This window comes from Perca fluviatilis, chromosome 15 (genome assembly GCF_010015445.1).
Source record: "Perca fluviatilis chromosome 15, GENO_Pfluv_1.0, whole genome shotgun sequence".
Taxonomy (NCBI): domain Eukaryota; kingdom Metazoa; phylum Chordata; class Actinopteri; order Perciformes; family Percidae; genus Perca; species Perca fluviatilis.
This window is the reverse complement of record NC_053126.1, coordinates 36,080,237-36,152,325: the sequence shown is the minus strand read 5'-3', so window position 1 is coordinate 36,152,325 and position 72,089 is coordinate 36,080,237. Positions and strand designations below refer to the sequence as shown.

Below are 72,089 nucleotides of genomic sequence, written 5' to 3'. Positions count from 1 at the left end.
CAGCTGGTCCTATGTGTGTTGTACCTTCTATAACAGCTGGTCCTATGTGTGTAGCACCTTCTGTAACAGCAGGTTTTAAAGTTTTAATTGAGGTAGGTCCAAATTAGGGCTATAGTTTAGAATTATTTAGTTTACATTAGGGTACCCATATCTTCTGCCAGAGGATAAGAGCTACTTGGCATGGAGAATAAAGATTGATCAGACCATATTCTATGTGCTCCCCTGACAAGCAAGCTTTAAATGATATGTTTTTAGATATTGCTGACATATTAATATGCTCTGTAATGCAGCCTTGTATAACATAAACCCTCTGATTCACCGTGTCTGCTCTAAATGATAACACACACTTTGAACCGGGGCCTTCCAGCCAAAGGTGTTGTCCATATACACACCAAGGTGCCTGTAGGAGCAGAGCCGATGGATTGGTTCATCATTTATGACCTCTGATACCCTCTGACCCATGTCACAACCAACTCCTCAGTTTGTGAAATGGTTGAATGAGATTGTTGGTATGGAACCACATTCTGGTCTCTATTTTAGCAGAATATGCAAAAGTACTTGTGTCTATGTGCAGTATATAGGTTGAAAATGCCAAAAAAACATGTTGTGTACACATACCCATACAAAGCTATATACATCTCTGTGAACAAAAACCTCAGCAAAAATCTGCTTATCCTTTTAATTTCCTGAAAATGCTTTCTTAAAGGTCCCATGGCATGATAATTTCACTTTATGAGGTTTTTTAACATTAATATGAGTTCCCCCAGCCTGTCTATGGTCCCCCAGTGGCTAGAAATGGTGATAGGTGTAAACCGAGCCCTGGGTATCCTGCTCTGCCTTTAAGAAAATGAAAGCTCAGATGAGCCGTTTTGGAATCTGCTTCTTATGAGGTCATAACAAGCAAGGTTACCTCCCCTTTCTCTGCTTTGCCCGCCCAGAGAATTTGGCCAACCCATGAGAGAGAGACATCATGGCTTTCAAACGAGAAAAGTAGCAGTTGGTCAAGGCCACACACCCACCATCCACCTTGCCACTCCCTCTCTCCTCCTCAATAGCTACAGACACAGAAATGGCACATCCTAAGGAAAGCTCATTGTGGGACTGGCTCTAGTGGCTGGAATTCTGCACCAAAGCTGAATTTCGGGAAAGAGACTTCAGATACAGTATTAGGGGACCACTAAGGTCTATATAAAAGAGACTTCAGATACAGTATTAGGGGACCACTAAGGTCTATATAAAAGAGACTTCAGATACAGTATTGGGGGACCACTAAGGTCTATATGAAAGAGACTTCAGATACAGTATTAGGGGACCACTAAGGCCTATATAAAAGAGACTTCAGATACAGTATTAGGGGACCACTAAGGTCTATATAAAAAGAGACTTCAGATACTGTATTAGGGGACCACTAAGGTCTATATGAAAGAGACTTCAGATACAGTATTAGGGGACCACTAAGGTCTATATGAAAGAGACTTCAGATACAGTATTAGGGGACCACTAAGGTCTATATAAAAGAGACTTCAGATACTGTATTAGGGGACCACTAAGGTCTATATGAAAGAGACTTCAGATACAGTATTAGGGGACCACTAAGGTCTATATAAAAGAGACTTCAGATACAGTATTAGGGGACCACTAAGGTCTATATAAAAGAGACTTCAGATACAGTATTAGGGGACCACTAAGGCCTATATAAAAGAGACTTCAGATACAGTATTAGGGGACCACTAAGGTCTATATAAAAGAGACTTCAGATACAGTATTAGGGGACCACTAAGGACTATATAAAAGAGACTTCAGATACAGTATTAGGGGACCACTAAGGTCTATATAAAAGAGACTTCAGATACTGTATTAGGGGACCACTAAGGTCTATATAAAAGAGACTTCAGATACAGTATTAGGGGACCACTAAGGTCTATATAAAAGAGACTTCAGATACTGTATTAGGGGACCACTAAGGTCTATATGAAAGAGACTTCAGATACAGTATTAGGGGACCACTAAGGTCTATATAAAAGAGACTTCAGATACAGTATTAGGGGACCACTAAGGTCTATATAAAAGAGACTTCAGATACAGTATTAGGGGACCACTAAGGTCTATATAAAAGCATCCAAAGAGCACCATGTCATGGGACCTTAAAAACTTGTCTCTTCTTAATTTTGAAAAGGTAATCTCAGTAAAGGCTACAAAGGTTATAGCTACAAGCTGTACTGTAACCATGGTGATTGATATGAGGATCATCTTCTGAATATAATAATTAATATGTTAGGCCTACCATAAATTGTTATTTCAAAAAGTCATTTATTTAAAACAACTAATAATGCAGTGTGATGTTAAATCAAACTAAGTCCCACACATAAATATGCTCATGTTTTTTTCCCTTTAGTCTTTGCTATTAACAGTCATCAACCGCAAAATTAGAAAATTGCGTTTTTAAATAACTATGCATGGAAAATAAAATGAAAAATGCTTCTCTTTGTAATTAGTTCATTTTTAGTTTTTCACAACAGTAGCCTACAAGTCAAAACAAATTCCCATTAGTCCAATAAGCCATTAGGCTGTAGTTCTAAACCCTCAACTGCAGTTTGTTTGTATAGGCCTAGGATTTTTCTGCGACAAGGCAAATCAAAGTGCTTAGCATAAAACACAATTTTTTCATTATTGGTATTTTTATTGTATAAATTCTCACGTACAACGTGCAGCAATTTGTTTGATTTTTTTTACGTGCAGCAATATTTAAAAAAAAACAATACAATCTTATGGACCTTTTTCACAGCAGACATGGTGACTTGTCATAGTAGGAAAAGCACAGCTGAGATTGATAATCTTAACGATGGCTCAGTTCCATCAAGTGTCCCAGTAAGATATTTCAGTGAGTCAGCATGCACAATACCAGGACCTCTCCTAAGTGGAATGCAGCCATCAGTAATGGTTTAATACCAGGGTCTCTCCTAAGTGGAATGCAGCCATCATTAATGGTTTAATACCAGGGTCTCTCCTAAGTGGAATGCAGCCATCATTAATGGTTTAATACCAGGGTCTCTCCTAAGTGGAATGCAGCCATCATTAATGGTTTAATACCAGGACCTCTCCTAAGTGGAATGCAGCCATCATTAATGGTTTAATACCAGGACCTCTCCTAAGTGGAATGCAGCCATCATTAATGGTTTAATACCAGGACCTCTCCTAAGTGGAATGCAGCCATCATTAATGGGTTAATACCAGGGTCTCTCCTAAGTGGAATGCAGCCATCAGTAATGGTTTAATACCAGGACCTCTCCTAAGTGGAATGCAGCCATCATTAATGGTTTAATACCAGGGTCTCTCCTAAGTGGAATGCAGCCATCAGTAATGGTTTAATACCAGGACCTCTCCTAAGTGGAATGCAGCCTTCAGTAATGGTTTAATACCAGGGTCTCTCCTAAGTGGAATTCAGCCATCATTAATGGTTTAATACCAGGGTCTCTCCTAAGTGGAATTCAGCCATCATTAATGGTTTAATACCAGGGTCTCTCCTAAGTGGAATGCAGCCTTCAGTAATGGTTTAATACCAGGGCCTCTCCTAAGTGGAATGCAGCCATCATTAATGGTTTAATACCAGGGTCTCTCCTAAGTGGAATGCAGCCATCATTAATGGTTTAATACCAGGGTCTCTCCTAAGTGGAATGCAGCCATCAGTAATGGTTTAATACCAGGACCTCTCCTAAGTGGAATGCAGCCATCAGTAATGGTTTAATACCAGGGTCTCTCCTAAGTGGAATGCAGCCTTCAGTAATGGTTTAACCCTTGTGTTGTCCTTCGGGTCCCAGTGACCCGAAGGACAACACAAGGATTATGTACTTCCGTTTACTTTGTTGAGAATTGCTCTCTAAACAAGGGTTAATACAGCACCTTAGTTCTTGTTTGTACAGCATTTTGGTCAGCTTAAACTGTGTTTAAATGTGTTCTAGAAATAAACTTTACTTACTTACTTTACAAGAAACAGGGTTTAGAGAGCAATTCTCAACAAAGTAAAGGGAAGTACATAATCCTTGTGTTGTCCTTCGGGTCACTGGGACCCGAAGGACCACACAAGGGTTAATACCAGGGTCTCTCCTAAGTGGAATGCAGCCTTCAGTAATGGTTTAATACCAGGACCTCTCCTAAGTGGAATGCCGCCATCAGTAATGGTTTAATACCAGGACCTCTCCTAAGTGGAATGCAGCCATCATTAATGGTTTAATACCAGGACCTCTCCTAAGTGGAATGCAGCCATCGGTAATGGTTTAATACCAGGACCTCTCCTAAGTGGAATGCAGCCATCGGTAATGGTTTAATACCAGGACCTCTCCTAAGTGGAATGCAGCCATCAGTAATGGTTTAATACCAGGACCTCTCCTAAGTGGAATGCAGCCATCATTAATGGTTTAATACCAGGACCTCTCCTAAGTGGAATGCAGCCATCAGTAATGGTTTAATACCAGGACCTCTCCTAAGTGGAATGCAGCCATCATTAATGGTTTAATACCAGGACCTGCAGTCTGTTCCAGCTCAGTGTAACTCTGTTGTTGTTGATACGACCACCAGATGGAGATAATGTGACAAGAAACGAATTACGAATTACTAACTAAAGACTCGCTCTGTTTTTTTTTGTAAATACACTAAAAATATTCAGATTTGTTTGAATAAAAAGCACAAAATAAAGTGGGAAATGACGACCACCTTCCATATTTGAATGAATGTTTATTGAAAATATTATTATTCTAAGTGTCTGGCTACATTATGGGATGGATCCCTACAGAGATAGACCTTTTTATTTCAAGAGTAAGATCCTTCTAGTTTAACATGAAACAGCCCCAAAATCACCATCACCAAACTCCACCAGACTCCATGTAAATAATCAGGACTTTTATCATTGTAAAACACAGACAGACAGAAACTAAATAAAACTATCAAAAGCCATCTTGGTTCATCTTTCCACTGTTCCAACAATCACCACTCTGGTTTGGTTGAAATAAACCCTTAATTCACCCATTTACATGTGGAGATATGCTGGCTCTATACATGCTAAAAGTCCTGATTATTTACATGGAGTCTGGTGGAAATATGCTGGCTCTATACATGCTAAAAGTCCTGATTATTTACATGGAGTCTGGTGGAGATATGCTGGCTCTATACACGCTAAAAGTCCTGATTATTTACATGGAGTCTGGTGGAAATAGCTGGCTCTATTCACACTGAAAGTAATGATTATTTACATGTAGTCTGGTGGAAATATGCTGGCTCTATACACGCTAAAAGTCCTGATTATTTACATGGAGTGTGGTGGAAATATGCTGGCTGTATACACGCTAAAAGTCCTGATTATTTACATGGAGTCTGGTGGAGTTTGGTGGTAGAAGGTCTCGGGGAAGAGCCAGGACTAGATGGAGGCACGTCCACCTGGGAAAAGGTCACAACAACACACAGACACACACACACACACACACACACACACACACACACACACACACACACACACACACACACACACACAGTCTTGGGTCCAACACTGAACACAGGTGAGTAACAAACAGCAATGCTTAGCCCTTCCCCTCAGGACAGGTAAGGGGGAAATCACATTTCCAATTGGCAACTACCCAGTGTCAGAGGGGTATGCAGCAACAATTTTGGTTCCCCCCCCCCCAAAAAAAACAACAACCATATAAATAAATAAATAAGTGTGCCCCCCGTTCTGATATGTTTACTACGACCCTGCTGTCAGACATAGGCTAATTGTTATATTTTCCATCTCTGTCTGCACTGTTTTTTCCCCAAAAAGGACACAGTGAATAGGTTGGTCAACAGATTGGCCTGTATGTCTGACAGCTAATGGTAACACCAAATCTATTAATGATTCCATGGTAAACCAGAGTTATAGCATTAGTTATGTTTTCCAGATTATTGTCATTTATTGTACATGCTACCTTATATTTTCCAGTTTTCAGCTCAGCAACCTCAGGTCTGCATATTCTAAGCTAGCTGTAAACCCTCATTTGGCTGCTACTGCTAGTGTTAGCAAACGCTAGCTAGTCTGTTGACTAGCATGAATATTTGCATGCCTCCAAGCACAGACGTCGCACTTTAAATCCTACCTGTTGCCTTTCACCATCGTATTTAACTGCTGTTGCATCCATTGACATGCTATCTCCTTTTCCATCTTTCTTTTTCTATTTTTAGCCACCGACAGCTTTTTTGCTTTATCCATCTTTTTCCACAGACGACTACTCACTACTGTACCTGTTCGCTCAGCGCTCACGGCGCCCCCGCTCGCGATATTACGAATCCTACTATGGCCACGCCAAGACCTGCGTCCTTCAATAGCCCGGGTCTTGGCGTGGCCATAGTAGGGAGCGCCCATTGACATATATAAATGGGAGCGCTCCCCGCTCCCTCTTCTCATCTATGATGGAATCTTATGAGACAGGGCGCCTACTCAAGCCTGTTAGTCCTCTACAATGTTATATGATAACATTGAGGAAATAGAGAAATGATTTAGAAACGCACAAAAGCAGCTACATAAAGAAAACACCAAAACAAATATTTTTAACTTTTTTTTTTTTTTTTACCATCGCTTTGGCGCCCCCACGGTGCTGCGACCCTTTGCGCCGCATATAGCGTATACCCACTTTTTGCGCTACTGGCGTCGGATCAGATGCACACACCCAGACGGACTGAAGAGGAAGAAAAGAGAAGAGCAGCTTGGTCTCTGCCAGTGTTTACTCGACACACGGAGGTGGAGAGAGTCTATAGGTTGACCTGAAGAGTTCAGCAGGTGAGAATCCTAGCAGAGGAATCTGTAAATGTCTGATAATCAGGATCACTTTGATCACATTGTGATGTCTCGCTGTTTAACTGGACAGTAGAAAGGTCTCTTCATGCTGATTGGCTGATTCAAAAATACCCTATTTGATGCTTGCAGATATTCTTCAGAATTTCTCTCTGAGGTAAATGACATTGATCTAGCACTGAGAGTGATCGGTACTAAACAGCCAATAGTAAGAGGCTTCAAAAGCCTTTCTAGATGGACCAGAGCCAGCTGAGGGGGGGGAGGAGACTTAGTGGCTGCTGAGGGCCCCTGACAGCTGAGGGGCCCATCATACTGAGTGGTTAATCATTAACGAATGATTAGTTAAGCATTGACTACCATAAGTAAAACATTGTGGAAATAAAGTGATGCATCATACTGAGTGGTTAATCATTAATGAATGATTATACAACAAGTAGATCCATCCGGACAATCTGATTGGTCAACAAAACATTTAGAACGTGCTCGCCATTCGCCATTTCTGTGTCAACATTACGGAGTTGAAATAAAAAACGGTTTAAAATCATTTGTATTCATGTAAGTCAGGAACCACAGCTCTCCAACTAGTTTATAAAGTCATTCATCGGATTAAACCACTTATTTGTTACAATGCTCTGAAGTGAAATGTTTTTGGTCAGCTGTGCTGGTGACGGCGCTATCTCACAGACGTACAGGTTAGATATCTTAGTTAGAACAGGATAGAGCTAGCAAAGCAGTTTGGTGTTTATATTTGCGGTAATTATTCATGCTGCGTTCCAGACACAATTTTTAGCCCGTAAGTTACGACTTCAAGTCACGACTCACGACTTGGTAGCGTTCCAGGCAAAGTTACAAGCTGGCTAGCTAAACATTGTGCTGTTGGCAGGGTTCAGGTAAGGCTAGCTAACGTTAAGGCTAGCTAACGTTAAGGTTAGCGCTAATGTTAACGTTAGCTAGTTAATGCTAATGTTAGCTAGTTAATGTTAATGTTAGCTAGCGGCTACCGGTGTTGGGGAAGTTACTTTTAAAAAGTAGTGTTTGCTCGTTACTAGTTAGTTCTTAAAAAAGTAATCCGTTACTTTACTTAGTTACCCCCTATGGAAAGTAACTTTTCACGTTACTCGTTACTTTTAAAAGCAGGCGTCTCTGGCAGAGACTGAAATTAATCATACAAAAACTATCTTTGCCCATCTCTGGTTTATCAGTGAAGTGTCTGAACTCCACTGCAGACTGGATTCTCTACTCACAGACCAGCCTGGTCTCACAGAATCCCGTGAAATGATCACGAACTGGTAACAGCTCATTACGTGGTGGTGGCACTGAATGTGTGAAAATTCCGTGTGGCCACCATGGAAAACAATATAATGTCTGTATTGAATTGTAGCGGTCACACAGCCACGTTGGTCCGTGCATTGTCGTAGACACATGCAGCCTCCTTTTCGACCGACACAAGTCCACAGCAGTCTGCTGTATGTATGAGCCCGTCTCCAGTAGAGGGTGAAAAATGTTCCGCGGTACGGGAGTCAATATCACTGTTGGTAATGTGATCGGGACGGATCGAGCATAGAAATCAACGGGAGCGGGCGGGAGCGGAAAGGTTAAATAAAAAAAATTACGCTGCAACAGAGCGATGTGTGTGGTTAACTCCGCTAAGTATAACACACCGTTGCCATGCAAAAGCAAAGCGTTGCCATGGATGCAGTTCTGTTCACTCTGGAGGACAGCTATCAATCAATCCGCTGAAAGAAGTCCAGATAATTTATCGGCTGTGGCAAAAAGTGGGGAAATGTGGGGCAACTTCTGTCCTCCAATTCAAGCGATGACAGCAGATCTGGTCAGCGCCTATCACCACATCTTTATATACGGTCTATGATCTCTACATCTTTATATACGGTCTATGATCTCTACATCTTTATATACGGTCTATGATCGCTACATCTTTATATACGGTCTATGATCTCTATATCTATGATCTCTACATCTTTATATACGGTCTATGATCACTACATCTTTATATACGGTCTATGATCGCTACATCTTTATATACGGTCTATGATCTCTACATCTATGATCTCTACATCTTTATATATGGTCTATGATCTCTACATCTTTATATACAGTCTATGATCTCTACATCTTTATATACGGTCTATGATCACCACATCTTTATATACGGTCTATGATCACTACATCTTTTTATACGGTCTATGATCTCTACATCTTTATATACGGTCTATGATCTCTACATCTTTATATACGGTCTATGATCTCTACATCTTTATATACGGTCTATGATCTCTACATCTTTATATACGGTCTATGATCACTACATCTTTATATACGGTCTATGATCACCACATCTTTATATACGGTCTATGATCACTACATCTTTATATACGGTCTATGATCACTACATCTTTATATAAGGTCTATGATCTCTACATCTTTATATACGGTCTATGATCACCACATCTTTATATACGGTCTATGATCTCTACATCTTTATATACGGTCTATGATCACTACATCTTTATATACGGTCTATGATCTCTACATCTTTATATACAGTCTATGATCTCTACATCTTTATATACGGTCTATGATCACTACATCTTTATATACGGTCTATGATCTCTACATCTTTATATACGGTCTATGATCACCACATCTTTATATACGGTGTATGATCGCCACATCTTTACATACGGTCTATGATCACTACATCTATGATCTCTACATCTTTATATACGGTCTATGATCACTACATCTTTATATACGGTCTATGATCACTACATCTTTATATACGGTCTATGATCGCTATATCTTTAGATACGGTCTATGATCACTAAGCAGTAACAGCCGCAGGAACAACAACGCTAATTAGTTAGCTTACATTGCAACATGTTTATGTTACAGGTGTGTCAACACGCAGCGGCTGTGCAAAAAGGAAACGAGATGAATGAGGACATAAACGTCAACATAAATATTCCCAAAGAAGCCATTCACCTCGTCTCACTTCACCGTCAACGGAAATGTTCAGTATAATGTGAATTAGAGCAGCTAATATCCCGCTAGCTCACTACAATGCGTCAGCTAATGTTGTGTCAATTGCTGCAGTGATTAAAACAGCAGCTGGGTAATTTGTTCACCACGGCAGCACCCCATAAAATATACGGCTACTACCACAGCCCGTAAGGTGGTGTTGAGTAATAGATGAAGGGTTGCATTAAACGAGTTTACGCTGTTATCGACGCAGGATTCCAACTGTAGAGACTGAACGGACTATTTTCTTTAGAGGAAGCAATACAATCGTATTTAAATAAATAAAATAAAAATTTGTGTCAAATTATTGATTCATTTTGTAAGTAGCCATGTAATAAGCGGGATAATGTAGAGCGAGGCGGTTGTTATAGTTAATACAACCCCTTCAGGCTGATTCAAGACCTGATCACCCTGTCGGGGTTGTATTCTCTAGAACAACCGCCTCGCTCTACATTATCCCTTACGTAACACGTTACACTGGCGGCTAACTAATGTCAACGTTAGCTAGCGGTTACCTAACATCAACGTTAGCTAGCGGCTACCTACTGTTGACGTTATCTAGCGCTAGCTGATACTAGCCATTTGTTGTCGCTGACATATTTTGGGCTTCATTTAATAAACATAACCTGTAGTAGTACACAATCATATGTGTATTATTTTGATTAAAATGTGCAGAATTACTTTACGTTGCCTATTTATGTCTATTTATTTCTATTTCTCACTGTTAATCACCGGCGTCTGTACAGCATCAACAGGGGTCGCCATTGTGGTTGATGTGTGTGTGACGTCTAAAGCTGTAACTGGGAGTATAACCATCTGGTACCAGTTCACGGGGAGTAAGTTACGGGAACGCAGCATCAGTTTACATCATGTACTGTACATCCATGTAATTTATTTTAATTACAGTTTCAACACATTATCAGTTTCAGCCATGTGAATAGTTTCCTCCTTAGTCCTCTCAGATAGTCCAGTTATTTGTTGGCATCACTTTCTAAGTATTTTGGTCCATTTTCTCCAGTTGGATGAACATGTTCACTGTGTGTCAGTTTTGTGTGTTGCAGCGTTACACAGAGAACAACAACCTCCATCTTTGATCTGATCCTGAAAACAAGAAGATGGGTGATGTGATTAGTCATGAGAGGCGTGAGAAAGAAAGGAAACGTTTTGTGGAACAACTCAATGACGGAAAGGATCCAAATCTGAGAGTCAACAAGAACATTGTGATGTTCACAGGTCTGTCGTCTTCAGACAATCTGAGACAACACTACGAGAAGAGGAAAAGGGAGGTGGGCGGCTCCGTTAATGGCCGGATCAAGAGCCTGGTGGATAAACTGGCCGACTTGGCACCAGCTCCTGCACTGGCGGGCCTCGGAGCGCTGGTCATCGCCATCTACATCGACTTGGTTTCCTTGAGACCACCTGAGGAAAGCATGAAGGACGCTCTGCGGAGCATGTTTGCTGAGGAGAAGGCCTCCGAGGTCTGGGATCAGATCGACGAGTGCCTGAAGAGATGCGTGATGCACATCAACAACGACCACGAACTGGTGACTGACATCAGACGGATCGAGGTCCAGCTGAGCACCGCCCTCACCAAGCTGAGGAACTCCATGGTGAGGGACGGCCACATGTCGTCTCAGGCTCTGAAGGCCTGGGTGAACGGGGCAGCCTTCCACATCCAGATGCTGATTCACCTGGTGAGACTCGGAGGGACTCAAACCTGCGACCCTGTGGAGCGTCTCCTCTCTACTTACCTGAGAGACCTGGACACGCTGTTCAACAAGCACAGGGAAATGGTTGAGGGGAAGTGCAGCGTGAGATACTCAGTTCTACCTAGTTATCTGGAAGGTGGATGTCTGTGGGATGATGATTTAAAGACCCAGTATCACATGTCTTGTTATCGCGAATTGTACTTTCCTGAATATGTTAAGGCTTATTATGATCACAGATACATGAGTCAGAAGAGTGACATCAAGCGTTACTTCAGCGGTGTAAGAGAGAACCTGCAGAAGCTGGTTAATAAAGAAGGAAACTTTAAGATCTAAACATCCCAAAAATAATAAATATAATATTCTGTCATTGTAACTGTTGAGTTGCTGCAGTCTGTTCCAGCTCAGTGTAACTCTGTTGTTCTTGATCCGACCACGAGATGGAGATAATGTAACAAGAAACTAATAAAAGAATTACTAACTAAAAACTCTCTCCTTGTTTTTTGTAACTAAACATGTGAATATTCTGATTTGTTTGAATAAAAAGCACAAACTACAGTTGGAATTGACGACCACTTTCTATATTTTAAATGAATGTTTGGCCTTTTTTTCTTTGCTGTTTTAGACTTTAAAGGGTAACTTCAGGGTTTATTTAAACCTGGACCCTATGTTCTCCATGTTTGTGTGTCTGATGGAACAACAATCTCTGAAACTGGTCCAGTATTAAACCAGAACCAAGCTGTAATGTAACCCTACAGGACTAATGTTCAGCAGCAGTTAGGCTACGTTCAGACTGCAGGCAAAAGTGGCCCAAATCCGATTTTTTTGGGGTCAAGTGACCAGGTCAGGCTTCTTCAGAAGTAGTGTGAACACTCAGATCTAGCCCAGATCTGATTTTTTCAAATCAGATTCAGGCCACTTCCACATGTGGTCCTGAATCCGACCCAGATCTGATTTTTTTCAATGCGGCCGCAGTGTGAACAACCAAGGCGGATTTGATGCGACTTTTACCTAAATAACCCTCGCTGTGCCCTCTCTCCTCACGGGGAGGGGCGGGGCCGCCTGCTCCCAGTGCAGCTGTCAACCTGGGCGGACTGTCCTCCGTGTGCCCCAACCGCGTCGCATCACCAGGGCGAGGATCGGCTCACGTAAAAAGGCGTCGTCGGCAACCCACCCGACCCGTCTTGAAACACGGACCAAGGAGTTTAACGCGCTCGTGAGTCAGAGGGTCGCCCGTGGCGTAATGAAAGTGAGGACCGGGCCGTCTGAGGTGGGATCCCGGTCCCTCGGGGTCAGGCGGACTACCGGCCCATGTCACCCGCACCGCTGGGGAGGTGGAGCGTGAGCGCGTGCGAGGGCGAAGCCAGAGGAAACTCTAGTGGAGGCCCGTAGCGGTCCTGATGTGCAAATCGGTGGTCCGGTCACACAGACCTCTGTAGTGAATTTGCAGCCATAACCCCACAAAACACCAAAACAGCCGATTTGTCTCTTCATTCTTCTCCTCCTCAGCACCTGCTCATCAATGTTATGGCTGCCGTTACACAAACGTTTTGAAATAAAAGCCAAAATGCTGACTTCCTCCATAACCTCCCTAACTTTAGTGCAACAGCGTGCTGCGTCTGATGTCATTGTTATTGTTCTTTTGCGCATGCGGGTCATTTCAAAACCGCAAACAGTTCACACTGAAATCTGATATAGGCCACATTTTAAAAGGTAATGTGAACAGCCACATAAAAAATCGGATCTGAGCAAAAAATCGGAATTAGGCATTAAGACTTGCGGTGTGAACGTAGCCTTTGAGTCCACTAAACGTTCTGTTGTTGCTGCTGACAGACTCACATTATTATTCTAAGTGTCTGACAACATTATGGGATGGATCCCTACAGAGAAAGACCTTTTAGTTAAAGAGTAAGATCCTTTTAGTTTAACATGAAACAGCCCCGAAATTTACATTTACATGTGGAAATATGCTGGCTCTATACACACTAAAAGTCCTGATTATTTACATGGAGTCTGGTGGAAATATGCTGGCTCTATACACGCTAAAAGTCCTGATTATTTACATGGAGTCTGGTGGAGATATGCTGGCTCTATACACGCTAAAAGTCCTGATTATTTACATGGAGTCTGGTGGAGATATGCTGGCTCTATACACGCTAAAAGTCCTGATTATTTACATGGAGTCTGGTGGAGATATGCTGGCTCTATACACACTAAAAGTCCTGATTATTTACATGGAGTCTGGTGGGGTTGATGGTAGGTCTTGGGGAAGAGCCAGGACTAGATGGAGGCATGTCTAGCTGGGAGAAGATCTCACTTTAACAACAACACACAATCACACACACACACACACACACACACACACACACACACACACACACACACACACACACACACACACACACACACACACACACACACAGACAGACAGACAGACAGACAGACACACACACACAGACACACAGACAATCACACACACACAGACACACACACACATACGCAGATACAGACACATACACACACACACACATGCAGATACAGACACATACACACACACACACACACACACACACACACTCATACACAGATACAGACACACACACACACACACAGCAAAATGTCAAAAATAAAAAAGTGACAAAAAACGTTTAATCCAGAAAAAGTAAAAGTTGCAACACATATGTCCTGGGGAAGATCTGTATGCACTTCTTTTAGCGGAGAATATCTCAACTGTTATAGACTAATATGACCCCATTGAACATACATTTCTACCAGTTTAATCTTCATATTAAGATAAATACTTTTTGTATTACAATTTGTCTTAAAAATAAAATAGAAATATGCAAATTAGGCAATATCTCATTAAATATTACATATAAACTCTTGAAGCTATGTATTTTCTGAGGTGATCACAGTGTTTACACTGACTACATAGTGTAATTTTTTTTTCTGGTCTGATATTTTTAATTGTGTTTCTGTAGATGTTCAGTGTGGATGTTGTGTGTGTTGGGGGAATGTCCTGTTTTGTGCTGTATTGAATGGAAAATTATAAATACAATTGTATACAAACAAGGGACTTTTTTAAAAGAAGGAAAACAGGCATTTGATTAATATACAGACATTTTATATCCAACCTTGCTATTACCATTTTCACGTTAACTTAAAGTGAAAAATACAAACACCAGTTTTATTCCCTGTGTTCCCAACAGAGTCCAGGTATGGGGATGATGAGAGCTCATCCACTGATAGGATTTTTACAACTATTGCCTCCCTTGCATTTGCAGTACTTGCAACAACAGATACCAGCTACCCGACAGGGACGCCCATTCTTGTGTGCACACTTGCCACACGAGCAGGGATCTGGCAAACCTTCAGGATTTGAGATTACGATCTCAGGGACTAATAAACTGCCTTTTCTTACAAAACCATAAGCATCTGCATTTCAGGTTGAGGTGGCGTCTGTAAATGGGGCTTGGACCCAACGCTGCTGTTGATAATAGGCTCTTTGTATATGTTTTCTTGCATTAGTTGAGGTGCAAGCGGTCCTCTCAAAGTCCATCTTAAGGGCATTACTATCGAACGCAGCAATGCGCAGGTCGTCAAATGTCTCCTTGTCCGTTGATGGTTTGAGACATTTGACCAAGAATGTTTCCGCCATTTGTATTGCACTCTCTGTCAGCTGTGGACAGTTGAAATTGAGAATCAGAGAAGCGTTGTCTGGTTTGCGGACAGTGTTCAGAGCTGCAAGTTTGGCTGATATTTTGCTGGTTGTATCGCACCCAGTCAGCGCGTGTAGTGCTGGGAGACACTGTGTGAGCTCGTCTCCCAGCACTATGCAGATATCAGGAAGTGGCAATATTGATCTTTTCACTCCTGAGTTGCCGATGAGCCAGAGCTCTTGGAGGCCAAGATTTCTCCAGTTGACTGTTATGTGGTATAATAGGCACACAAAGACATCTGTGTCACCTGATGACAGTGTCACTGATGTAGATCCTGTACGGTGACTTAAAATGTGCTGCACATGGAACATCATCCTGTCATCAGCTTCCTTGTGTGTGCAGTTGAGCCGAGGGAATGGAGTAGCACTCGCAGCTGACACAATCCATGCCTGTGGTGATGTACCAAGGTATAGTGGTTTGGTGCCTTTGGAATTGGTGGTCAGCCACTCAACATAGAATGCCTGAAAAGCAGTTTTGCTAATGGAAGATGACCCAAAGTTCTCCAATACCACTGGAACATTTTGGTTTGGTGATATCACATCAAGGACAACCGTGTCTTTTGATTTTCCTCTTCTCTCCCTCTCTCCCTGTTTGATGCTGTCCTCTCTGTAAGTGTCGAAAACGATATGGATCTCATCACAGTTGCCTCCAGCTTTGGTGACCATAAATGTCAAAGCAATAGCAAAGTCATGGAATGTTTTGACGGGTGGATCAAGTTTCTTTAAGGAAACCTTTCTCTCCAATGCCATGAAGTCGATAATGATGGCGTGTGTTTGCGGGGGGGTATCTGGACCTTTTTTATCTATTTGTGGCCACAACTTCAGCAACTCAGTCCCAAGTTGTGATGTGGCACTCTTCCTCAAGTAACCGTCTTTGTCAACCAAGAAGAAGGCAGAGTTGGTGATCCCATGCTGGAGTAGCTCCTCAACTACACTTCAACTATACAATTGTATTTATAATTTTCCATTCAGTACAGCACAAAACAGGACACCCCCCCCCCCACACACACACACACCTGCACAACATCCACACTGAACATCTACAGAAACACAATTAAAAATATCAGACCAGAAAAAAAAACTATACTACGGTCAGTGTAAACATTGTGATCACCTCAGAAGATACGCAGCTTCAAGAGTTTATATGTAATATTTAATGAGATATTGCCTAATTTGCATATTTTATTTTATTTTTAAGACAAAGTGTAACACAAAAAGTATTTATCTTAATATGAAGATTAAACTGGTAGAAATGTATGAGGATATCTATAAAGAGGGAAAAAAAGGCCCATTCACCTGTTGTGTGATAATAGCGTCACCTATTGTGGTCATTTTCAGGACTTTTGTCCCGGGTAGAGATTTTGGCACACATCCCACGTTGTTCAATGGGGTCATATTAGTCTAGAACAGTTGAGGTATTCTCCGCTAAATGAAGTGCATACAGATCTTACCCAGGACCTCTACTAACAAGGATTAATACATCATGATATTTACAACTCAGGAACACAGATTGTCTACCAGTGACTGGGTTGCACATTCCCAGCTGATAAAACGACCTCGGAGAGTCATTTGCCCCATGGTGATGATGCTGCTGCTGGTCCAGCCTGGCTCGGCTCGGCTCGGTTATCCCCCCGGATCGGCGCGGCTGACAGGCCGAGCTGCACCTAGTCTAGTCTGCATCTGTCCCGCCACTACTAAACTCTAATAAACCCCAGAAACAAGTGACGTTAAAAACAACAACCTGGATGTTTTTGTGGCTTCCGTTTTTTTTTTCTTCCTCTCATTCTGCGCATGATGACGCGCAGCAGTGTTGCGCTGCAGCTCGCGGATCTACATTCTCTAGGATGGCGAAGGAATGCCCCGCCCTACTCTGGTTCTGATTGGCTTACCCTGGTAGTCTTAACCAATCACACTCCTCGTACCTAAACATAACCAATCCAACCAACAAAAAACTCTCTTTCAAGCTTATGAAGTAGTAAACATGTTTTTGTCCCCCCCAGCAGCAACATGAAGATTATATTTAAGATTTCTTTTTTTTTTCATAATTTCTTACTTATTTTATTTTTATACTTTTTAAGTTATCCTTTTGTATGTATGTTGAGAGGGGTTATTGTAATGTTTTCTATGCCTTGATATTGTAAATTAATTCCTTTTCAATTAAAAAGATTAAAAAAAAATTCCAACCAAAGAAGGCGGCATACTAGCCAACACACACGTACACACAAATACACACAGACACACTACTAGCCAATCAGAGGCCGAGTAGGGCGGGACATTCCGTCGTCGTCCTAGGCAACGCAGCTTCGCCTCCGCTCCGGCTAGCAGCGGCAGGAAGTATGTTGTCGAATCGGCGGTAGAGAGGCGGCGGAGAGGGGGAACAGCCAAGAGCCAAAAGTCGGTGTTTGAAGAGGAGAGGGAGAAAATCAAACATGCCGAATCCGTGAAACTTGAACGTTTTTGCATCTCCACGCTGCGCATCGTTCACCGTGCGGGCGCAGAGGCCGATTGAGGGGTAAGTGTGGAGCGGAGAAAAACAGCTTGAAAAGGAGGGTGTTTTTTTTTTCCTTCAATCAACGGCCGGGGCCGCGAGATCTTTGTGTAGCTCCGGGCTAGCTGCTGGGATGCTAACCTGTCCTCGCGCTCACCCACACACACTTCATGTGCTTTAACACCCATCTCCGTCCCGTTACCGACTCCTTTAGCTCCGTGTTGTGGTTGTTTGTTGCTTTTGTTTACCGTTTCCAACCTCTGTTTTACCCTCCTTTTTCTCCTCGCGGGGGGGGTTGCTAACTAGCTACGTGCTAACTAGCGTTAGCGCGGCCCGCGAATCTTTCTCTCGTCTTTCACGTCATAAACACAAAACGCTCCTTTTTTGTACACCGCCTACATTCATTAACGGGACTCGTACTATTGTGTATGTGTTGTCTTTAACGGCTATCTGTAGCATGTAGCTGTAGCCAGCGGGTTGTGTTGGTGTGGTTTAAAAAAAAAAAAAAAAAAAAAACCTAGCATGTTAGCATGGGGGAAAATGGCTTGCCGCTCGAAAGCCATTTTCCGATGAAATGGGGTCTCAGTGAAAGTGGGCCGATGGCTGCAGGTGTTGTCCCTCCATCGTGTCGGAAACACATCGCTTACACCGGCCGCTTTTACACGGCTAACCCCCTCCCCGTCTTGTGCTCCCTTTCCCGGTCGCGCTTTGGCGTCGCTCCCCCGGTTAAATACTGGGAGTCGATCCGAAGCAAATGTCCGCCGTGTTTCGGTGAAGATGCCCCGCTTTTGTCCCCGATAGACTCATGCATACTGGGGCTGAAGACGGGCCAAGGTCAGGGAGCTTTGCTGCGGCTGTGCTGCCTCTTTCTGTGTCACAGAAACTGCAATTATAGACTGTGAAATGTGAGGTTTTTTTTTTTGCAGAGTATTTGAAGCGGCTGGTTGTTGATGAAAACAACGCATGTGTGTGCACAGACCCGGGTTATTTATTTTAATATTTCTGCACGGTGTGTGTGTGAATCCAACCGGAGGCACTTTGACCCCCACAAACACAGTGAAAGGTGTCCAGTGTGTTTGGTGGATTAAACACAGTGGTATCAGGCAGTTTTTCTTTTTGTTGTGTGACTCGGTTTGTTTACATTATGTGAATGCTTTAGAGGAAGAAAAAAAGAGAGAGAGAGGGTTTTGATTGGCTGCTGTTGAGAGCTCTGATTCAAATCTCTTTGAATTAGTTGCTTCATTTGTAAGAAATATGTAGAGCTGCAAAGATGAATGGATTAGTTATCAACTTAATTTTATTTTGAGTCATTTTTTTTAATGTAAAAACAGGTGAACTTGTTTGATGTCAGCTTGTTAAATGTGAATATGTTGCTAGTTTCTTCTCTCTGTGACAGGAAACTGAATATCTTTGAGTTGGGGACAAAACAAGACATTGGAGGACTTCACACACAAAAAAGTGGAATATAAAATAAACTTGAAGAAAGACTGAAACCGAAACAGTTGGAAAAAAAGTGGAATTTTAGTTTTTTTTAGAAACCTCGGAAAAAGAGACAAACGTGGAAAAAAACAAGACATTTGAGGACGTCGCAAAAACATCAGAACGTAGAAAAAGTTGAAAAAAGTGACGTTTTTGTGCTTTTTAGAAACCTCAAAGAAACATAGAAACAATACACATATTAACATAGAAAAGAAGCGAGGAAAACTAGACATTTGGGGATGTCATCTTGGCCGTGGGAAACATTTTAGAGCCCAAAACGACTAATCTGTTTATCACGATTCAGATTAATTGGCAATAAAAAAACAGTTATAGTTGCAGCGCTAAACAACACACAGCTTCATATTAATATCTGTTTAAGATATGAAGTATGGGATGGTGATGATCCATTAATCAGTTTGAGTCATTGAGTTTATGATAAAACAGGTCAACTGTGATGTGATTTCAGCCTGTTAAATGTAATATTTCTTTTTCTCCCCCCCGAAACTAGCATACTGAAATTTCTGAGTTGGGGACAAAAAAAAGAATTAGAAACATCAACAACAGCAATAAAACGTTCAAAAAGCAGAAACAAGTTTGGGAAAAACATCAGAAAAATAGACAAAAAAATATAGAAAAAAGCAACAAGACATGGACGTCACAAAAAGCATCCAAAACGATGAAAAAAAAATGCAGAAACAAGTTGGGAGGGGGGGGGGGGAACAGAAAATAACAACAGAACAAGATATTATGGACACACACAAAGCATCCAAAACTTTGAAAAAAAATGTTTTGTAAAAGTTTTCTGAGGAAATGAGGCTCAGTATGTAATTCACAGCTAACTAAAACAGGGTTTTTACTGCATAGAAGAATACATCCCTGTAAAAGTACTGCAGTAGTAGAGAGAATACTACAGACACAGTGGAATCATTGAACAAAACCTGAACTGTATTGATGAAAAACAATACAGTACGATCACAACATAGGTTGATTTGAATCAAAGCAAAATAAATAGCTAGGAAATGGAAAAGAAAAGACAGTATTACTGTAAAACATCGAATGCAGTATTCATGAACTTGCTTGTACTGTAAAAAGCAAAACAAAGAAGTGATTACTGTACTTCTACATCTTCATCAACTCTGTCTTGTGGATTTGGCCACAGGTTCTCATCTACGTTGTAATTAGCCAATCATCTTGGAAAAATGAGTGTATATGTATATATACTGTGTGTGTGTGTGTGTATCTATCTATCTATCTATCTATCTATCTATCTATCTATCTATCTATCTATCTATCTCATTGGTAACGCGTTGGCAGAATTGGACAAGCAATTCCAAGCGCCTGCATGCATACAGTGCAGTACTGTCAATACTGTAAATAGTCTCAAAGGTGGTACATGGGAGCATATAAAGTGTCTGATAAACAGTAGTACATTACAGTAAAGAAGGATGATGAAATATTACATCCATAGATAATGTAGTCTTAATTGGTTCATGCTCCACTCTAGTTGGTGACAATGAATCTCGTTATATAGAAACTTTCATGATCTAAACATGGAATATTGTTTGTCTATTTCCATACAACTGTGCATTATCATTTTGAGCTGTTGTATCGACTGGTAGTTAGATGATTGTAATGAAATGAATAGACAATCATCTGAAATGTAATGTGTGAATTGCTCTTTGAAATAGTAGTACTATGATGTTAAGTTGTGTCATATTGAACAGCTTATCTTTGTTTAATGAACAAATGATCTCAGGTTTATGTGTATTGTATCCAAGCAACTGAAACAGGTGTTAGTTTTGAAAAAATGTGTATTTTGATCATTGGTTGTGAGTTTTGAAAATGACGTCAAGGTTCTGAAATTAGTGCCAAAGTGATTGTAAAAAAAACTATCTTAACTTCAAATACTGACAACAGGGTTCAACATTCAGGGTTTAACGCCCAATGGCCCGGGGAAAATTAAACGACACTTCGGGAAAGTAAATATGAAAAATACACTTGTCATCGTATCATAAATCATTTGATTTGAATGTGCCATTGGGCAATCAAGATTTAAAAAAAAAATCATACTTTTGATGGTTTTTTTTACATTTTCCCCTCCCGCAGTTTTTATTTATTTATAGGGGCCAGTACAAACTGACTTTGGGCAAGTAGAATTTTGTTTTAACTTTCCCGACCGGACAAGTGAAAAAAAAGCCTTAGCGTTGAACCCTGACAGATAAGCAGGGTTATGATTTTTAGCCAGATTTTTATAACGAGTTTAAATAAACACGAGTTAACTTAAACTGTTCAAAGGGGGTGTGAAGTTGCTCTTTAAGTAACCCTCTTCCTTTTGTCTTCTTCTTGTCTCTACAGTGGTTCCTCATTGGGTGGCCCTGCCGCCTCCCGAGGTGGGCCCTGGTTGGCTGGACCTGCACTAAGGAGAAAAAGGCCGCCATCGCCACCCCAAGCTGACGAGCTAAGCCCCGCTGTTTTCCTCCTCTCCTCCCTAACGTCACTGTTCATTTCTATGTTGTGAACTGTGACTCCTTCCAAACGTTTGCTTTAGAGTACTATGGCAATGCATGATATGAGTCGTGCCAAGGGTTTCCCCTGTAAAGAGTGTGATATGGTGTGTCCGAGTACTCCAAGTCTACTAGAGCATATGAAAGCACATTATCAGCAAGAAGAGAACGGACGTTTTGAGTGTGAGCAGTGTGGACGAATTTACAAGCACGCAGCTAGCCTTGCCAATCATAAAAAATCTCACGAAGTTGGTTCATTCCAGTGTCCAGTTTGTACGCGTACGCTGCCCAATGCAGTAGCTTTGAAAAACCACCTACGTATCCATACATTGTCCCCGAGTAGTGCACACACAGAGGAAGAGGGGGAAGAAGTACCCGAAGAAGGGGGCCACGACGAGAGGGACTACGGTCTCGCCCAAGACCTCTCAGACGGGTTTGGGCGCTCCCATTTGAATAACAGTTTGGGACACGGTGTCCTACAAAGCCACCAGACAGGCGACCACGGGAAAAAAGGCTCCCCTGAAGCCGAAGAAGCTTGGGACAGACCGTTCAAGTGCGATCAGTGCGACAGAACGTACCGGCACCACGGTAGCCTAGTGAACCACAAGAAGTGTCACCAGCAAGGAACTTTTAAGTGCTCTGTGTGTTTCAAACAATTCAGCAACCTGGCTGCACTAAACAGCCACGAGAGAACTCACTCGAAGTTCAAGACGCCCGGGGCGTCTATGGTGAGCGGCAGCGGCGCCGGCACGCAGTCGTCCCAGAGCGACGACACAGCTTCGTGTTTCTGCCACCTGTGCCAGATCTCGCTTCCAAGTAAGACAGACTTTCAGGAGCACGTCTTGCTTCACAACGCGGCCTCGCCTTCCCTCGGCCTGCCGCGCAGTTTCCCAGGCATCATGCCCCACAATCTGAGCGCCGTTCGATCCCCGGCGTACACACCCGCCCTGGGGGACCCTCTGCCCCTGCCACCCTTGCCCAGTGACAAAAGAGGCCCCTATGATCCCATAATGGGTCCTCCGGTGAACAACCCCATCTACACGTGTGCATACTGTGGCGCGGGACACCCAGATCTGGAGACTTTGAAAGTCCACTATTTGACTCACGATCCCCACCCGGGCGCCCACGGCCAGGACAGCTCCATCCTAAACTCTGACGCGCTAAGCTCCGGTTCCCAGGGCTCCGTGTCTTCTCCCTCCGGAGGCCGTGTTCCCCATGCTAATTCTCCAGACGACGGAGAGCGGCGCTTTAAGTGTGGAGAGTGCGGCAAAAGCTACCGGCACGCAGGAAGCCTGGTGAACCACAAACGCTGCCATCAGACGGGCCACTACCAGTGCACCATCTGCTGCAAGCAGTACCCTCACCTGGCGGCGCTGCACAGCCACCTGCGAAGCCACAAGGGGCGCTCTTCCAATCAGTCGATTAACGACAGCAACGACTGGCTGTCTCCAGAGCCCCTAACTCTGGACTCGCAGCAGAGCTACGTCCAGGAAGGCAGCGGTGCCACCACTCCAATCTCCCTGCCGGGAAATCTGGGTGACGGTAACCACTTTGTTCCAGACGGCGGCCACAGCAGCGGGCTGGACTCTCTGGAGTTCCACGACCGCTTCGACGGCAGCTCGCTCTCCCAGAGCAATGCCTCTCACCGTCAGGCCGACAGACACGTGTGCGCCGACTGCGGTCAGATGTACGGAGATGTTGCTGGCATCAAGTCGCACCTGTGTCCCCGCCGCGGCCAGCAGCCCCAGCAGCAGAGCACCATGTCCAACGGTTTCCTGGCGAGCATGAACTACCACAGCTCCGGTGGAACCTCGCTGCCTGCCGGAAGCTCCAGCAGCCTGAAAGAAGGTGGTGGCAGCGGCGGCGGCAGTGGGCAACGCCAATACTCGCAGAGCGGGGGCAAGCGAATGGGCAGCAACGACAAAGATGACGACGACGACGGAGAAGTGTATCAGTGTTCGGTGTGCGGCAACCACTACGCCAGCCTCCGAGCCCTCAGGAGCCACTTGCGTAGCCACGCCAACAACCCAACTGGGCCAGGACCGTCCAACCTGGAGCAGGAGTGGAGGATGATCTGCTCTACCTGCGGCCAGAGCTTCGCCAGGAAGCAAGATCTCCTGAACCACCAGTTGGTCCACGGTCCCCAAAGGCCGGACGGCCAGCAACAAGGCATCGTGGGCAGTGCGGCTAATGGCAACGACAAAATGGACGGACGCAACCACATTTGCGTCGACTGCGGGATGTTCTTTGCCGACCGCCACCACCTCATCACTCACCTGTGCCCTGGGAAGAATCGGGGCGGCTCACTGAGCAAGCAGGGCCTGAACGGAGCCAAAGGGATGTCCGGGGGAGAGGGCGTCGCCGGCGGGGTTGCCGGAGGAAGCCGTGATGTCGGCGGCGACGGACGCAGGCCTCTGGTCGACCAAAGCGAGAAGCCACACAAATGTGACCAATGCGGACGTGGATACAGACACCCCTGCTCCCTCCTAAACCACAAGAAGTCCCATAAGACCGGTGTTTTCCGCTGCTTGGTGTGCCAGAAACGCTACTACAATCTGCTGGCACTCAAGAATCACCAAAGGACCCACTTCGATCTAAAGAGGTAGGTCCACGATTCTGTATGCTTTTGATTTTGTAAAGATTAGGGCTGCGCCATGCGAGGGAAATATACAATAACGTTGTTTGAATATCTTGACACTACTTATAAATTACATTAAGTATAACATGTATAAATTAGGTTATTCCCCCTGTGAAAAAGTAACCAAGTCACTTTCAAATGAGCTCCTTTTTAGTTTTGCTTGACTAGATTTTATACCGGTAATTTTTTTTTTGTTTTATAAGCAAAAGTTCATGAAAGTAACACTACTTTTAAGTAGACTATAGGGCAGCGATGATGTTGTTTGAATATCCATACGTGATAAATGAACCAATATTAAAGTGTTCTCAGTTCTGCTGCTGAAATACAACAAACTGTTTGAGTTTAAAACCAATGAAAGAAAATCATGTCCACCTTTTTTTTTTTTTTTTTTTTTTTATTGAACAAATTGAACATTAAATTGAATATAAAAAGCAGCACTAAAAAAAAAAAGACTGTTGCTTACTCAAAAATGTGTCTTTTGCAATATGTTGCAGCGTGTATACATTTGTCCAGTAAAGGTTCTTGTTTAATACTGGACCAGTTTCAGAGATTGTTATTCCATCAGACACACAAACATGGAGACAGAGAGTCCAGGTTGAAAAAAAACTTAAATTACCGTAAGTTGATATCAGGACTGCCAACCTTATTACGAATATGAGTTCTGGGTCATACTGCCTAAAATTTGCCTCCACCAAAGGTCGTGTTTATTGCCCCCACTGCCCTGATATTAAAGTTGATAATTTTCATGTATTTACAGATATTCTGTTGTGTTTTCTTCACATTTGCCCCTCCCTACTGCAGGCACAAATGTGAAGAATGTGGCAAGGCGTTCAAGATTCAAAAGCAGCTGATCAACCATCTCCGTCTCCACGAGGAGCACCGAGCCAAAGGTCTTGTCCGTACCGGACCCAACGGTTCCCGCTTCCAGCAGGCCGGCCCGTCCCACATGCAGGCTATGAGAGGAGAGTCTTCAAAGGGACAGGGGATGGGCGTCAAATACAGCCACCAAGGCTTCAAAAAGCCCTACTCTTCAGCTGGAACCTCCCGGCCCCAGAAGTTTGACCCCTCTGAAACTGGGCGGCGGCCTTTTGCCTGCGACGAATGCGGCAAGACGTACCGACACGCAGGCAGCCTGGCCAATCACAAGAACCTCCACAAAATCGGGGAGTACCACTGCAATGTTTGCAACTCTACCTACCCCAACCGGCTGGCGATGAAAAACCATCTACGCCTCCACTTCGCCCAGAAGAAGCACAACTGCCAAGAGTGCGGCAAGGGCTTCCGCACCCAGAGGCAGCTGGCCACCCACACTACGGCGGGCCTGTGCAAAGGACCGCAGGGCCCCGGCGCCCAGATGGATTTTGAGTGCGACGGCTGCTGCGAAGGCTTTGCCACAGCCGACGAACTCGCAGCCCACGACTGCCCGGCCCAACACCTGCCGTCGTCCTCCTCCACCAACAGCTCCGCCAACATCAGCATGGAGAGAAGCTCGGTGGACCTGGACTCTGACGAGAGACCCTACGCCTGCGACCTGTGCAGCTGCGCCTACAAACACGCCAGCTCCCTGCTGAACCACAAGCACACCCACAAGACGGGCAACTTCCGGTGCAACTTCTGCGACAAGCCGTACACCAACTACATGGCACTGCGCAACCACATGCGCATTCACACGCAGCGGAAGAAGCACATCTGCCACACGTGTGGGAAAGCCTTCCGGCTGGCCAGGTTCCTCCGAAACCACCAGAAGGTCCACGAGGAGGGCGCTACCCCGTTCGGCTGCCCCACCTGTGGGAAGAGTTTCCAGGGGAGATCCGGCCTAGCCAGGCACCGCTGCGGGGACAACCAGGTAGGCATGGAAGTCAGGAGGAAGGCCGCTGCACCCCCGGGAGAGGGCGAGGAGTGTCGGTACACGTGAGTTCTCGTCAGTTGTTTGTGATTCTTCGAAGTTGAAAAAAATAGTGAAGATAAATTTAGGTCTCTACGTGTCTATTACAGGTATATGATCTCCAATCCGGCTTCCTTGGGACCATACGCGTGCCGGAATTCGGATTTTTCTGAAGTGTGGACAAATTGAATTAGTGGAGAGACCAGATAAGTCAACCCCGTTTGCTTTCAGTTAGCATATAACACACACCTGAGTTTTTTTTTTTGTTTTTTTTTAGGCTGCCTACATGTTTAGATGTGTTGTTGTTTTAATGCTTTGTTTTCTTAGCTTAACTTTGACACAGATTTAAGCATTTTGTGTGTTAGCATATTAGCTAAATTTAAAGTACTGATGTTTGTTCCTTGCTCGTGTTAATGATTTTAATTGTAGTCTTTGATTTGTTTGTGTTTTGTATCATGATACTGGCCAGTTATTAGAATAGAAATGCAGTTATGTGATGGGGTTTCTTACATTTTGATGTGTGTGTTGGCAAAACTGAAATCCCAGAGAAGATTAGGAAGTATTTGGAGCTAGCTGCACTGCACACGTCTAGAGGTTTTTAATCTCAACAGTTCAAGGATTCTTTACAACAACTACAGTCCGGCACGGTAGAGGTTTCTCTGGGCACGTGTGATGCATCTTTCATCATTACGTTCAGAATTTAGCGGTTACCCAAACGAAGGCTGCGACAGAAGGTCTTTTGAATTTGTTTCCAGATGCGTAAGAAACCGTTGAGAAGCTTGTGTGTAAATCTGTGCAGTGCAGGGAGCTGCAGATACCTCCCAGTCCCCCGACAGAGTTTCTCCCCTGTCCCTCCCTCCCCTCTGACCTGTGTAGAAATCATAACTTGATCTGGTGCACCACTTTGCTGTAGTCTTCATTTTAAAAGCTATAAGCCGGATTTCAGATCATATACCTGTATGTACAACATCTTAGACGTAGGGTTGGGTACCGAAACCAATATCCCGAGATGTTCTGATACTTTTTTCTTTCCTTCCCGATACTGGGGGTGTAACGATACGGAGACGACGATCTGGATCCACATTAGGGCCGGGACGATATGCTTTTGTCCCGATTTGATTCTTTCCCTGATACATGGGTGCAGATTGGATTTGTGTTGTGGTTTTCATTTATTGCGATTCTAGAAGTATTGTGTGTGTGTGTGTGTGTGTGTGTGTGTGTGTGTGTGTGTGTGTGTGTGTGTGTGTGTGTGTGTGTGTGTGTGTGTGTGTGTGTGTGTGTGTGTGTGTGTGTGAGAGAGTGAGTGTCTGTGCGTCTATGCATTTGTGTGTGTGCCTATGCGTTTGTGTGTGTGTGTCTCAAGAATCAATATAATATTGAATCTTGATCAAACTTAGCCGATACGAGCTTCAGACAAAAACCAACTCTTTTGATAATCTATGAATCAGTTTGAGAATGAAGAAACTAGAAAACCTGCACATTTAAGAAGCTGGAATCCGATAAATTTGAATCAAATCGATTATCAAAATAGTTGGCATTAATTTAATAGTTGACAGCTAACCCATTAATTGTTAGTTGCAGCTGTAGATAAATGGATAGGTGAAGAGAGAGAGAGGTGTGTGTGTGTTGGTCTGTGAAGAGAAATCATGCACCACTCTGACCATGTGATGGAAAACCCAACCACAACATCTGAGACCAACACACAGAGTAGAAGTAAAGAGTGACCTAAACGTTGAAAAAAGCAACAAACGGCTGAAAACACTTCTAAAAGACAAACGTTGTTGGGGGGGGGGAAGCAAATTAACATGCCGTTCGTTAATGTTGTCGACTGTCGTTTTGGTTTTCTCTTTTTTCCTCTTCTTAAGTATCGTTTGAGCGCCGGTATTGGGGGTGGGGGGACCAAAGGATACCCAACCCTACTTATATGATGAGTAGTGAAAATATTTTAATAATTCTAAATTGAAAGTGGTAACCAGTAACTGAGATTAATGTGGAAACAACAGTTTGAGTAAACTGCCATCTTCAGTTTCTAATCTCTTCTCTTTCTCTCTCCGTCTTCCTTCCCTCTCTCTCCCCCCCTCCCTCTCTCTCTCTCCCTCTTTCTCTCTCTGTCTCCCTCTCCCTCCCTTGCTGTCTTTCTCTCCCTCTGTTTCTCTCCCTCTTTCTCTACCTCTGTCTCTTTCTCTCCCCTTCCCTCCCTCTGTCTCTCTCTCCCCCTCCCTCTCTCTCTCTCTCTCTCTGTCCCTCCCTCTCTCTCTCTTTCTCCATCCCTCTCTCTCTCTCTCCATCCCTCTCTCTCTCCCTCTGTCTCTCTCTCTCTCCCTTCTCTGTCCCTCTCCTTCCCTCCCTCCCTCTCTGTCTCTCTCCCCTCCCCCCGTGCTGTTTCTTCCCGTTTGTCTCTGCACAGATGTGATCAGTGCGGCCGCTCCTACCGCCACGCCAGCTCCCTCCTCAACCACAAGAACACCCACACCGTCGGCATCTACCACTGCGCCGTGTGCCTCAAGACCTACTCCAACCTGCTCGCCCTGAAGAACCACCGCCGCATCCACTCGGAGACGCGCCGCCACCGCTGCCACGACTGTGGCAAGGCCTTCCGCGTCTCCTCGCAGCTCTACAACCACCGCCGCGTCCACCAGAAGCAGCGCGAGCTGACGTGCCGCTCCTGCCAGCGCGCCTTCCCCACGCAGGCCAGCTTCCGGCTTCACATGGAGATCACGCACGGCCAGACGCCGCCGCCGCCACGCCAGCCCAGACCCCAGCAGCCCCGCCCGGGGGGCTCCCAGGACCTGGGCTGGGGGTCCGGCCTGGACCTCACCTTGATGCAGGAGCAAGGACTTGGCCACGGCGGGGCGGCGGCAGCGCCTAGAGGCCGCGGTGAGGCTGCGAAATCCCACGCCTGTGATCAGTGCGGGCGCTCGTACCGCCACGCCAGCTCGCTGCTCAATCACAAGAACAGCCACAAGACCGGCACCTACTTCTGCAACTCCTGCCAGAAGGAGTTCCCCAACCTGATGTCCCTGAAGAACCACCGGCGGATCCACACCGAGCCCAAACGCTACCAGTGCCCCGACTGCGGCAAGTCGTTCCGCGTGTCCACGCAGCTCATCTGCCACCGCCGCATCCACACCAAGGAGAAGCCCTTCTCCTGCCAGCAGTGCGACAAACACTTCTCGTCCAAGTCCAACCTGAGGCACCACATGAAGGTGCACTGGAGCGGCTCGTCGGCGCCCCCTCGCATGGCCATGGCGGCGCCCAACTTCCTGGGTATGCCCGGCGGCCCCTTCATATAACTTAAGGGAAGAGGGAGGGGAGGGGGTCCCATTCCCATGGCCCACCGTGGGACTTTATTTCTGAACAGATGTGGTAGTGAAGAACGAGAGAGAAATAATAATGTTTAGATACAAAAAGATAATTTAGCAAGTGAAGAAAGTCTTCAGTATCAAAATCCAGTCATAGTTGTTTTACAACTGTTTTTAAGTATTCTGACTTTTATTGTGAAAAAAAATTATTTATCTCAAAATATTTGACTTTTATTGTGAAAATGTTATTTTCATCTAAAATATTCAGACTTTTTAACCCTCTCAAAATATTCAAAAACATTTTCTCAATATTTTGACATTTATTGTGAAAATATTTTTTTTCCTTTTTTAAAAGATTTGACTTTTCCCTAAAATATTCTGAAAGTCAAATTTTATGGTAAACATCTGAATAATTTGGGGGAAAAACAGTAATATTTTCATATTCATTCATTCAATTCATTTGAAAATAAAATGTTGTTGGTGCACATCCGAGTAACACTGGCTAACAGTAAATCTGCTGTAAAGAGAGGACAACACTGCCTACAGTAAAGAGTCTCCATGATAGGAGCAGTGGGTGTCAGAACTTGTTAGTAGAGGAGGGAGGGGGGAGACAGTATCTTCCATGGGTCAAACATGTCCATTTAATGATAATCATACCTCTCAAGTTTGTTCTGTAATTCGAAAACCGGCGCGGCCCTTAAAACCTGCATTAGATGTTCCTGTATGGGGACATGCATAGTTCAAACAAAAATGCAGAGCAGCACTTAGAGTGACAAAACCAAACGCCACATATTTAACTAGGAAAGAAGAAGCGTACAAACATTGATGGGAAGTGCCATTTGGTACATGGTAAAACCATTAGATTGGGTTTAAATATTCCAGCAATCAGTTTACGAGAAGAATGTCAACCACTCCTAGTTCAGGGAAACGGGCTCCTTTCAAAGATTTTTGGGACCATGGCAAAGCGCACATTCACAGACGGTCATTTTTGGCATTTGGTTTCCAAGGCGTCCTTGGGAGCCACTGTCGGCCACCTGTGCCTGATGCCTGGTCGGCCACATGAAAAGTCTAAACATTATTGGTCTCTCCCTCTCTCTCTCTCCGTTCACTAGTGGACACATCTTAACTGAAATAAAGTCCCACGGTGGACACAGGAAGGGGCGGGACTTCACCTCTCTATGGGGAGGGGAGAGGGGGGTGGCGGTGCGGTCACATGCCAAGGTGCCAAAACGTAGCTCTTCCTCCCGCTCACCCTCCTCATCCTCATTTTATATATATATATATATATATATATATATATATATATATATATATATATAATGTGTGTGTGTGTGTGGCTGTAATGTGTGTGTGTGTGTGTGGTCCTGCATGACTGAACATGTACACAAAGCAGGACACAAAATGGACGCTACACACACACAGACTGAAAATGGATGCTACACACACACACACACACACACACACACACACACACACTCTGTTTCCTAAGCTTTCCCGAGCTGAGGCTATGGACGGACGTCCCCCCCTGCCCCCCCCGAGACGCTGGTTGTAGTTGTGTCCCGTGCAGACTGTGACTGACGGACTGTAGACAGACAGACAGACAGACAGGCGGGATGTAGTTGTGTATTTAAACGTGCACGGACTTCACTACACAGCCGTCTCCCTCCCCCCGCTGCATGTGGCCCCGTTAAAAAGCCGCCGTGGTTGACTCTTTGTCCGGAGCTGCGGCGGCTGTTTGGTAAAAGACTGCTAAAGGCACCGCAACGGGACGGGTTTCAGCGGCGACCCAGACTGCAACTGTGCAGTGGACTGATTAGCAGCCGCCAGAAGGGCATCTGCCGGTGTCTTTTTCTCAGCGCTGATCCAGAGGGACGTCTGCAGAAGTTAGCCGACGGTCTTTCTGCTGTTTTTGGGAGCGGAGATGTGGAGGCGTGTTGGCTCGTAAAAAGACTGCCGAGTCGTGTGTTGGCGCCGCGGCACCTGTGAGGTTCCGGACTAAAAGGAAAGTGTGATGCTGTGTTTTCAGAGACATCTTGTTCATTTCAACCCCCCCCTCCCCCCACCCAGCAGGAGCTGATTGGTCCCGAGTTGGTTTCTCTGTGTTCTTCTCCGCCTCCATCCTCCCAGCTTCCGACCATGTTTCTAGGAAGTTGTGTCTGTATGAAATCTCCTGGTGGCCTTTGTCACAACGTTTTTAAACCCCGAGTCGCTCACAAACTACGTGGTTTTAGACGGGACGGGCTGGGAAGAGACGGGACGCGTTTGGTTTTCCTTTTTTTGGTGTGTGTGTGTGTGTGTGTGTGTGTGTGTGTGTGTGTGTGTGTGTGTGTGTGTGTGTGTGTGTGTGTGTGTGTGTGTGTGTGTGTGTGTGTGTGTGTGTGTGTGTGTGTGTGTACCTGAATGGTGTGGTTTTGGAGGGAGGCAGCAAAGACTTGTGGGAGCTTTTAGGACTGAAGATGGGACGCGTGGGTCTGCTCTAAATGTGTGTCTCTCTCTCGTAGTTCCAAGATGAGTTTAATTAATTACCCTTCTCAGAACAGACACACAGACTGAACACACGCAGGCACGGGTTGCTGCGCGTGGCGTTATTTCCCGGATGAATTAATGAATAAGTTGTTTTGGTCTCTAAAAAAGGATGTCGAGTTACGGTTTCCAAAACGTTTCTACATGTATCAGAAATTTGGGTTTCTATCAACCAAAATTTCCCCCCAAAAAATAACGTGGATGGTTCCGTAACAACACTCTAAACAAGTCAAATAAATGATCAGTTCACTTCTTTCTTTGAATTTGGGTGTTTTAGTCAATTTGATAGCATTTTGGATTTTTTTTTAATAAAAGAACGTTGAAAAAAGTGACAAACGCCGTAAAAAGCAACAGAAAAAGTTTTATTTTTTAAAATCTGGACCGAGAGAAACAAAGTTGCGGGAAATGAAAAGGACATTTAAATCCTAACCGTTAAAATCACCGGGAGGCTCCGGTACCGCCAGACTCTGGGCGGGAAAACTGAGATTACATTAAAGTTTATGTTCTGCTTGTTCAGCCGCTTTCTAACAAATTGTTCTTTAACACGTTACAACTGCAATGTTCCTGGGTTTTTTGGCACCCAAAATTCCTCTGCAGTAAAAAGAAAAATGCTATCTGAGCCGAGCGATCTCGTCTCTCGGACGGTTTCTTCAGCAGCAGCAGCTAGTCGCTCTCTGACAGCTCTCTCCACCAGCCGACTGAAGACAGAGTTGCTCTCGGTGACAGCTGCTCTCCCAGCTCACTGAGCAGCATGCGGCTAACGCCACGGCCGGCGCTGCTGCCGTTTACTCCCGGCACGGGTGTCACGCCGATTAAGGTCCCCGATCATGGAAGGGGGAACTCCTTTGGTTCTGCTTTCAAATGAGGGCTTTTTATTCAACTGTGTGTTTAACGTCAGCAGTAAGGGTGTACATCTACCCTCAACCAGTATGTGATGTGCAGGGAATTTTCCTGTTTTTTTGGCGCCACATTTCCTCTGCAGGAAAATTAGTGTGCCAAAGTTTGAAACTTTTTGTTTCACAGACACCGACTGAAAAAAAGCCTCCAAACCAAATGTAAAGGTCAACTGAAGGCTGAAGCTCGTAGAACAGGATTATTAAACAAACATTAATGATATGTATCAGATAAAACATAGCCTTTTAAAAGGCCCTCAACTCGTCTTCATCGTCCAATGAATTGGCACCAAACGGAACTTTTAGGTGCCGACCGCGGCCTTGGAACCATCAAAAGCCACATTTTAAAATCTTTTTTTCTTCCTAAAAACAAAGCCAAACAAACGATAAAAACCCAACTTGTATGCCAGTCAAAATAGACTTTGGGACAATATCCACCTTTTTACAATCTCTTTTTTTCTTCAAAGTTCCACATTTCTTCAATGTTTTTAAAAAATGTTATTAAAATGTTATTCACGGAGGACAAACAACACAATTTGTATAAATAAGGCCCGGTAAAAAATAGACTTCTCGCAAGTAGAATATGTTAAAAAATAAAAACTGATCATTTGGGCGGCAAAGTTGGCTGCTTTCAGGCGCCGACTGCAGCCTCAAAAACCATCAAATACCAAATTTAAAAACCTCAACTACTGAGTCTTTGCAGCCTTTTCCTCCTGTGTGTGTGTGTGTCCGTGTGCGTGTGTGTGCGTGCGCCCCGTCTCAACGCAACTGTCCGTTTTGGCTGCAGCAGTTTTTGGGGATTTCAGACCAAACCAGAAAAGGAGAGCCAGCCGGAGTGGACTGTAAATTGTCGGCCCGTTTTGATTCTGTAACGTAACTTCTGACTGTAATCTCTGCAGCGGCTCTTTTATAGGACGGAAATCATTGTAGTAATGCATTTATTTATATTATTATTATTATTGTTATTATTAACACTTGTAATGGACGGCGCTAGTCTTAGGATGTGTGAGTTTAGAGCTGTGTTGATGTACTCCAGGACTCTGTGAAGATTTAAGAAGTGTACACGGTGATGCAAAGTGTGTTTTCTTGCCTTTCTAACCAAGTGTTGTTGTGTTGATGCTCTTTGCTCGAGTCAAGTCAGTCGAGATTTCCCATCACCCCTCTCTTCGTATTTATCTCTCACCTAATTCCCGTTTCACACAAAAAAAAAATCCAACTCACGTCGAAACGAAGACAACAACGGGAAAAAAAAAGGGACTGTTTCGGAGCTTCTCCTCTTTGTTCGGAGTGCGTTGGCTCATCTTTTTGTTACACTTTCATGGTAAACCTCTTGTATTTATTGGTGTATTTTAAGTTGTGTTCCCTCTTTTTTATTTTGATTATCGAAAGCCTGTGTGTGTGTGTGTGTGTGTGTGTGTGTGTGTGTGTGTGTGTGTGTGTGTGTGTGTGTGTGTGTGTGTGTGTGTGTGTGTGTGTGTGTGTGTGTGTGTGTGTGTGTGTGTGTGTGTGTGTGTGTGTGTGTGTGTGTGTGTGTGTGTGTGTGTGTGTGTGTGTGTGTGTGTGTGTGTCAGCGTTTTTTCAGCAGCACTGGTGCTAGTTTTAAAAGCTATAAGAAACCCCCCAAGAGAAGCCGTGCAGTGACCGTTAAGTGCTGTCCGTAGGAGTCCATGTGTGATCTAGAAACACAGAAGTAATAACTGTACATTCTCTATTTTTGATTTTCTTTTTGGGCATATTCCCTCCGACACAGTGTTTGATGATTTTTTTTTTTGGGGGTGGGGGGGGTTCCTGCGTGGACACTTCTCCCGCCTGTATTTCGGCTAGTTTTTAGAGAGAAAAGGAAAAAAGATTTTGGGTTTTTGGAAGAGAGTATAACCCCCCGGCCCCACCTTTTTTTTTGTTGATCTCTTTTTAACTTTTTGTTTCCATGCATATATATGTAATGCTTACTTACTATACACTTTTATAAACTATGTTTTGATAATTCATTTCTTAACAGAAGAACTTGTCCATATACTATAACCCTTACTGCTGAGTACTGAAAATAAATAGCTGAAAAAACTCTGTGGAGCTCAGCGTCTTTAATCCACTTTCATTCACACGGCCCTTTTATTAGGAACACAGCGTTTAAAACCGGGGGGGGGAGAGTCCTAGTGATGGAATGAAAATGTACTCATGAAAGTAAAATATAGTTCATTTAAAATTGACTCAGAGTAAAAGTATCTCAGTTACTTTTTACACTTATTTTGTTTTGGGATTTAACTCCAACCATGAACCTAGTATTACACACACACAGGCACACAGAGACACATGGAGACGCGCACACAGGACACAGATGCACACAGAGACACACACACAGGCAGACAAACACACACACAGAGACACCGACACACATGGAGACCGACAGACACACACAGAGCCACACAGTAAATGCACAAAGTTACAGTAACGAATGAGTGAATGTAGTTTGTTACTTTACACCTCAGATTAAAAGTATTTAAAAAGTTACATGTAATATTCTTAAAATAAAGCCTTTAAAGAAAAGTGTAATATATTGTATGTTTAGTTAGTAGAGCTCTAAATGTGACAAATATTTAATTAAATTATGTTATTAAAGTACAAACTTCATTTCACAAACGTTTTATTACATGTTGGTAAAGGTACTCTAAAAACTTCTTTTCTCTTAAGAACTTTTAGTGGAAGCTTAGCCACTTCGACACAAAAACGTGGGAAAAGATGTGTGCACTGCTGTGTCATTTGTGTGTAATAACCCTTTATAGTCAGACAGCGAATGCAATCCTTCCTTCACGCTGCTCAGATCCCACCAAGCCTCCGGAGGAAACAAATAATCTGTTTATTGTGATATTAGTTGTAAACTGAAACGCTCATTAATGTTAGAAGCTAATGTCTTTGTTTTGTTCTGGAATCCTGTTTCACGGCTGCTACCACTTCCTTTATTGTCTTTTTATTTTCAAGAACCCAGTCGTTAAATCTGCACTTAAACTGGGGCCGACATCTCAAATATGGAGATACAATAAGAAAAAACTTTATTAACTGTCAGGAGTGGCAGAAATTAAGTCTTTGATAGGGCGCGCTCAACTAGTGAAAAATACACGTACAAACATAATTTGACCTTTTCCTGTTTGTATAATTTGAGTAATAATTTTAGCTTAAGTTTGTTTTCTTGAATACATAAAGTTTGTTCTTCTCTGTGTTCAGATGGAATATCTGAAAAGTTTGGTGTTTTTTTTGCCACTTTAATACTCAGGTCCTTTTGACGTAAGTCACAGTCTCTCAAAGCGCGGCCTCAGAATAAAATGCATTTATACTTTCATCATCTACAGTCCAATAAAGTACTTTCACTTTACAGGTTCACTACATGGGTTACTGCGAGAAAAAGTAACAGAATAGTAAAAAAGTCATAGTATAGTATGTCGAAAAAGTCATAAAAAATCATTATAGTATGTTGCAAAAAAAGTCAGTATAGTATGTCTAAAAAGTACTAAAAAATCATAGTATAGTATGTTGAAAAAGTCATAAAAAATCATTATAGTATGTCGCAAAAAAAGTCAGTATAGTATGTCTAAAAAGTACTAAAAAGTCATAGTATAGTATGTCGAAAAAGTCATAAAAAATCATTATAGTATGTCGCAAAAAAAGTCAGTATAGTATGTCTAAAAAGTACTAAAAAATCATAGTATAGTATGTTGAAAAAAGTCATAAAAACTCATAGTATAGTATGTCAAAAAATGCCACGAGGGACTCTTCATTATTTATTTAAGGGGCCACCAGAGGAGTTTTGGGATCTTTCGACAAAATAGACGTGACCCTCCCTTTGCCTGTAATACATTTTCTATAACCCTCCAAAATGATTGGGAGAAGAGGCATGATCCTCCCCAGCAATGTATTGATGCCTTCTGTACTGGTTAGCACTTGGCAAAGATGTACAGATGCCCTTTGATGTTTTTTACAGCAATGACATACATGAGTTAACCTCTGCTTTCTCATCTTACACATCCCACTCCTCTGTTATAGTGTGGGGGCCATTTCAGTAGATTTACTCACTAACGTTGTTGTGGAAACGCAAAAAGCATGGAAACTAAAGGTACACTTCCTGCATTACTGCGTTACTTCAAATACTAAGTTACTCCTCTAGTAAACTAGTATTCACATGAAATAAAACAGTAAAATATTGAGACCATTCACCAAAGCACTCTGGGTAACAAATTCAACACACAAACTGGTTGCTATGGACTCGTCACTAGGCTTCCTCAGTCATTCTATGTTTTAGCATGTAGGTAAAGCTGCCGAAGCTGAACGTTATCCAAAACATATATGTTTATTTTTAAAGCAGATGTTAAATTACATTGTAATAAGTTAACAACTTGCCCTTGAAAAATCCAATAGCGGCACAGCTGTCTTGGAATGCAATAGACAGACGGTGGCCCCGACACTTATATTCAACTAAAATGTAACGGTGAACAATCAAGCTCCAGTCTGTTGAGATGCCTCTCCAAACGCAGAAACTAAGCGCAATCACACAATAAAACGTTAAGACACGTTAGGAAAAAAAGATCTGTATTTTGCTGTAATCCAATGACACAAAAAAAAGTAATCCAGAGCGATCGGTAAATCCACAAAAAGGGTCACGGTGTATCCAGCAAGGCCTACACGAGCGTCACATTCACCAGCCAGCTCCAAACAGGTGAACGAGGCCTCTCCACTTCACCGTTTAATCAAAGTGGAATAAACGTATTAAAGTCCAAATCTACACAAAACCTGCAATCAATTAGTAAGCTGACATCAAATGTATATACATGGCATTAAGGAAACCTTTATTGCAACCTTGGCATGGCAAGATGTCCAGACTAGTGCAACAGTCATTTTCGTTTTTTGCGTCCTGCTGCTCCCATCGTCAGCCAGGTAACATTATATTATTATATTATATTATATATTATTTATTCACAATACCGCTTCAAACACTACAATAATACAGCTGGGGTACAAGATCAATTGGGTAGAGTGAATGGGTCCCCCAAAGAAGCTAGAAAAGCTATAGGTGGGGGCCCATGATTCATGAAAGGGTAATGGTAAAGCAGTATATGAAATCAGATGTATTACCTACCACCATTTAGTTGTTTTGTGTTATTTGAAATATTTATAAAATATCTAGTCATGCCAGACTTAATTATTCCACTAATTTTTAAACAATGCAATTACCCGTTTCAGTCACCTGCCCCCGAGCCAAACTCCTGGTTCAGACCCATCTGGAGGGCCGAGACTGAGAGCTACATGCAATAATATGCACCAAACAAGCCACTTTGAAATTTTGCTGTTTTCATGAATACAAAAGTTGGGTGACCCCCCCACTAAACAAAAAATAAAAAGACATGACCCTCCCCTATTTTTCTCCGGTGGTCCATTCCATGAATACCGAATGGTCCCTGAAAAAGTCACGTTATAGTATGTCAAAAAAGTCATAAAAAGTCATAGTATAGTATGTCGAAAAAAGTCATAAAAAGTCATAGTATATTATGTCGAAAAAAGTCATAAAAAGTCATAGTATAGTATGTAAAAAAGTCATAGTATAATATGTAAAAAAAAGTCATAGTATAGTATGTCGAAAAAAGTCATAAAAAGTCATAGTATGGTATGTTAAAAAAGTCATAAGAAAGTCATAGTATAGTATGTCGAAAAAGTCATAAAAACGTCATAGTTTAGTATGTTGAAAAAAAGTCATAAAAATTCATAGTATGTTGAAAAAGGTCACAAAAAGTCATAGTATTGTATGTTGAAAAAGTCGTAAAAAGTCAGTATATTATGTTGAAAAAAGTCATAAAAAAGTCATAGTATATTAGGTCAAAAAAGTCATAAAAACTCATAGTATAGCATGTCGAAAAAAGTCATGAAAAAGTCATATTATAGTATGTTGTAAAATGTCACAGTATAGTATGTTGAAAACAGTTAAAAAAAAGTCATAATAGTATGTCTAAAAAGTCATAGTATAGTATGTTCAAAAAAGTCATAAAAAGGTCACATTATAGTATGTTGAAAAAGTCGTAGTATAGTATGTCGAAAAAAGTAAAAAAGAAGTGATAGAATAGTATGTTGAAAAAAACATGAAAAAGTCATAGAATAGCGTGTTGAAAAAAGTCATAGTATAGTATGTCTAAAAAGTAAGGAAAAAGTCATAGTATATTATGTCAACAAAGTCATAAAAAAGTCATAGTATAGTTTGTCGAAAAAGTAAAAAAAAAGTAATAGTATAATGTTGAAAAAAGTCACAAAATTCCTAAAATAACCAGTATGGTTTGTCAAGAAAGTCAGTGTGTTGAAAAGTCATTCAGAGACTCCATCAGGGACAATTGGACATGCAGCCACAGGAGCCTGGGTTTGAACCACCAACCTTGTGTTTATGAGGTTACTGCTCTACCTCCGAGCCACAAGTGTTATATCTATACAAATTATTATATTATATATTACATTACATAATCGGTGGGGTATTTCAGAAAAAATTGCAGTCAGTTCAACCACTGAATTGTAACGCGTTACTCCCATCACTGACACTATGAACGTAATTTTGTTATCATCCATTTATTTTTAATATTATGTTTCGGGGGGTGGGGAGTATTTGTATTTATACTACTTTTAGACGTTTGGTATCATTTCGGGCATTATTAGTGGGGTAACTTACAAGATACAAACATGGGTCCATCAGCCCCTGCGCTAAGCTATTCAGCTGATAACGCTACTCTAGCTAACTCTCCCAATGTTCGACCCAGGTGAAAAAAGCTTGTGGGGGGGTGTTTGGCTCGAGGTCATGGTGCAAAGGACCCTAGGGTAAATTACTCCGAACCATCACTTTAAATGTTTGTTACGTGATAGGTAGGCTGTCACCAGGAGACCGTGCACCAGGCTACTGAAAGAGACCGTAACCGTGCCTAATGCATGAGTCTATGTAATCACGGGTGTCTAGGTTCTCGTCAAGTTTGAGTTACTGATAGCAGAAGCCTTATGTGCATTTTAGAATTGTGTTCATGGAAATTCATAGGCTACATTACCAAGGGGAAAGTATTATATCACATACAAATACACGTAATGTTATCTTGGTAGTTATGTTAAGTTAAATGTTAGAAGTGAATGTTGCTACATAGTTAGACTCATGAGGAGACCGCCCACCATGCTACCGAATGTAACCGTGGCCAGTGCGTGAGTCTAGTGTCAGTCAGTATGAGTGTGTAAATAATATTTCGAGACCGAATGTAACTGCAACCGCTCGAGTCTTCCGCGGTGTCTTGGTTCCTGGCGGGGGAACGCGATCACCACGCCCCCCCCTCCCGCCGCCGCCGAGGGCATGCGAACCGGTGACCGAATCTATTAACTCGGTAGGCCAACCAACGACCGTCCGGTTGAACCGACTCACGTAAAAGAGTTGGTTGTCCCATCACTAAATTAAACGCGCTACGCATTTGGCTAGGAGGGTAGGTGGGCGGAGGGTTAAAATGCAGCACTTTGATTGGCCGAAATCTTTTCACTCCACTTACACTCTTTGGCTCAGCGGCAGAATCAACGTCATAGATGTAGATTGCATAGAAACTGAAACCGGCGAAATGCGAGATGCAACAACATGCGTACCTAGAGAGCAGTGAATCGTACAAGCGTACTTAAGGGTCAAAATGCGTGCCGAGTACGCAAAATGCTTACATGTTGGCATGTCTGTAGAATAGTATGTTGAAAAAGTCATAGTATAGTATGTTGAAAAAAGTCATAAAAAGTCACAGTATGCTATGTCGAAAAAAAGTCATAAAAAAGTCATACTATAGTATGTTGAAAAAAGTCACAAAAGTCATAGTATATTATGTGGAAAAAGTCATACTATACTATGTCGAAAAGTCATAGTATAGTATGTGGAAAAAGTCATAGTATAGTAGGTCGAAAAAAGTCACAAAAGTCATAGTACATTATGTCAAAAAAGTCATAGCATAGTATGTCAAAAAAGTCATAGTATAGTAGGTCGAAAAAAGTCACAAAAGTCATAGTATAGTATGTGGAAAAAGTCATAAAAAGTCATAGTATAGTTTGTCGAAAAAGTAAAAAAACAGTAATAGTATAGTTTGTTGAAAAAAGTCACAAAAGTCCTAAAATAACCAGTATGGTTTGTCAAGAAAGTCAGTGTGTTGAAAAGTAATTTCAGAGACTCCATCAGGGACAATTTGACATGTGGCCACAGGAGCCTGGGTTTGAACCACCAACCTTGTGTTTATGAGGATACTGCTCTACCACCAAGACACCGTGTTACATTAACTCAAATTTATTATATTATGTATTACATTACACAATTGGTGTGGTATTTGGAAAACAGTTGAAAAAAGTCAAGGTATAGTATGTCTAAAAAGTCATAGTATAATATGTTGAAAAAAGTCACAAAAGTCATAGTATATTATGTCGAAAAAGTCATAGCATAGTATGTCGAAAAAGTCATAGCATAGTATGTCGAAAAAGTCATAGTATAGTATGTCGCAAAAAGTCACAAAATTCATATTATGTTATGTCAAAAAAGTCATAGCATAGTATGTGGAAAAAGTCATAGTATAGTATGTCGAAAAAAGTCACAAAAGTCATAGTATAGTATGTCGAAAAAGTCATAGTATAGTATGTCGGAAAAAGTTATAAAAAGTCAGTATAGTATGTCGAAAAATGTCACAAAAGACATAGTATAGTATGTGGAAAAAGTCATAAAAAGTCATAGTATAGTATGTCGAAAAAAGTCATAGTATAGTATGTGGAAAAAGTCATTAAAAGTCATAGTATAGTTTGTCGAAAAAGTAAAAAAAACGTAATAGTATGTCAAAAAAGTCATAGTATATTATGTGGAAAAAGTCATAAAAAGTCATAGTATAGTATGTCGAAAAAGTCATAAAAAGTCCACAATTTGACATGTGGCCAGAGGAGCCTGGGATTGCACACAAGTGTTAAATTAAATCAAATTTATTATATTATGTATTACATTACACAATTGGTGTGGTATTTGGAAAAAAGTTGAAAAAAGTCAAGGTATAGCAAAAAAAGTCATAAAAAGGTCAACGTATAGTATGTTGAAAAAAGTCATAGTATAACATGTCGAAAAAAGTCATAAAAAGTCATAGTATAGTATGTGGAAAAAGTCATAAAAAGTCATAATAAAATAAGTCGAAAAAAGTAAGAAAAGTCCTAAAATAATCAGTATGGTATGCCCAGAAAGTCAGTGTGTTGAAAATTCATTCAGAGACTCCATCAGGGACATCACCATCTGGTATGCTGCTGCCACTGCCGAGGACGAATGCAGACTGCAGCATATCGTCGTATCATCTTATCTACAAACTGTTTGAACCTCTCCCCTATTCGTTGATCTGCTTCTCAGGGGATTGTCTTCTGAAAAACGCTTTATGTGGTTAAGTGGTTTAGTCCAGCATCAATTCTGATTTATTTTAAGGTTTGCAGCGGCAGCGCCCTCTAGCGGCCATATTAGTTATGACGGGAGCCAAGCAGGAAGTAAAGTGAGGAAGTATAAGAGCGCCAAATGTCCTGGTAAGGAGGCAGATTGGGGGGTTGGATGGGGCAAATAAACACAGGACTTTCACCCAGAAGACCGGGTTCATGTCTCTAACCCTAACCATAACCTAACCCTTTAACCCAAACCATGTTTTTATCAACTTAACTAAGTAGTTTTGGTGCCTAAACCTAACCAAACTGGGACCATTTCACAATGTTAACGACCGCGACTGTTACCTTCTCTGGTTTAGATATGAGGACGTATTTGCTGCCACCACTAGGGACACTAATTTATGAAATGCTCCTGTGGTTCGTATTAGAGTGGAGGAACAAACCCCCCCATATCCTCAGATGGTTTGGTGACACTGAATGTAAACTGAGCTTTGTGTGACTGCGGAGGTTTGCAGGTGGATGTTGAAGCCGTGGTTTATAATTCATTTTTAGTTTCTGCTGTCAGTAACGTGTCCCTGCTCCTCGCTCCTCTCTTAGATTAGATAGACTTTATTAATCCCAAATTGGGAACTTTTAGTGCTACAGCAGCAAATATAAACCCTAACCCCACACAGCAGACATACAATATACCGAAATAATAAATATGATAGAATACAAGAACTATTCAAAAAATATACACAGTAAGGAATGCAGAAACGTATGTATAAATGGCGAGTAGAAATGTACAACCTACTTTGTGATGCACACAAGTTTTATCTAACACTCGGCGTTCACTGAGTTGATCTGAACTAAACTGCTGCTATTTGTCTCCACAGATCCGAGTGCGGTGGGTTCGACCCGGAGCTACGCCTGCGTTCAGTGTGGGCGCTCGTACCGGCACGCCAGCTCGCTGCTCAATCACAAGAACAGCCACAAGACCGGCACCTACTTCTGCAACTCCTGCCAGAAGGAATTCCCCAACCTGATGTCCCTGAAGAACCACCGGCGGATCCACACCGAGCCCAAACGCTACCAGTGCCCCGACTGCGGCAAGTCCTTCCGTGTGTCCACGGCGCTTGCTTGCCACCGCCGCATCCACACCAAGGAGAAGCCGTTCTCCTGCCAGCAGTGCGACAAACGCTTCACATCCCGCTCCAATGTCAGGCACCACATGAAGGTGCACTGGAGGGGTCCGCCGCTGTCCAGAGGGACGGCGTCCGCCTTCCTCAGCCTCCCCTCCAGACCGCTCAACTAAAACCTCATAATTCAATTCAGGTCACTTTTATTCTTAGTGTCGGATTCTAACAGGAGTAATCTCGGTACACACTATCATTTACAGAGACCCAACGATTTCCATAGCAAGCATTAGGTGGGACAGTGGTGAGGAAAAACTTTGTTTAAACAGACAGAAACCTCGGACAGACCCTGACTCTTGGTGGGCGGATATCTGCTGCTGCCTGTTGGGACCCAGAGACACTGATACAGAGATACAGATATACAAATATACAGATATACAGAGACACTGATACAGATATACAGAAATACACAGACCCACAGACACTGTTACAGATATACGAGACACAGATATACAGATTACAGAGACACAGACACAGATATATAGAAGTTCAGATGTACAGAAATAGAGAAATATGATTCATAATAATTATAGCAGTTGGCATGATGAACAGTGGAATTTATAGTAACAATAAAGATAATAGAACTATGACTAGAAATAATAGTATTAGCAGTAGGGCGTATTAGCAGTAGGGCGTATTAGCAGTAGGGCGTAGAGCAGGACCAAAGCAGCGGCTGCAACCAGGATCCAGGTGTGACCACAATCCGGGGAAATCTGCGAGGCAAGAAAACCATAAGGACTCCGGGGAGGAAGCTCCACAGAGCTAAGTTAGTAAATTAGTTGATGACGATCGCATTGTGTCCTGAGAGAAACTCAGATTAAGGTTTAAATCTCGACTTCTCCTAATTTAACCTGAATACGTCACAGTGAATTTAAATCACCACCAAATTTTTAAATATTCCAATCAATCGGAATCCATTTGCTTTGAAACTTCCAGAAGTCACACTCTAAGAAATAAATCTGTAAAATAACAGAAAAGGTTCTGCAGCTTGTTACCCGGACTTTGTCCCATAATTACACACAGAAACTTTGTGTGTACACTAAAAATGCAGAACATTTTCTGTTATTTAAAAATGAAAATTCTCTCATACAAAGCTGCTCAGTAAGTAAACTTTTGAAAAGAAATCAGTTCTCTAAATTCCCAAAACCAACCTCCGTGGCCGACAAAAGTTATGCAATTTGAAATGTAAAAACAAAAACACAACTGTAAATCAAGTTTTATAGACATTTTCTGTTAAAATATACAGTACATAGATATTGTGCAGAACAGAACAATACTTTGCACCTCTTTAACGTGAGGCGCAGCACCTAAGCCAAATAAACGTCAGCATCAAAACTAACTTAAAGACTTTTCTCAGATTTAATGATTGTAGTCTGTCCCTAGTGGACTTCTTTAAAAAGTTTTGTCTTCAAGCTTTTTAGAGTGTATTATCTGCTCTAGCTTTTCCAATGTTTTAGACACAGATATGGTGATAACAACGGTCCGAAATGATGTGATACTGCATAATTTCTTTTGTGGGATGTGCAAATACATGCACCTTAGTCTTCCACAAACAGAGAGTGAAAACACTGCATTTATTAAGTTAGACAGTGTGCGGGAGGTTCTTTCAGAAGTCACAGCTCTCCCCTTATATTTCCAGCACTGCGTTAAAAAACTGAAACCTGCATTGTTTACATCCATGTTTACATCTGGGTTCAGAAAGTAAACACTTTCACACCTGGATTAACATCTGGATCAGGAAGAACTCTTTGTGTTCGGGGTCTGAAAATTATGCCGATTTTCTGCGTCCGCCGATCCGGTGTGGCCCTGGCCATGACACGAGACAGAACCTGGAGGTGTAAATTAAAACGCTGCAACAGGAGTTCCTTCAACATGTCGACATGAACGAGCGCCATGATGTGTTCAGGTTCAGCGTCAGAGCAGACACTAAGGTCGCTTTCAACCCCGAGCAGTTTGGTCCGTTTTAACCGAACCCTGGATCGTTTGGTCGGCTAGTCCGGTTGGTTTGGGGCGGCGTGAAAGCTCATTCAAACTCTGGTGCAAACCAAACAACCGAACTCTGGTCCGCTTCAAACCGAGGGTCTCTGTTCGCTTCCAAGTGCTCTAGAGTTTGGTTCACTTCCACCAGTGTTTAACCTAAACCACTTCCTCCTAAACCGAGACAACGCATTCTCACTCCTATCGTGTCAGAAAGCGATGCTTGGTCAGGTGCGTTTTGGCGTTTGTTATTGACACAAAAGTCTCCTTTAGCGTCACTTTTAGATGTTCTGGGTCAGGACGTACGTTTAACTGACATACGGCACAAGAATGGGACACAAACCCCGGTCTCCTCTCTGCATACTACTCTCTACTGTTGTCTCTCTTCATACTACTCTCTACTGTTGTCTCTCTACATACTACTCTCTACTGTTGTCTCTCTACATACTACTCTCTACTGTTGTCTCTCTACATACTACTCTCTACTGCTGTCTCTCTGCATACTACTCTCTACTGTTGTCTCTCTGCTGTACTACTCACTTCACTGTCTCTCTCATACCACTCTCTACTGTTGTCTCTCTCGCACACCACTCTCTACTGCTGTCTCTCTACATACTACACTCTCACTGTTGCTCTCTACATACTACTCTCTACTGTTGTCTCTCTACATACTCACTCTCTAACTGTTCTCTCTACATACCACTCTATACTGTTGCTCTCTCTACATACTCACTCTCTCACTGTTGCTCTCTACATACCTCACTCTCTACTGTTGTCTCTCTACATACTCACTCTCTACTGCTGTCTCTCTCTCATATTACTCTCTACTGTTGTCTCTCTACATAATACCTCTACTGTTGCTCTCTCTTCATACTTCACTCTCACTGTTGTCTCTCTGCATACCTACTCTCTACTGCTGCTCTCTACATACCTACTCCCTACTGCTGTCTCTCTTCATATTACCTCTACTGTTGTCTCTCTACATAATACTCTCACTGTTGTCTCTACATACTACTCTCTACTGTTGTCTCTACATACCTACTCCCTACCATTGTCTCTCTCATACACTCTCTAGTGTTGTCTCTCTACATACTCACTCTCTACTGTTGTCTCTCTACATACTACTCTCTACTGTTGCTCTCTACATACTACTCTCTACTGTTGTCTCTCTTCATACTACTCTCTACTGTGTCTCTCTACATACCACTGTACTGTTGTCTCTCTTACATACTACTCTCTACTGTTGCTCTCTACATACCACTCTCTACTGTTGTCTCTCTTCATACTACTCTCTACTGTTGTCTCTCTACATACCACTGTACTGTTGTCTCTACATACTCACTCTCTACTGTTGTCTCTCTTCATACCACTCTACTGTTGTCTCTCTACATACTACTGTACTGTTGTCTCTACATACTACTCTCTACTGTTGTCTCTCTACATACCACTCCTACTGTTGCTCTCTACATACCTCTCTACTGCTGTCTCTTACATACCACTGTACTGTTGTCTCTCTACATACCACTCTACTGTTGTCTCTCTACATACTCACTCTCTACTGTTGTCTCTCTACATACCACTCTACTGTTGTCTCTCTTCATACTCACTCTCACTGTTGTCTCTCTACATACTACTGTACTGTTGTCTCCCTACATACCACTCTCTACTGTTGTCTCTCTACTGTTGTCTCTCTACATACTACTCTACTGTTGTCCTCTACATACTACTTCCCTACTGTTGTCTCTCTACATACCCACCCCTACTGTTGTCTCTCTACACTACTCCCTACTGCTGTCTCTCACATACTGCTCCCTACTGTTGTCTCCTACATACTACTCTCTACTGTTGTCTCTCTACATACTACTGTACTGTTGTCTCTCTACATACTACTCTCTACTGTTGTCTCTACATACCACTCTCACTGTTGTCTCTCTACATACCACTCTCTACTGTTGTCTCTCTACATACTACTCTCTACTGTTGTCTCTCTACATACCACTCTACTGTTGTCTCTCTACATACTACTCTCTACTGTTGTCTCTCTACATACTACTCTCTACTGTTGTCTCTCTACATACTACTCTCTAACGTTGTCTCTCTACTTACTATTCTCTACTGTTGTCTCTCTACATACTACTCTCTACCGTTGTCACTCTTAATACTACGTCATCTTACAGCGCCGCTGAGCTGCTGCTCTGCCCGGTGCGTTCCATACAGACGCTCAAGGGGGAATTTTGTGTCGGTATGTGATGCTAAGAGACACTGACCAAGCGTCTGGATTTAATGAGTTGGGTTGACCGTGACCGAGTCAACAACAAGACCAGAGTGTATCGAGACCGAGACTTTGAGGGTTGAGACCAAGTCAAACCAAGACCAGACCAGAGTTTCTTCCCCTGTCTTCTTTTTCATTCCCTTTCTTGGGAGTGCGTGTTAAGGCGGCGGGGAGACAAACTAGAAACATCTAAGTTATTGGTCTCATTTGAAGCAGGATGTTTTTACATCCAAAGAAGACGATTCTGTCTTGTTCCAAGACAAAACCGAGAAATTCAAAAAGTAGTCTCGAGACTACGACCGATCTCGAGTACTGCAACACTGACTTCCGCTTTCCACCACGTGACATTTGTTCACAATGTTTGGTGTTTGACGAAGCGTATGAATGCAAACTGAACCAAAATGCAAAGCAAAAATGCAGCAATGTTGCAACTTTCACCCCCCCCCTCCCGAATCGAGTCTACAGAACTATCGGTGTGAAACATCGGGTGTAAAAGCAGCCCTAAGACTCTTTAACTTCTTACAAACTCTAACGTAGAAGTGGAACTGATGAGAAGACCTGCAGGACGATGGTTTTACACGGCAGAAGATACAGACTGTATCTGCTTTTTCTTCTGCGGACAGTGAAGACATAAAGCAGACACAGATGTTGGGAAACTGTAAACAGGAACTTCTGATTCTGTAAATGTTGAAGTTTACATCATCCTCTGACGAAAGGGTTTCCACCTTTAAAGATATAAGGTGGATGATGTTGAGAGTGGTCGGCAGTTTCACGATGTAATGAATGATTCAAAAGTCAGATTTTGTCTGATTCTGCCATGGAAGATCATAAATGCATGTGGAAAAAAAAATCTACCAATCTGTCAAATTATGTTTCATATTTCTGACTTAGTATCTTATAATTGATGGTGTTCATTTGGTTTATTTTGAACGCAAGCAAAAAAAAACTACAATCAAAAACCAAGTTTGTCTTTTTTTGCATCACAAAAAGTTATATATATATATATATACACACACACACACACACACACACACACACACACACACACACTTCTCCTGGGAATCAGTAAGCATTGAGAAGCTGATTTTAATCATGAGATACTATGAGAATATTAATAAACATTTAAAAATCAGATTCTATCTCAAATCAACACTTTTAAATACAATTTTTATTTGGTGGATTTTTTCTTCCATAACAAACAGAAGATCTGAGTCTGAATCTGAGCTTCTCATTGGTTGTTTGTGGGTGTCTGTCAGGGACAAAGCTGATGTCAGGAGCCATGTTGTTTCGTCTCTGAAGAAACTCACTCAGCCACCCGTCGACCAGCAACAACTTTCTAACCACTGATTTAACCCTCGTCTTTATATTTGTGTATTTTCTGACTCTGATAACTCACGTGTTAGATAGTTAAAGGGTAACTTTGGTATTTTTCAACCTGGACCCTATGTTCTCCATGTTTGTGTGTCTGAGTGTCTGAAACTGGTCCAGTATTAAACCAGAACCAAGCTGTAATGTAACCCTACAGGACTAATGTTCAGCAGCAGTTAGAGTCCACTAAAAGTTCTGTTTATGCCGCTGACAGACTCAGATTATTATTCTAAGTGTCTGACAACATTATGGAAAGGATCCCTACAGAGATAGACCTTTTTAGTTAAAGAGCAAGATCCTTTTAGTTTAACATGAAATCACCATCACCAAACCCACCAGACTCCATGTAAATAATCAGTAATTTTATCATCGTAAAAACACACTTCATTCAAAGTGGACAGAAACTAAATAAAACTATCAAAATCCGTCTTGGTTCATCTTTCCACTGTTCCAACAATCAACACTCTGGTTTGGTTGAAATAAACCCTTAATTCACCCATTTACATGTGGAGATATGCTGGCTCTATACACGCTAAAAAGTCCTGATTATTTACATGGAGTCTGGTGGAGATATGCTGGCTCTATACACGCTAAAAGTCCTGAATATTTACATGGAGTCTGGTGGGTTTGGTGATGACGCTGAACATTAGTCCTATAGGATTACATTACAGCTTGTTTCTTGTTTAATACTGGACCAATTTCACACATTGTTGTTCCAATAGACACTCAGACACCAATGCGTGATGGGAAATAGGGTCCAGTTTGCTTTAAAGGTTTGTGGTTCAAACTTAAGACAAGTAGAGTTTTAGAAAGTGATGATGTGATGCAGCTGTTTGTTTTTTTAAACTCTTGTCAAATGTATCTAAAATATGAACACGAGTCAGTTTGTTTTCTCCACTTCATGTTGGTTTATCAGATGTATTTATATCAGAAATGATGAAGAACTGATGGTTTGCGACTCATTCAGAAAGTGACAAACAGAGGCAGCCATTTTGTGTCCCTTCTCATTTCTACAGCGCAACGTGTTAAAACCATGTCCCCAGGAACAGTGCCATGCGGCCTTTAAAAATAAAAAAAAAAGTTTTTTTCTAAAACCCCTCTTAAAGCAGGGGTCTCCAAAAAAAAAAAGAAAAGGCCCCCAAAAAAAAGGGTCCCCCCCAAAAAAAAAAGAGGGGTCCCCCCCAAAAAGGGGGCCCCCAAAAGGGGGTTCCCCCAACACCCCGTTTCCCCCCACACCCCACCCCCCCCCACAACCCCCCCCCCCCCCCCACCCCCCCCCCCAAAAAAAAACCCCCCCAAAAAAAAAACCCCCCAAAAAAAAGCTTCCCCAAAAAAAGACCTCTCACCAACAAGCACCCCCCAAAAAAAGAGGGGTTAAAAAAAAAAAACAACAAGTAGGGGTCTCCAACAAGCAGGGGGTCTCCAACAAGCAGGGGTCTTCAACAAGCAGGGGTCTCCAACAAGCAGGGGTCTCCATCAAGTAGGGGTCTCCAACAAGTAGGGGTCTCCAACAAGCAGGGGTCTCCAACAAGCAGGGTTCTCCAACAAGTAGGGGTCTCCAACAAGCAGGGGTCTCCAACAAGTAGGGGTCTTCAAGAAGTAGGGGTTTCCAACAAGTAGGGGTCTCCAACAAGCAGGGGTCTCCAACAAGCAGGGGTCTTCAACAAGCAGGGGTCTTCAACAAGTAGGGGTCTCCAACAAGCGCAAGCATGTTTACAGTAGCTCAAACTGAGACCCGAAATGATCACGATCTTAGAAGTGAGGTAGCTATCTTTGTGGGCCATAGATGTTTAACCTTTGTCTTGTCCATTTTCAAAGTTTTTTGTATGGTTTTCTTAACAACCAAATTGCCCCAAAATAACTTGGATGCATGCGTAGTACATTGTATGGCACCCAGACAACATATACATCCATGCGTCCATGTTCTTCGCAGGTAAAATTATTGAGTACTTACATTGAATTTTGGTTTTTATTTAATTTCATGGCATTTGAAAATTTTTTTTAAATGGTTTCAAAACAGCATCCTGACCGAACTTTGACATAAACCAGTTTATGTTTCACTCAACGTCCTCTGATCTTAATTATTCTATTATTCAAAATAATTCATATCTGCTTTTTTTTCAAACTCAGAAATTAGATATAATGTCATTTTATTAGGCTTATTGACCATGAATTTAAAAAAAAGCGTTGAAATAAGTTACAAAAACATTTTAAAAAGCGTCAAAAAAGTCAGAAAAAGTTCCAAAACCCCTTGCATTTTCCACTTTTGACCTGGAATGACAAGTTCATGGACGACGGTGAAGACAACACAAGGGTTAAAGTGGTAATATTTTCTTGGACCCTGATGGGAATATTTCCAGTGATGAAGCTATAACTATGTGGGCTAAAAGCAGTCTAAAATAGGCATGAACCTTGACGTGAAGTTAAGATTTTTCATAAGCTTGGGGTATTGCAATTTCAGCGAACAAAATAAATGTAAGCGATGTGATGCAAGTAGCTCTTGACCACTTTTGTTATTTTAAAGTAGACCTTGGATGAAGAAAGAATGGAGACCCCATGTCTTAAAACAACCATGGTGAAACGGCATCTAAACATATTTTGGAAAGAGGGTTAAAAAATGTTAGAAAAAGTGACAAAAACTTTGCAGATGTTTCCTCAAACGGGACACAAAATGGCGCCGTACAGACAGTTGCAGTAGAGCGTCAGTGCTGTTTGGTTATGGGATGTTTGTCTGTGTAAAGTGTATTATAACCTCTGTATGACTTTTATACACCCATAATTGGAGAATATCTGTTTCTTTCTAACAAACTGATGTTAACGAGACGAGCAGACCTTTTCATTTTCTCCTTCTTCTGTGGTGTTTCTGTCCTCTACAGTTGGTAATAAAATGTAAACTTGTAAACTGCACACACTGGACTTTATTCTGACTCAATAACACACACACCACACACACACACACACACACACACACACACACACACACACACACACACACACACACACAGACACACACACACAGTAACACACACAAATGGAGACACACACACACAGACACACACACACTGTCCTGGTGTTTCCCGTAATTTGATATAACTCAAATAATTACGGTATAAGTTGTAATTTGTGGAGTTTTTAGAGTTTAGAAGTGATTTGATGAAGAAAAACAACGTGAAACAAGAGTACACTGAACAATCCTTTTCTTTATTCATTTTTTGTTATTTCATTTCATTTCAATATGTCTGTCAGGGTTTGTTTTTTTAGGTTTTTATTTTAAATTAAAATTTTTGACACACTTATAAAAGACAGCATCTGCATAGAGTTGTCATCTTAAAGATCCATGAAGAGAGAGAGAGAGAGAGAGAGAGAGCGAGAGAGAGAGAGCAAGAGAGAGAGAGAGAGGGGGGGGAAAGAGAGGGGGGAAGAGGAGGGGGGGAGAGAGAGAGAGAGGGGAAAGGGGGACGGAAAGGAAGGAAGGTAAATGGGTAAAGCATGGGGGGAATACTGGCACGTCACATGAACTAAACAGAACAGCCAACAGCAGTACGAGAGAGGGAGGGGGGACAGGTTTGTAAGGGGGGGGGTTGGTATTTTTTTCAGGGTGTGGGAGGGGGGGACAGATCGCTTTTACATTACGCTACGCACACATACACACACACAAAAAAAACGGGACACAAGTTGCATTTTCCGGTCAGAGTTGCGTCTGTGGAGCGGTCGCTCTGTCCTCTTTTTGTTCCGTGTTGTTTTTTTTGTTTTTTTTCAAATTTCGGGGATTTTTATTTTGTCACATCTCGCCTGCCGTTTCCCCCACCCCAGAGTTAGCTTCGTCCTTTCTTTATTCATTCATTAATGAATGTGTAGGGTTTATTTAAAAAAAAAACTTTCATTCTTTTAGGACGTTTCTGTCCAGAAAGTCTCGTGTTCATGTCGCCTAAAACGAGTGATTTTGTAACAACGCGTATGTACAAACACCCACAATATGTAATAATCTATCGCATTTCTTTTGAGTCTGTAGAAAGTCTGTAGAAAGTCTGCAGAAGGTTTTGTGTTCACGGCATCTAAAACAGGTGATTTTGTTAATGGAGTTCCTGCAGGAGGTCTGAGTTTGTCGGTCGGGGCCTGAACGCCTCTGCATGATAACGAAAGCCCTTGTTTCTCTGAATATTGCACGCTTTGTTTTACGGTAGGCCTGTGTGAGGCGTGAGACCGGGCCCGATGTTCCTCAAACCCGCCGAAGACGTGAAGCTGCAACACTCAACACAAACCTGAGCTACTTTTCTGGAACCTGAAAAGGTTACAAAAAATCCCGTAAATTCCTGTTTTCCTTTTTCAGAGATCCACACGTAGCTCGACTGAATCGTCGGTTTGAGTTCCGAGCGATCTTTTGTACTTCGACACGTTTGAGAAACTGAAGCTGAGACTTCGTCCAGGAGCTGGATGACGACTAAATGATAGAGTTGTTCCAATGTCGATACCGGTATCGAAAAGCCTCCGATTTTGCCTAAAATGCTTGTATCGTTGTCGGCAACTACCCGAGGCTATGCACCGATCTGATACCATGTAATTTAGCCCTAAAAAAACACATTAAAGTAGCTTATTTATGTTCTTTTTCTCTCTGTTATGACTGACTGTCAAACTAGATAATAAAAGAAAGTTCAGCGATGATAATCATATCACATCCATACAGGGTTAGCAGTGTACAGCTGTTAAAAAGTAATAATATATATATTTAGTTGGTATCGGATCGGTACGCGATATCGGCTGATACGCAAGTTCAGGTATCGGAGGGAAAAATGGTATCGGAACATCTCGTTAAAGGATTTGGAACGAAGAAGGAAGACTGTTGTGGTTTGAGGTACGTCGGGATGCAGAAACATGATTTAAAAACTGGTCTGTGCCTCTTGTTCCAAAAGCACTTGAAGGCAAACGATCTCCGCCCAAAGACTGAGATCATGTTCGCCTAAAACTGCTCCTGAGAAACAGCACTCCGGTCTGTGGTTTGGTTGCTGTTAGCGTGAAGATCTTTTACACAAAGATAAAGTCTTCGCATCAGCCAACAGATGTGTTTTTATTGAAAATGGTTGAAATAGTTTGCTAAAAAATTGAATAAACAGTTGAAAGTGTTAGCTAAAAGTAGGCCCACTGAAACAGTTAAAAAAAGTAGCTTAAAGTAAATTGTAAGTGGGGATAATTCAATCAAATGCTGACGTTTGCATCTCAGAATGTGGCTACTAACTGGCAGCGTAAGTCTGTTTTTTTGTAGGACTGGGTGCAGGCTAAACTCTGGGGTACACGGCAGGCAAAGAGATCGAGTTTTCGGCGTGTTGTTTGAATCGCTAGCTGTGGCTGAGAGACAAAGAGTCAGGCAGAGAGAGAGAGAGAGAGTTCGGAAACCAGCTAATTGATCAGGGGGTGTGGCCTGGAAAGCCCTGGAGGAGGGGTTAATTTTCCTAATATGGAGGGAAGCACTTTCATCAGAGGAGCCAGTGGGCGGAGCCTCTGGATCTGGGGTGATGGACAGAGGTTGTGGCTGTGTTTACACCACAAAGTTGTCGAATACTGGCCGATACACGAGATGTCTTCACTCCCTTCTAAATGGATTTTGCCCTTTGTATTAGACATCTACGCTACTACATTTTGGTTTATAAACAAATATATTTTTTGCTACGTTTACGCCTGGCGTCCACACTACTGTGCTGTTTTCCGAGCCCCTAAAACGGAGACATTTGGAAACACTGCTGCCCCCATTTTGGTTTGAAAACCCCGGAGTTGCTTTGTAGTCTGGACGGGGGACAAAACGACAACGGTAAAGCAAACGTAAAAAATTGTCTAAAATCGGCAGCAAATTCAAGCTACAACATCCACATTTGGTTTTGGCTAGAAGGGAAACATATACAGCCAGAAATTACGCAAAATCTTGCAAACTTAACTGTCTCTAGCTGTTTCCCTTCTAGCCAAATCCTGGACTGACTATCGGTGGATATTTCAACATGGATAACGAATAACGGTCGCCATTGCTGCTCTTCCTCCGTAATCTTATCTGCAACTAAGCAACCAACATCAACCAAGATTAGTTCTCCTACTAAAGTCAAAACTCTTGTGGACGGAGATCGTTTTTGTCTCAAAGCGGAGATTGTTTTTGTCTTAAAAGAGCTGCATAAAAACCAAAACATAGCAGTGTAGATGTAGCCTTAGATGGAAATGAAGAGACCCGGGAAAAAAGGTACAACAGTGCATCTCAGCGGGCGAACTTCTACGGAAAAAAAATAAACACTATCGTACTTTTTCTTTGTGCATTTCAGCCAGCTGGCGTAAACACGGCATCTGAACTGAGCGTGGCGGAGACAAAGACGCTAGGAGCGTTGCGTCTCTGTCTCTCTGCTGTCGTCTCTCAAACACATGGAAACGAATAAAAGGTGGAGGAAACGGTGGAGACGGACCGGTAATGTTTGACGGAGTCGGGGAAAGCGAAAGCCTCAAAAAATGGACAGAGACCGAACTATGTGTCAACTTTGACGGGAATAGATATCTCAGTAGATTTATACATAGACATGCAAGTCATTTTTTCTCTCTTTGAAGTTATTTACAATAATTACATAACACAAAGAATCCAGTTTCAGTTTGACAAAATTGCGAGCATTCAATATTCAATATTACTACTATTATTTATGATAACATAACTCCTTTTGTACTTCTTTAAATCATTGCTATTACAGAATCGTCATCGCCTCCCTTTTTTAAAAGATTTTGATCACTTTTTGTGAAGCTGTTCGGTCTCCCTCTGGGTTTTTGCAAATGTGTTACTGCATTTTTATTTGTCATTTATGGATATAATTATAATAACAATAATAATAATGATAATAACAATGTTATTTAAGTGTTTTTCCAACAGTTAGGCGTGATATCTTCATGCCCCTCGCCCTGACTCCTCCCACCCCTCCCACTCGAGAACAAAAACACTGATTCAAACCGAAACACTGTCTGTCGTACGATGGAGAGAGCAGAAAGAAATATGGGTGGAGCGTCAAAGGAAAAACAACAATTAATATCAAGAACAATACATTTTCCTCGTATCGTTCAGAGCAGGGCACCGAACAGGTTTTGGTTTTTGTAAAATTGTTTCAGGAAGACAAAAATCATCACAGAGAAGAGTTTAATCATCCAACAGTGAAAGGAGAGAAACATATTTTAGCACGACTAACTTTGAATCCTCCGCCGTCTTTTGAACTTCGATGTCTGTCGCGTACAAACTTGGAAGACAGACGCTTCAAAAAGTAAAAAAAAAAAAATTAACTTGCAGAAATAACTGCAGAGCGTATTGAGCTCGCACACGTTTGTTTTTATTGGTGTTTTTAAAAAATGAACCACTAACTACAGGAAGTCATTTTTCAACTTGTGTGTGAAACAATACGCCAAGTTACTTCCACACGCAGGCTAACGGCTAACGGTAAGTCAATCTTTGGAGTCTTGGTGTCGCACCCAAACTCTCTCCGGATGATTTTTTCCTGCTTTCTGCACCCCGCTCTGACAAAAACTGTACACAGCCGACAGAAGCGGTAACCCACACAGTTATAGAAATGCAGTATGTTGACGTTAAGAGTTATATTTATATATATTCTTGCCTACATTTGTGACTTCAGTTGACAAGGCATCAGTCATCTCTCACACACAGGAAGATGCTCTCTGCAGGTTTATAGATGTTTGTCAGCCGCCAGACGCTGAAAAAAGATGAATTATCTCGACTGCATATTCACAGCTGTAATTTGAAGTATCAGAAGAACTGTTTATTCGTGAAGGTATTTAACATTGTTTGCAAATCTTTATACCGTATTGACCCGAGTATAACATGTTTTCTTCCCTGTGAATATATGTGAAAAAGAGAGGCGGTGTTATAGACGGGGTCTAGACTTTTAAAGAAGTGAATTGATTATTTTCATTATCAATTCATCTGAAATTTCTCAGTTTCTCAATGTCCAAGGTCTTTAAATGTCTCGTTTTGTCCAGAACTCACAGATATTCAGTTTACTATTATATAAAACAGAAAAGAGTAGCAAACCTCCATATTTTGAGAGGCTGAAAACAGCATTTTCTGCCATGTTTTGAATGAAAAATCACTTTAACGACTTATTGATTATCAAAATAGTTGGAGCTGTAGTTGTGCATGCAGAGTGCAGTCGAGGAAATGAATCCAGGAAAAGAATTGCATTCTTTGAGGATGTTTACAACAAAACATTGCTAGCTACCTAGTGCAGCTTCATTGTAGTTTACCAGACGATTATTTTTGCGCAGCTAAACATAAACTATTCAGAATTTTTGGAGGGAAATTGCAAGATAAGAAGTTCCGTTTAGGTTGTTGGTTTTCTGACTAGTGAAACCCTAAAACCTGCAGGGCAGCATGGATCCTGCCGTGTGGACACAGATACTGATAAACTGTACAGAAAATTACACCAAAAGAACAAGAATAACTAAGAACAAGTAATAAATAGAATAAGAAAGCACCCCCGTTGTCTCCGTATAAGCCCCAAGTGGAGGACAAGCGTATATTTCTTAACAGATGATTATGCGTCATATTTTTTCCACCAATCAGACCACAAACCTACAGGAGGAAAGGAATGGGAAAGGGGGTTGTGGAGGCAGACATCGTTGTGTTGTGGCGTGATAACTATTGGATAGCGTTGTCGGTTTGATTGGCGGACGGACCAACATGCAGTGAGGATTAGTGGCGGGCAGGGTGTTTTGCTTTTATAAGTACGGTAGCATTTGATGTTTTCTTGTTTCATATTCTTTCAATATTTGTGACAAACATCTCAGTGTAAACTTGACTCGCGTTGTGCTCTTTGATATTAGCGGCGGATATTTTGAGAACACATGAAAAGGGGGAGGGGAGGGTTTGGCTTTGGTTTGAATTTTAATAAATATATTATTAATAATAATAATAACAGTGATCATGGCGTCCATAAATATGTCTGATCTTGAGTCTCTCGTTCCCATCAGTCACAATTTTAAAAACGCAAAACAAAAGTGGAATTAATTTCGTCAAACGGTTGCAACCCGTGGACCTGCGATCAGACACATCAAAAAACAAACTCGTGCTGCTCCGAACAAACTTAACAAACACATTTGCGTGTTTATGCAGCAATCTGGTTTCACTGAAGAGGAAAGGGAGGCATGCTGCACAGACACCCAAGGCCGCCCACAGCTCGGAGGTTTCCATACTTAGAACAATAATTAACGCTTGTGGGGACGATTCCTCCACAAAAACACAACACAAATGCAACCATGGAAGCAAACAGCACAGAGATCGGTTGGTAACAGCGAGGTGGAACCTAGCGGTTGAGTTTGGCGGTCGATGACGGCGAGGGTTTGTTGGGGGGGTGGGGGGTGAGGGTGAGGCAGGATGGCTGAAATCAACAGCACGTTTTTGAAAAACTTATCCTTTCACTGGTCCACATTTAAATATCAACCTGCGCCTTTAACAAAACACCTTAAAAATACAGTTACTGTTCCAACAACGTTACGAACGAACCACGCGTCGACAAAGAACGCCAACATGTGTTTTACTTTAAGATAAAAAAAAGAAATTGAGTAAAGTAGTTAGCTAACGTTGGCTAACCGAAGACGGGTCCGATGAGCGGTAAAGTGCACGACATGGAGGGCAGGTTGGGGGGTGGGGTACAAAAAACACCATCATGCAAACTCCACAACGCTTTTGCATGCCTTTTTTGAACTATCATTATTATTATTATCATCGTTATTACACACAGGATTGGGCGGCGTGCGCCGGGGAAAGAGAAGGGGTTGACTCCCGATTCCTCAACGTCGTCTTTTTGTACAACCAAACATCTACGACACAAAACGGGATGCGGGAAGACGGACAGGACAAAGGGATGGAAGAATACTCAAAGGACACACTGCCTTAACCTTTGTCGAGTTGCTTGATTGAACGGTTTTGTGACGTTTGTCCGGGTTTTCTTTCCCAAAAGGATGGCGGCAGGGACAGGGAGTTTACAGAAAACACACACACACAAAGAAACATCAGCGTCAACAAGCTGGCTGGTGCTACGACGGCATCCTCACGTTGCTGATTTCTATCCACCGCCGAACCTTTTGCCAGACTACCGCGGCGACCGCGACGTCGCCTTTAAAAACCCATCGACCATCGAGAACATGTAAGTGAATTAAACATTGTGTGGCGGACGTCAAGGTGGAAGTGGCAGTTGATGAATGAAGTGATTGGAGTGGGTAAAAATGTATTAGCCTTGGAAAACAACAACAAAGTTTCGGTTTCCCGGAATTTAAACTCCCCTCAATACATGCCTGGAAGTTCCAAAGACGAAGCAGAGATCTAAAAGTGAAACGAGCATACTTAGGTGTAATTGACAGGCGCAAACATTATTCATATTTAAACCCGTTTGTGGACAATTTCAGTGTCTGTACTACAGTCTAAAAACCACTTATAAAAGACAGAATGAAGCCATGAACGTTGACAACACAACAGCCGAGAAAAAGTGCTAAGTTATTTCTAAATCTACTGACAATTCATTTCAACAAACATCTATTGGATTTTGCTGCTTTTGCTGGAGGGGGGTTGGGGGTGTTTGCTAAGCTTTGGTGAAAACACAGAAGTTAAGTTTTGGTTTTTGGGAAGTGAAAGATAATAAAAGAAATAAAAAAAAACTCCCACCTCCACTCTTCTCCTAAACCTGAAGCTAAAAAGTCATTCTTTATTTCATCTAGCGACTAAATACGGCATCACAGACATCTACAACTAAGACAGCGCTACTACTAAGACTCCCAAGAAAACACACACATATTCAACAAAGCAGTGATTACTTCCTTCCTCGCGTCTACGCATCGCCCTGCAGCCAGACGTACTGTTAGCCAAAACCAAAGAAGCCAACGTGATCTTACGTTAGCTTTGTACGTTCACAATGCTAGCTTCTTGTCTGAGCGAAGTCTTCCAGAGCAATAAAGTTGCAAAGTGACTTTTCAATCGAAGAACCAGATGTTTCATGTCCAGCCCAGTCTGGAAGTGTTTCTTGCAGGCACCCTGACAGGAAGCGTAAAACGGACTTTTATTTTTTACGAAACAACTCGGTCTACTTTGCAGCTCTACAGCCTCCACATCAGGGTCAGAACCTAGACACGGTGAGCTAGCTAGCTAGCACTTTTTCCTGTCTAATAAAACTTAACATAACAAGTCTTTATTGCTTTGACACCAAGTGTAGTGTAGAGTGATTATTGTTAGAGTTTAAGGTGGTTTTTGTTACCCTGACAGCGATGACAGGATCGTCCAGCGGAGGCCTCAACAGAAGCAGACGTACCTCCGTATCACAGAGCCTGAACATGGACAAACCTTCCTTAAAACTCACCCGACAGACAGCCAGAGTCACAATACTGCGTAGTCATTTTTTAAAACACATCCGTGTGTCCGTCCGGTGTGGGGCAACGCACACGCTTTGTGTTACGTGTCAACACGGACCACGTTAACGCTAACAAAACTAAACATGCTCGTACAAACGTAACACGCGCGTGTGTTGTCCCGACCTGGAGCAGTGTTGCGTCTTCTTGTGCTGCTAACAGCGAACGCTAACGCAATCTAATTTATACATTTTTAAAACACTTTATTTGCTTTCTGTGTAACGCTACGCGATTGTAAAGGTGCCAACGGAAAAGCCAAAAGCTTTACGTTACTAAATGTTAACAAGTTTGACAAAATAATCAAAAACGAACTAGCAATTAGCATTTCCCAAAACTTCCAGACATCATCGACAGGTTTGCGGAGTTAGTAACTTTATGTACTTTGACATTTGTTTGTGGGTTAAAAATGAATCACAGTGAAGTTTTTTAAACGTCCTAGGGTGTAATTTACTTTGGATTTCACTCGTTTGACTTCAGATGTCACTACGTCTTCTTAGTATTATTTATTTTTATTTAGTTATGTTGATTTGGGATTTGTTTCAAACATCTAATGTTTGTTCTTTAAGATAAAATTGTTTCAGTGTCACTTTTGCTAAGAGGACACATCTGTAAGGAAGATGTTTCTCATTTTGTTTGCAGCTCATTCTGTTAAAAACCTCCGAAAATCAGATCGTGAACTTCAAATCCTGAATCATATCTAATCGTGAGTTAAGTGTTTTGTAGCGTCATTTAAACCTTGAGTTAAGATTACTTTGTCAAACTAAAGAATAAACTTCCACACTTCCCAAGTTTCCTTCTTTCCCCAACACTGATCTGGACACACGGAGAGTGTCTTTAACATTAAAAAACAGCTAGAAATCTTGAGATTAATCTCCAAAAAAGCAGCTTCTACACGTAATCTACACATAACACGAGCTAACGCTACAGCATGCTGAGCGACCCAGTCTAACACCGGCGTGATATGTAACACGGGGAAGAGTGTTTGAGGAGTGATTTACAAGTGTGTCTGCGTGAAAACGGTGAATATCGAAATGACTTGCTCATGCATGTGAATGTGTGTGAATGTGTGTGCGTCACATGTTCCACCTTCCACGGAGAAAATCCTCCCGATAGGAACGGACTCTCCTGTTCAGTAGCACCTGTGCAACTAATTTAAGAACGGCGTGAATCACATTTCACAATCCCCAAAACACACAAACACACACTCAGGCAGGCAGGAGATGGAGGGGTGCAGGGAGGAAACCGGAGCGAATGCATCAAACCATACAGATCTAAACGGTAAACCGCTAAAAGATGTCCGGCCGATACGTCACGGGACACGTCACGCACGCACTAAAAACAGCAGCACCACGAAACAACGAAGCAACAAACGTTCCCTAATTTAAAAAAAACCCGATATAAACCATGACACTCAGGTATCCGGGGTACGCCAGCAGCAGCTTCAGAGATTTCTACATTTTCTGTCTCCATCTCGTAATGTTTTCGTTTACTTTTCTTCTTGACTTTTTAATGTGTTCTCTTCATTTTTTCAGAATCTACTGGGAGAACGGCTGGGACAGTTTCAAAGGCTACGTTTACATTGCTACGTTTTGGTTTTTAGGCCGAGTTTTGACAAAAACGGAAGTGTTTTTTTTATTTTTTTATCTCCAGTAGAAGAACTAGGTAGCGTGGAGACTCCGCCATCTGCTGGTAGTTGCCATGGTAACGTTAGTAGCTTTAAGTCTCAGAGAACGAGACGTCGTGACCTATACGACCCAATCAGGAGGAGAAACGTTGGCGGGTCAGAAGTGTTTCCAAATGTCTCCGGTTTAGGGCCTCGGAAATGCCAGAGCATGGGGAATGAGAGGGGGAAACGCCAGAGCAGGGGGAACACCAGAGCAGGGGGAATGAGAGGGGGAAACGTAGCAGAAGATATTCCTTTTTAAACCAAAACGTAGCGGTGTAGATGTAGCTTTGTAGATGACACCCACACAGATTTGACTACTATATTTCTACAGTGATCAGTGTGATGAATAACGTGGAACCCCCCCCCACCCCCCTCCGATCCTCATTGGCTATCTTTGGGGGTGGCAGAGGCGGGACTTCCTCTTATCTAAACTGCATAGATTGACTGTCCGTCTCCTCCCACCCTCCTTTAATTAAAACCCTCATCCACCCCCTTTCCTCCCCACCGTTCACCTGTCAGTCAAACGTCACATTGTCAAATCAGATTCAGCGGGAAACCAACGGCCCTTTCTTTCCCCAACCCCCCCCTCCGCTCTTTGGTTGGACTGGGTTTTCCCCCGGTGTATTGCAAGCCACTGGGCATTATGTTCTTACGTATTTAATTTAAAACTACAGTTACAGCGAGACGGCTCGGTTGGTAACTCAAGACGCAGTCACAGTTTCAAATCTGCAGGTAGCTTTTCAGCACTGACTGACTTAATCTGCTTTTTTTAAATTCCCAATTTCCCCGAATCCGGGTTCTGTCCATGAATCTGTTATCACAGAAACTATTGGGCTCTACGTTAGCGCTGCCATCAGTCTGTGACAAAGTTTCCACTGGGCTGAACAAGCTTTCTGGGGGAAACCCTGATGTTGGATAGATGAGACAAGAAGGGGAGACTGTTTTTTAGTGGGGACCTGCCACGTTGCGATGATACCCGTCCAAAAAAACCACACGCATCTAGTTTTTTCTCAACCAATTGTCTTGGCTGTGAAAAACTGTTTTGGTTTGGTGTGCAGCGCGTCACTTTCTTTCCTTGGCGTTTCTCTGAACGGCGCGTGGCAGGCAGAGCTTTGCCGGTCTACGCTAATTTAACAGGCTGACTGAGGCGAAAGAGAGGCGGGCTAAAGAGGCGTCTGAGCCAAAACGGCGAGGTCGGACCCTCCCTCCTGGAAACAAAGAGGACAAAGTTGTTTCTAACAAAGCCAGCGGGCGCTCGCCCTGCGGGACAGCGTTCCTCTAGAGTTTCTGTAAAGCCGAAGAAACTTTGTCCATTTTAAGGAGAAAAAACGTAACTAGAAAGCCGGGCACATTTATTATGTTCTTCCATAAAGTGCTCGGTTCCAGACACTTTACATAAATGTAAGAAACTAACACACAAATTAAAGTTTGGCTCTGGGAAACGCTTCATCCCGTAGAACTCGCATCCGGCAGCCGTCACTGTCACTGTCCTCGGAGACTCCCGAAAAACGAAAGAAACTGTTTAAAAAATAAGAGAAAAAAGCAAAACAAACCAACAGACAAGTAAATGTCATATTATAGGTAATCATTTTTTACAGGTAGCTAACCCATGTGTTGCTTCATATGTTCAATACATTTACATGTACAGCTGTAGTAAATAGGGTTATCTGACCTTCTTTTTGTATACGTTAAGTATTTAAGTCAGCTATAATGTGATGGCATTTTTATTGTGGTTTTTTTTTGTCTTTGTTTTTTGAACCCCACCCAACCCTGTGGTGTTTCCTCTTATCTGTGATTGGTTATCTCTTCCTAGCTGATTGGTTTATCTGTCTTGCATTTGTGTTTCAAGTTTTTGTGTTGTCGTAGTTGTCGTCGTCGTTGTCGGTGTGTCTTTTCTCTGCTGGCGGTCGGACGGTTGGGTCAGCGGCGGGCATCACGGCGGAGCGTCTCTAGAAGCCCAGCGTGCCGCCGATGGTCGACGCCAGGACCACGCCCAGGATGACGCAGCAGATGATGATCATGATCTTCTTCTGCAGGGGGACACGACGGACATAAAGCGCTGGTTAACGCTCACAGAGGGCACGTTTCTTACAGCAGACCGTTTCTCCTAAATGGACACAGCTTTTATGTATTTTCTAATAAACATAATAAATAGATAGATAGATAGATAGATAGATAGATAGATAGATGGATGGATAGATTGTGGCATCATCAGCAGACAGACAGACAGATAAGAGAGATGTATAGACAGACAGACAGATAGAGAGATGGATAGATAGTCAGATAGATAGATAGATAGATAGATAGATAGATGGATAGATAGATGGATAGATGGATAGATAGCGGCATCGTCAGCATACAGGGGCAGACAGATAGATCGATAGATAGATAGGTAGAGGGATAGATGGATAGATGGATGGAAGAATAGATAGCGGCATCGTCAGCATACAGACAGACAGACAGATAGACAGACAGATAGACAGAGAGAAAGACAGACAGACAGACAGACAGATAGATAGAGATATATATATAGATAGACAGACAGACTGACAGATAGATAGATAGATAGATGGATGGATGGATAGATTGTGGCATCATCAGCATACAGACAGACAGACAGACAGATAGATAGAGAGATGTATAGACAGACAGACAGATAGACAGATAGATAGAGAGATGGATAGATAGACAGATAGATAGATAGATAGACAGATAGAAAGATAGAGGGATAGATGGAAGGATGGATGGATAGATAGCAGCATCGTCAGCATACAGACAGATAGACAGACAGACACAGAGAGATATATAGATAGATAGATGGATAGATAGATAACTTTATTGTCTGTCCATTGACAGAAATGTTCCTTTGACAAGGCTCATTTAAAGAGCAGCTGTCCAGAGTCTAGTTCCTGTTGTTTCGAGTGGTATTGCAGAGAGGATGAAAGATGTTCTCGTGAATGTTTCTGCGGGTCTTCTCTGCCTGATGCTAGTAACTGGACAGAGCGCTTACCTTGCGGGCCTGGCTCTGGTATTTGACGGCCTTCTTGGTGTCGGATACGGCTCGCTCCACGTAGTCGACGGAGTGTTCCACGTTGTACTCAATTCTGTCAATCATCTCGCCCTGAAAAACACATGCAGACATTGAGATGTGAGCACACAAACTCCAAAACACACATACATGTACATGTCTGAAAGTGAGAGGAAGCAGTACAACATACGCTGTGTGTAACGTACCTGGCTCTCGACGAGCATGGCCATGTCGACGAACATGTCGTGCAGCTCGCGGATGCTGTTTTCCAGCTTGATGATCTCGGTGTGTCGGGTCTCGATCTCGTTCAGAGCCTGCTTGGTCATCTGAGAGTCCATCTTGATCTGCGGGAGACGCCGGACTTTAACACACTCGGACGCTTTTAAATTACAAGGAAAGGCAACTTAGGCCATGTTCAAACGTGGCGTCTTTTTTGACAAAAAAAAGTTGAACCAGTTGAGCCAAATCCCCGTGTAAAAACACACTGTTTTATCCCCTTCAATATGAGTGAAGTGATGCTCTCCATTTTTCAGAGGCCTTGTGTTATCATTACCGTGCTGTTAGACGAGACTTGGTTTCTTTCAGCCTGAAACTTGGCTTGGTGTAAAATGTTGTCGCGACCTTTGAACTCCAGTTGTGTGTTGTGTGTTTTGTTGTGTGTGTTATGTGTTGTATGTTTTGTGTTGTGTGTTATGTGTTGTATGTTGTGTGCTGTGTGTTATGTGTTGTGTGTTTTGTTGTGTGTTGTGTTATAAGTTGTATGTTGTGTTATGTGTTGTGTTTCGTTGTGTGTTATCTGTTGTGTTATGTGTTGTGTGTCATGTGTTGTGTGTTGCTTCGTTGTATGTTGTGTGTTGTGTGTTATGTGTTGTGGGTTTTGTTGTTATGTGTTGTGTGCTATGTGTTATATGTATGTGTTATGTGTTGTGTGTTGTGTGTTGTGTTGTGTGCTATGTGTTGTGTTTTGTTATGTGTTGTATGTTATGTGTTATGTTTGTGTTGTGTGTTATGTGTTATGTGTTTGTGTTGTGTTTTGTTGTGTTATGTGTTGTATGTTGTGTGTTGTGTTGTGTTATGTGTTGTGTGCTGTGTTATGTGTTTGTGTTATGTGTTGTATGTTGTGTTATGTGTTGTGTGCTATGTGTTGTGTGTTATGTGTTGTGGTGTCTGCTATGTGTTGTGTGTTGTGTATGTGTTGTGTGCTATGTGTTATGTGTTGGGTGTTATATGTTGTGTGTTGTGTTGCGTTACGTGTCATGTGTTGTGTTGTGTGCTATGTGTTGTGTGTTATGTGTTATATGTTGTGTGCTATGTGTTGTGTTTTGTTTGTGTTGTGTGTTGTGTGTTTGTGTTGTGTGTTATGTGTTGTGTGTTGTGTGTTATGTGTAATGTGTTGTGTGTTATGTGTTGTGTGTTATGTGTTTGTGTTGTGTGTTATGTGTTGTGTGCTAGGTGTTATGTGTTGTGAGTTGTGTGTATGTGTTGTGTGCTATGTGTTGTGTGTTGTGTGCTATGTGTTGTGTGTTTTGTGTTTTGTGTTGTGTGTTTGTGTCATGTGTTATGTGTTGTGTGCTGTGTGTTATATGTTGTGTTTTGTGCTATGTGTTATATGTTTGTGTTATGTGTTGTGTGTTATGTGTTTGTGTGGTGTGTTATGTTGTGTGTTTTGTTGTGTTATGTGTTGTATGTTGTGTGTGTTATGTGTTGTGTGTTTTGTGTTGTGTGTTATTTGTTGTGTTTTGTTGTGTTGTATGTTGTGTGTTATGTGTTGTGTGTTGTGTTATGTCTTTGTGTTGTATTTGTGTTGTGTGTTATGTGTTGTGTGTTTTGTTGTGTTATGTGTTGTATGTTGTGTGTTGTGTTATGTGTTGTGTGCTGTGTGTTATGTGTTTGTGTTATGTGTTGTGTTATGTGTTGTGTTATGTGTTATGTGTTGTGTGCTATGTGTTATGTGTTGTGTGCTATGTGTTATGTGTTGGGTGTTGTGTGTTGTGCTGCGTTATGTGTTATGTGTTGTGGTGTGTGCTGTGTTGTGTATGTGTTATGTGTTGTGTGCTATGTGTTGTGTGCTATGTGTTATGTGTTGTGTGTTATGTGTTGTGGTGTGTGCTATGTGTTGTGTATGTGTTATGTGTTGTGTGCTATGTGTTGTGTGCTATGTGTTATGTGTTGGGTGTTTTGTTGCGTTATGTGTTGTGTGTTATGTGTTGTGTGCTTTGTGTTATGTGTTACGTGTTATATGCTATGTGTTATGTGTTGGGTGTTGTGTTGCGTTATGTGTTGTGTGCTGTGTGCTATGTGTTATGCGTTATGTGTTGTGTGCCTTGTTATGTTATGTGTTGTGTGTTGTGGTGTGTGCTATGTGTTGTGTATGTGTTGTGTTATGTGTTGTGTGTTATGTATTGTGTTGTGTTATGTGTTGTGTGCTATGTGTTATGTGTTGTGTTATGTGTTGGGTGTTATATGTTGTGTTGCATTATGTGTCATGTGTTGTGTGTTGTGCTATGTGTTGTGTTATGTGTTGGGTGTTATATGTTGTGTTGCATTATCTGTCATGTGTTGTGTTGTGTGCTATGTGTTATGTGTTGGGTGTTGTGTGTTGTGCTGCGTTATGTGTTATGTGTTGTGTGCTATGTGTTATGTGTTGGGTGTTGTGTGTTGTGTGTTGTGCTGCGTTATGTGTTGTGTGCTATGTGTTGTGTTGCCTTATGTGTTGTATGCTATGTGTTATATGTTGTGTGCAATGTGTTATGTGCTATGTTTTGTGTTGTGTGCTATGTGTTATGTGTTTTATGCTATGTGTTGTGTGCTATGTGTTATGTGTTGTGTTATGTTATGTGTTATGTGTTGTGTGCTATGTGTTATGTGTTGGGTGTTGTGTTGCGTTATGTGTTGTGTGTTACGTGTTATGTGTTGTGTTGTGTTATGTGTTATGTGTTTCTCCAGTGTTGCGGTATGTGTTATGTGTTGTGTGCTATGTGTTATGTGTTGGGTGTTGTGTGTTGTGCTGCGTTATGTGTTATGTGTTGTGTGCTATGTGTTGTGTTGCCTTATGTGTTGTATGCTATGTGTTATATGTTGTGTGCTATGTGCTATGTTTTGTGTTGTGTGCTATGTGTTGTGTGTTATGTGTTGTGTGCTATGTGTTATGTGTTGTGTGCTATGTGTTATGTGTTGTGTTATGTTATGTGTTATGTGTTGTGTTATGTTATGTGTTGTGTTATGTGTTGTGTGCTATGTGTTATGTGTTGTGTGTTATGTGTTGTGTGCTATGTATTATGTGTTGTGCGTTATATGCTGTGTGCTATGTGTTATGTGCTATGTGTTGTGTGTTATGTGTTGTGTGTTATGTGTTGTGTGCTATGTGTTGTATGTTATGTGTTGTGTGCTATGTGTTATGTGCTATGTGTTATGTGTTGAGTTATATGTTATGTGTTATGTGTTTCTCCAGTGTTGTGGTACTTACCTGCTCTCAGAGTAACTTAGCGCCGGCTCCCAGAGTAACTTACCGCCGGCTCCCAGAGTAACTTGTGTTGCATGCTGTGTTGTGCGTTGTGTAGTATAACTCACTGATCTCCAGCTGTCTCTGGATGCTAGTGTGACTGTATGTTGTGTGTTGTGTTGTGCATTGTGTTGTGTGTATGTTGTGTTGTGTAGTATAACTCACTGATCTCCAGCTGTCTCTGGATGCTAGTGTGACTGTGTGTTGTGTGTATGTTGTGTTGTGTAGTATAACTCACTGATCTCCAGCTGTCTCTGGATGCTAGTGTGACTGTATGTTGTGTTGTGTGTTATGTTGCATGTTTGTTGTGTAGTATTACTCACTGATCTCCAGCTGTCTCTGGATGTTAGTGTGACAGTTTGTTGTGTTGTGTGTTATGTGTTGTGTGCTATGTGTTATGTGCTATGTGTTATGTGCTGTGTGTTGTGTGTTATGTGTTGTGTTGTGTTATGTGTTATGTGTTTCTCCAGTGTTGCGGTACTTACCTGCTCCCAGAGTAATGTGTTGTATGCAATGTTTTATATGTTGTGTGCTATGTGTTATGTGCTATGTGTTGTGTGCTATGTGTTATGTGTTGTGTGCTATGTGCTATGTGTTATGTGTTGTGTGCTATGTGTTGTGTGTTATGTGTTGTGTGCTATGTGTTATGTGTTGTGTTATGTGTTATGTGTTGTGTTATGTTATGTGTTGTGTGCTATGTGTTATGTGTTGGGTGTTGTGTTGCGTTATGTGTTACGTGTTATGTTGTTTGTGTTATGTTATGTGTTGTGTGCTATGTGTTATGTGTTGGGTGTTGTGTTGCGTTATGTATTTACGTGTTATGTGTTGTGTGTTGTGTGCTATATGTTGTGTGCTATGTGTTATGTGCTATGTGTTGTGTGCTATGTGTTGTGTGCTATGTGTTATGTGTTGTGTGCTATGTGTTGTGTGTTATGTGTTGTGTGCTATGTGTTATGTGTTGTGTTATGTTATGTGTTATGTGTTGTGTGCTATGTGTTGTGTTGTGTGTTATGTGTTGTTTGTTATGTGTTGTGTGCTATGTGTTGTATGTTATGTGTTGTGTGCTATGTGTTATGTGCTATGTGTTATGTGTTGTGTGTTGTGTGCTATGTGTTATGTGTTGGGTGTTGTGTTGCATTATGTGTTGTGTGCTATGTGTTATGTTATGTGTTATGTGTTGTGTGTTGTGTGTTATGCGTTATATGTTGTGTGCTATGTGTTATGTGCTATGTGTTGTGTGTTATATGTTGTGTGCTATGTGTTGTGTGTTATGTGTTATGTGTTGTGTTATATGTTATGTGTTATGTGTTTCTCCAGTGTTGTGGAACTTACCGGCTCCCAGAGTAACTTACCGCCGGCTCCCAGAGTAACTTAGCGCCGGCTCCCAGAGTAACTTAGCGCCGGCTGAAAACCTGCTTTCAGTGTGAAAGGTTTCAAATCTTCAGCTCGGCGTTAAGTTACAGTTACTCTTCTCCAGCCAGAGGCAGAGGCGCATGCACAGAGTCGTGCTTTTATTCTGAAGGAGCACATTATACATGTGATGTGACTCCGTCACAAAGAGAGAAAGAAAATACAGAAAAGAGGGAGAAAAGAGAGAAAGAGATTTGAAGGATCACATGAAAAATGTGAGGTAACTCCTTCAAAATAAAAGCTTTCCCCAGTGCATGTTCCTAATGTTACATGCCATGTGACAGCGGCCGTGTTCACCGGATGTCCCAGCGCACCGCGGGGCGATTCTGCGTCCCCGTAACCAGCCGTTAAGGACGCAGAATGGCACAGGTTAAGGTAAAGGCTCGGTGCGATGCTTACATCATCGGTGAAGACGGCCAGCTTGCCACTCTCCAACATGTCCTCTAGTTCTTCGTTGGTGGTGGTTCTCCCGGCTGCAGACAGAAAACAGAGAAGAAGACGGTTAAAGAGAGAAATGCTGACTCATCGTATGTCACGCCGTCAAATGTCCCCGGGGCCGGCCTGATGAGGGCGCCAGCAGGCTAAATGAAAAGTCAAAGATAATAAGAAAAAAAAACACTGAAACTTCCCGAAGGGATAGTCAACGAGACACACGGTGATTGGTCTGGCAGTCAGGTGGTCAGACTACTTCTTTTCTTGCCTTTGTTTTGGTAGTTATGGTGTTTGGTGTGGCGTCATGGTCTGCTTTATGGTGGGTCTGGTGTCTGTTATGTGTTGTGTATTGTTTGTTGTGTTATGTTATGTGTTATTTGTTGTGTTGTATGTTGTGTTGTGTGTTGTGTGTTATGTGTTGTGTTATGTGATATGTGTTATGTGTTGTGTGTTGTATGTTGTGTGTTGTGTTATATGTTGTGTGTTATTTGTTGTGTTGTATGTTGTGTTGTGTTATGTTATGTGTTGTGTTATGTGTTGTCTGTTATGTGTTGTATGTTGTGTTGCATGTTGTGTTGTGTAGTATAACTCACTGATCTCCAGCTGTCTCTGGATGCTAGTGTGACTGTATGTTGTGTTGTGTGTATGTTGTGTTGTGTAGTATAACTCACTGATCTCCAGCTGTCTCGGGATGCTAGTGTGACTGTATGTTGTGTTGTGTCTTGTGTGTTATGTGTTGTGTTGTATGTTGTGTTACATGTTGTGTTGTGTTGCATGATGTGTTGTGCGTTGTGTAGTATAACTCACTGATCTCCAGCTGTCTCTGGATGCTAGTGTGACTGTATGTTGTGTTGTGTGTTGTGTTGCATGTTGTGTTGTATAGTATAACTCACTGATCTCCAGCTGTCTCTGGATGCTAGTGTGACTGTATGTCGTGTTGGGTTGTGTGTTATGTGTTATGTGTTGTATGTTGTGTTGCATGTTGTGTTGTGTTGCATGTTGTGTTGTATAACTCACTGATCTCCAGCTGTCTCGGGATGCTAGTGTGACAGTATGTTGTGTTGTGTGCTGTGTGTTATGTGTTGTGTTTTATGTTGTGTTACATGTTGTGTTGTGTTGCATGTTGTGTTGTGCGTTGTGTAGTATAACTCACTGATCTCCAGCTGTCTCTTGATGCTAGTGTGACTGTATGTTGTGTGTTGTGTTGTGCATTGTGTTGTGTGTATGTTGTGTTGTGTAGTATAACTCACTGATCTCCAGCTGTCTCTGGATGCTAGTGTGACTGTATGTTGTGTTGTGTGTTGTGTTGCATGTTTGTTGTGTAGTATAACTCACTGATCTCCAGCTGTCTCTGTATGCTAGTGTGACTGTATGTTGTGTTGTGTGTTGTGTTGCATGTTTGTTGTGTAGTATAACTCACTGATCT

At 42.3% G+C, this 72,089-nt stretch overlaps 2 protein-coding genes across 2 annotated transcripts in view; one reads left to right on the top strand and one right to left on the bottom strand.

Annotated features, from left to right (window-relative positions):
* The first annotated feature begins 17,587 nt into the window (after positions 1-17,587).
* On the top strand, positions 17,588-43,968 carry si:dkey-89b17.4 (zinc finger protein 646). Its single transcript, XM_039825263.1, has 5 exons — positions 17,588-17,792; positions 21,603-24,353; positions 25,191-26,300; positions 28,682-29,541; positions 43,291-43,968. The coding sequence occupies exons 2-5, from the start codon at positions 21,802-21,804 to the stop codon at positions 43,707-43,709; spliced, it is 4,941 nt and encodes a 1,646-aa protein (XP_039681197.1). The 5' UTR covers positions 17,588-17,792; positions 21,603-21,801; the 3' UTR covers positions 43,710-43,968.
* A 19,658-nt stretch (positions 43,969-63,626) lies between these two features.
* The window catches only part of stx1b (syntaxin 1B), a 45,556-nt gene continuing 37,093 nt past the window's right edge, over positions 63,627-72,089 (bottom strand). Inside the window, exons 7-10 of the mRNA XM_039825258.1 lie at positions 70,631-70,704; positions 65,526-65,663; positions 65,302-65,412; positions 63,627-64,321 (exon numbers count right to left, since the gene is read on the bottom strand). Coding sequence (XP_039681192.1) covers positions 64,241-64,321; positions 65,302-65,412; positions 65,526-65,663; positions 70,631-70,704 — 404 coding nt within the window. The 3' untranslated portion in view covers positions 63,627-64,240. The remainder of the gene's footprint in view (positions 64,322-65,301; positions 65,413-65,525; positions 65,664-70,630; positions 70,705-72,089) is intronic.

Coding starts and splice junctions, on each gene's coding strand:
- si:dkey-89b17.4 (XM_039825263.1), top strand. CDS start 21,802: ATGGCAATGCATGATATGAGTCGTGCCAAGGGTTTCCCCTGTAAAGAG. Junction 24,354..25,190: donor ACCCACTTCGATCTAAAGAG/GTAGGTCCACGA, acceptor TCCCTACTGCAG/GCACAAATGTGAAGAATGTG. Junction 29,542..43,290: donor GGCGGCGCCCAACTTCCTGG/GTATGCCCGGCG, acceptor TTGTCTCCACAG/ATCCGAGTGCGGTGGGTTCG.